Here is a 72,089-nt window from a genome sequence, read left to right as displayed (position 1 = left end):
GGGCACATCGACAGATTTTTCACAGTCGGCTCGGGGTTCATTCAAGCGACCTTTCGGTTACTGACCCAACACTCTTAACCGCTAGGCTACCCATCTTCCAGTGTCTGTTGGAAAGCAGACTGAACCAGGTTTTCCTCTAGGATTTTGCCTGTGCTTAACTCTATTCCATTTCTTTCTATCCTAAAAAGCTCCCTAGTACTTGACGATGACTAGCATTCCCATAACATGATGCAGCCACCAGCATGCTTGAAAATATGAACAGTGGTACTCAGTGATATGTTGTGTTGGATTTTACCCAAACCTAACACTTTGTGTTCAGGACATACATTCATTTTTTTCAATATTTTTTTGGGGGGGTAGATCAGCTTTAATATTGCACATGGATTGCAGCTTCCATCAATGTAACTGTCTGCATACTTTCCAATCCCCCATTTTTTTTTGTAAATATATATTGTAATGTTTTACACATTCGAAAGTCTCTCAGCCTATCACACAATGTTATGCAAATGAGCTTCTGTATGTGAGGATGCGAGAGGCATGCTGAGAGAAGGCTTTGTGAGCCAGTGCTCACAATGTCTACACTGTATTTCTGATCAATTCTATGTTATTTTAATGGACAAAAAAATGTGCTATTCTTTAAAAAACAAGGACATTTCTAAGTGACCCCACACCTTTGAATGGTAGTGCCTTCTGAAAATATTCAGACCCGTTGACTTTTTCCACATTTTGTTACTTTACAGCCTTATTCTAAAATGGATCAAATGTATATATGTCCTAATCTACACACAATACCCCATAATGACATAGCGAGAACAGGTTTTTAGAATGGTTTGCAAATATATTTAAAAAGAAAACTGAAATACCTTATTTACATAAGTATTCAGACCCTTTGCTATAAGACTTGAATTTGAGATCAGGTGCATCCTGTTTCCATCATCTTTGAGCTGCTTCTACAACTTGGAGTCCACCTGTGGTAAATTCAATTGATTGGGCATGATTTGGAAAGGCACACAACTGTCTATATAAAGTCACACAGTTGACAGTGCATGTGAGAACACCAAAAACCAAGCCATGAGGTCGAAGGAATTGTCTATTGAGCTCCGAGAAAGGATTTGGTTGAGACACAAATCTGGGGAAGGGTACCAAAACATTTCTGCAGCATTGAAGGTCCCCAAGAATACAGTGGCCTCCATCATTCTTAAATAGAAGAAGTTTGAAACCACCAAGACTCTTCCTAGAGCTGGCCAAACTGAGCAATCAGGGAAGAAGGGCTTTGGTCAGGGAGGTGAACAAGAATCTGATGGTCACTCTGACAGAGCTCCAGAGTTCCTCTGTGGAGATGGGAGAACCTTCCAGAAGGACAACCATCTCTGCAGCACTCCACCAATCAGGCCTTTATGGTAGAGTGGCCAGACAGAAGTCACTCCTCAGTAAAGGGCACATGACAGCCCGCTTGGAGTTTTCCAAAAGGCACCTAAAGGACTCTCAGACCATGAGAAACAAGATTCTCTGGTCTGATGAAACCAAGATTGAACTCTTTGGCCTGAATGCCAAGCATCAACTTCTGTAGGAAATCTGGCACCATTCCTACGGTGAAGCATGGTGGTGGCAGCATCATGCTGTGAGGATGTTTTTCAGCAGCAGCGACTGGGAGACTAGTCAGGATCGAGGAAAGATGAACGGAGCAAAGTACAGAGAGATCCTTGATGAAAATCTTCTACCGAGCACTCAGGACTTCAGACTGGGGCGAAGGTTCCCCTTCCAACAGGACAACGTCCCTAAGCACACAGCCAAGACACCACAGGAGTAGCTTCGGGACAAATCTCTGAATGTCCTTGAGTGGCCCAGCCAGAGCCTGAACTTGAACCTGATCTAACATCTCTGGAGAGACAATTTAATACATTTTAGAATTAGGCTGTAACGTAACACATTGTGGAAAAAGTCAAGGGGTCTGAATACTTTCCGAATGCACTGTATAGGGATTTTGCATATTGCTATTGATATGTTTAATAATCGTATATATTCATATTACATATTATAACTCCCGTACGGACTCAGGAGAGAAGAAGGTCAAGAGCCATGCATCCTTCAAAACACGACCCTGCCAAGCCACACTGCTTCTTGACACACTGCTTGCTTAAGCCGGAAGCCAACAGCACCAATGTGTCGGAGGAAACACCGTACAACTGGCAGACGTGTCAGTGTGCATGTGCTCGGCCCTTCCACAGGAGTCGCTAGAGCGCGAAGGGGACAAGGACCTCCCGGTCGCGTCTGGTTGTGAAACACCTCATTCTTTATATTGTAGAACACTTAGAGCATCGGGGGCTTCTCGGAGGAGGAAGGGGACGACCATCTTCCTCAGTTAATTTCAGAAAAATACTTTTTTGATAAAACTACACTAAATATATTCACGTCACCAAATAATTTATTAAAACACACTGTTTTGCAGTGAAGGTCAACAGTAGCCTCAACACCATGGCGTAGCCGGAGGACAGCTAGATTCTGTCCTCCTCTGGGTATATTTACTTCAATACAAAACCTAGGAGGCTTGTGGTTCTCAACTCCCTTCCATAGACTTGCATAGTAATTATGACAAGTTCCGTTTGTGGGCACAAGTTCCGTTTGTGGGCACCCACAAATGCGGATGCTCCAGATACTCAACTAGTCTAAAGAAGGCCAGTTTAATTGCTTCATTAAACAGCAGAACAGTTTTCAGCTGTTCTAACATAATTGCAAAAGGGGTTTCAACCTATCAGAGCTCTTGCAGCATGAACTGTCATGTTGACCACCGAATCAAAGGATCCGAGAATTGATCTAGCACTGAAAGCATAAGCTACAGCTAGCTAGCACTGCATAAAATGTGGTGAGTAGTTGACTCAGAGAAAGACAATAGTTGAAAAACAACTTAATTTCTCCAAAAGTGAAGGAGAAGCAAGAGAGCTAGCTATATTTCATTGTATTGTTTTTCCAATTTCACTTAGCTAGTGAATGCAGATTGCTAGTTTAGCCTACTCAAACACCCAACAGAGAGGGATATTATGTTAGCTAGCTGGCTATGGCTATCCAACACTGGAACTCTTTTAAGTCAAGGTGTAGCTTTTGGTTTTATTCATTTATTGCCACTGGGCCCGCCAGTGTAACTACTAAACTGCTTGCTGACTGTACACTGTACTCTGTGATTGTAGCGGGTTTTCTAACACGTTAGTTCTAGATATGTTGACTGTGACGTTATCTAATATGGCGACAATGGTGTGTGCTGTGTGTAGCTGTTTCGATATGAAGGTTTGGCTTGGAAAGTTGTTTTTCGCCTGGTCACAGACAGCTGAGGTGTTGTGCACTGAAGAAGTTGAGAGGGAAGAGGTAACGACTAAAGGGATTATGCTGTTTGTATGTGGCTGCTATGAAAGTGAACTGTGTTTGCGTGTGATCAGGGGTGTATTCATTCCGACAATTCCGTTGAAAAATGTTTCTTAAACAAAAGCAAACAGAAAGAAACATGGATAAACATACCTGAATTTGTACAATAGAAACTCCCTTTGGAACTGTTGGACTAATGATAACACCCTAGATTAGCTAGATACGACAAGAGTGTGCAAGGCGTTTTTGAATATGTCAATGTCTATCTTTCTTGATTACTCAAATTTCTCTCGACCTGTGCACCTACATTGTATACTTTCATTCATAGGCTAGGATGTAGCAACCTCATGATGGGTTTAGGGAAAATGTGAGTATAATGTAGTAGCCTCAACCTATCGATGTTACATTGAGCTGGGTGAATGAAATATGAATGACATTCATCCAATATGCTGTAAGAGAAATATCTTAAATGGCACCGACCGCCTCTGACTTCGAGGGTAGTCACAATTATGAATTCAACCCTTTCCAAATCTGGTTCTGAGTCACGTAGCGCTACTGTAACAGAGTAGGTTCTGTACTTGCCCAGACTGGGGAATGAACCTGCAACCTACTGTACAACAACACCAACTGAGAATATGAATATGATAAATATGTCATAGATCTTAGAACTGTCCAGTGGAAATAGTAGCATGTACATCTTGGTGGGGCAAAGCCACTACACAACACTAAATAATACATGAATTGCACTATAATGATGACAAACTGTGCCCACAAACTGTTACGGCCTACATAAAGCTGTCCCAACAGCATAGCTTTCTTTTCAGCACCATGGAGTGAATCCTTGCCACTGCCACACCTGGCTATCAGCGGAGCCTTGTCTGGCAGCGAAACAGTTCATTCAGCCTCATTTACTGCCTTTAAAAATATATATAGCTGAGATGGTTAACTTGCTTAAACAAATGTGGTTACTACTGACAAGTGAGATGTTTTTTAAAGTTTGGCATAAGGAGACGATGAGTGGATAAGAGGCAAGCTGTAATTTTTGATAAAGACATTAATGAGCGAGCTAGGACGGATGTAGCCATAACTATTTGTTCAGCACTTTTGAAATGTACAGCGACAGAATTAGAAACATGGGCCATTCTTACAGTATTCTCCCTGTACACCAAGTCAGATCCATAGGATAAATAAAGGGGGCATATAAGCAGACAATGAAAGTTCTTACAATATTTGATGATTACATTTATCTAAAACAGGCTATAGGCTACATGTGAATCACCAAGTCAGAACAGTAGGTTAAGTTATGAGGGGGAAAGGGACCAAATTATTAGGGTGAGACACATGGGCTACTAACAAACAGTTTACTACACAACATACACATACTATTACTTTCTTAGCTACAGTATACATATCTCTTTGGCATATTACATAATTTATGCAGCAGCATAAAATACATTTTTGGACTCACCTTTTTGTGCTGTGCTCACTTGAACAGGAAGGTGGCGCGGTGGTCCTTGTCATCAAACTTTGTCATCAAATTCTGTCATTCTCTGGATTTATGATGCTTTCAAGACAACTTGGAACTTAGAAAAAAACAGGGTCAACTCATGATGTCAGTGATCTTCAGGTCGGAGCTCAAGAAAGAGGCCCGAGTTCCCGACTTGGAATTCCGAATTGGATGACTGTTCAAAACACATTTTCCCAGTCGGGGCTAGTTTTTTCCAGAGTTCCCAGTTGTCTTGAACTCACTGAAGTTTGTTCCATGTGACAGCTTATCCTTTTATTAAGCTTGGGAAAGAGCCCATAAATCCAGACCTAGACCACACACCCACTCCACTGAATAGTAGGCTAGTGATTGCTTTGCAACACCTGCAGTTAGCCACTGATTCCTTCCAAAACACTCATTGTTGAATTTGCAATTTCCAACTTGTTGTGTAATGTTTATGTTCAATGGCCAATGAGCACCGACACGTTTTATCTATCATTTCTCTTCATATGACACGGATTGAAAAGGATGTGCCAGTATATTGTTGTCTTGATTCATGATGATGACTGCGAGCTAAGACTTTGAAAGTAAGATGTTGACATGATCAGTCCAATCAAAGCTACAGTAGATATAATGTGTTTTGACATCATTTTATCTGGGGCTAATGACCTTGAGCCTTCTTGGATGGGCACTTCTGATGTAACTATGGCAGCACCCAAAGGGCTTGAATTTTCGAGCTCTCCACATAGATTTTGCAGTGACGTAGTGTCCCCATGAGTAACAGAACACTGAGCCAATCACAGCGCAACTAGAGGACATTACCAACCTCTAAGCTCAGTATTTTCCGCTGGCTGCCCCATCCCCTCAGAAAGCACTAAGCTAGGCTGAAACACCTGTATTTTGGAGCTGCCTTACTCTAGAAAGCAAAAAATAAATAAATAATCAATAACAAAGTGGGCACCCAGCCTCTGTTTCGGTGAAAAGCTGAGGGATGGCCTGGAGGAATGTAACCACTTTCTAATTCATTGACAAGGACTGACCATCCATGATATCAAAATTATAGTTTTTATCATGTTTTGAGGCTATACAGTGTTTGTTTACATGTAGGCTATATTGTTCACAAACATTGGAATAGCCTAAAAAAATATATTTTGGGTTCGGATGGGGTGCGACAGTTCAACTAAATCGTGAGGCATTAATAAATTGTAATCTTCAAGAATCAATGGGTACATATAATTTAATGTATAAGTAACGTTATTTTTGTTGTTTTTGTTTTCAAGCTTTAATCTCCCCCATTCTGTGCCATGCCAAAGGGAAACGCACGTTTCAGAGGTCCCAGTCTGACCATGTAGTTACATCGAAATACAAAATTAGGCTATATTTGTGCCACTGGTGCGCAATGTTGTTACATTTTATCCTAGTTTTAAGAGCGGCATTGTAGCTTGTGTCATCTGATTTCACTTCGTTCTCTCCGTGAGAAACAACCATGGGCAAGTCACTTAGAATTGAACCAGTGTTATGTCAACAAAGAGATAAAGAATGATTGTAAAACTTCTTCTCTTTCTTGTCAAGTAGGGACCTAAATGGGGTCATAGACTAGATGTAACATAGTAAATGAAAGTCCATGACACTCTAATTGGTATGATATGTTACGTTTGATATGTTTACAAAAGACATAAGGTTACTTAATAAGGCAAAAACGAAGAGGGTGGTTGGTCGGTGCGGATGGGTGGGCGTATGAAGTGAACGACTATAAACCCAAAAGGTTGTGTGTTCAAACCTCATCACTGTTAACTTAATCAGTTGAGCTAATTAGAAACTTTGCAACTACTTAGCATGTAAGCTAACCCAACAGCAAACCCCTAGCATAGCTAACCTTAGCCAGCTAGGTAACATTAGCGTTACCTAGGAATTTGTAATATATCATACCTATTGTACATTTGTAACATATCATACGAAATGGATGATGGACATTAGGGGTGTGCTGACATGGCCATTGACAGTTGATAATCGTGATCGGAAAAACCTGAGTTGTTTTAATATGCCGAAATAGATGTTCGCATAATACCTCCCTGCACATTCTCTCTGCAAAAAAAAACTGCAGATTAGGAGCAGCGCGCTGAGGGGTGTGTTTGTATGTGTCTGTGTTTCCTCAATCTGTTTCCGCAAACGTCCTTGCCATGTGATTTACCATAGTAGCAGGTAACAGCAATCTAAACGATTGGACCGAAAACATGCAAGGAAAAGTGATCAAGTTCAATTTTGTGGACGGAGAAATACAGCTTCACTCTCTCCAATCAGAGCAGCAGGATCAACGCACAGCCCGCTTTTCTCTTTACAGTGATGCAAACTTGCCAGTTGAGTCATTTAGACAATGCAAAACCTTGCACATTTCTGATTGACATGAGAAAGATGCGTGCTGCCACCGGAAAATGTTATTTTTTAGATCAAGGATAATACAAAAAAATACTCGGTTCATAATCGTATCCATAAAATTGCCCATATCCGTTACGATACTAGTTTTGTCTGACTAGGCACACCCCTAATGGACATCCACACATTAATACATACCATACCATACCATAACATGAGTCCAGGTTGGATAATTCCCTTTTAGTGTAAGAGCTGTTTGAAAAGACCACCCGAAATGTCAGCCTGTTTTGGTGGGATGGAGTTTTGGCCTACCTGGTGAAATTAGTTAATAGACCATTGTAACCTTTATTTAACTAGGCTAGTCAGTTAAGAACACATTCTTATTTACAACGACGGCCTACCTTGGCCAAACCCGGACAATACTGGTCCAATTGTGCGCTGCCCTATGGGAGTTCCATTTAAGTTCCAAACCTCTGCTATTAACAGCTAATTTTCAGTTTTCCCTTCAGTCCTTGCAAAATTTTTGCTTGAGAAATTGCTCACTGCTAAGATTACTTTTTTGTTTGTTTCTGACCATTTTCATTGAAAAAAATCACAGTAAGGTACTTAATTTTTAATCCGAAATGATTTGATATTGAGATATTGGACCTTTAAAAACATAAATTGAATATTCATATTATTACATTTTATTGTGTTACACCCAATAAAATTATTGCACATATCCCTTTTTTGTTTTTGATCTGGCCGCGGACCCCCTGCAGTACCTCTTCCACAGACCACACTTTGACAACCCCTGGGCTAGGGCACACCACTAGGCTACTCTATCGTATTAAAGTGAGTCTGCTCAGTGCTCACTAACCCAAATAAAGAGCCTGACAGACAGACATACGACACGCTTCCATGTATCCAACTTGTGTAATGTGCTGTCTGCTGAATACAGTACATTATTGCAAGGCCTGGACGAGATTCCCTAAAACACGTCATTTCGATACAGCTACGACTTTTTCGTAGCAGGTTAGGAGAATTAGGTTAATTAAGTTTATGAAAATGGTTAGGGTTAGCTAGCGAAAATGCTCTCCTAAACTGCTACGAAAGGTCACTTGCATCGAAGTGGCGTGTTTTTAGGAAGACCCACCTCGGCTATATTTGCTCAGATTATTTAAATTTATTTTCAGCGCATGTGAAGATCATGAACTCAACAGAGACAAACACACTTGACAAGTTAGGACAACTCAGTTTGTCCCGAGCTAAAACACTGGCATGAGGAGTGGGCTAGTTTATGCATGTTCTAAATGGGGAGATGCATAAATGGGACACGCACAGTGAGGAGATCAAGGCAGTCAAACCAAGCGTGAGTGTGACCGCACATTTTCAAACAGAATCGACACATTCGAGCTCGAAAAAGGGGTCTGGATAGGCTACGTTTTCGGAAGCCGTCCAAAACGATGGAGGTATGCCTAGATGGATACAGTTTTAGATTGTGGTGGGTTTATAGCTAACCCTAACTCTTTTCCGAACTTTAACCTTATTATCCTAACTTGCTACATTCATTATCCATACCTGCTGCGTAAATTCTCCTAAGCTTATTACGAAAAGTACATTTTGACAAAAGCTGTATCACTTCTTTACAAAACCGTTACATAACATCAGAAAACAACGCCAGTTTGCGGACAAGGCAAGCCTACTGGACCCTATCAACCAAGGGGCGCATACACCCCTCTATCGTTAACGCCCCCTCCACCATCCTCCTCCGGATAGGTCCAGGCAGAGATGGAAAAAACAACAACAACGAGTGCTTTAAAAAGATGCACAATGTTCCGTCCATCAGTAACATCTGGTCATCAGACCGGTGCTACTGTGACAGTCTCCGCTTTGCCGACGCACACTTTCTCCATCTCCGGGAGGACAGAAATCAAAGTTCTTAATTCTTTCTTGTAGCTTCAGCCAAAAACACGAACATGCCCAGCAAAAGGAAGAAGAACAAGCGCCGCATGAGGAGGGTGGTAAGTGCGCACACCAGGGTTCCTTCAGTTCCTCCATATTATAGCTAATTATGATTTGATGATTATTTAATTTTTTTGTAATCCGTGCTACACGTGTTCCCCTCCACTCTGGTAGTCGAAGTGCATTGAACAGTTCATCCATTGAAATTCACCAAACATTAAACAATATATCATTGGATGAATGATCCTGACCATGATCGAGCAAACCTCTTTTTAGGCAAACTAAATAGTTTTTCACATTCTAAATTACTGATAGTATTTTAAAAGACTGGTTGAAGCATGCGAAGAAACCACTGCCAATATTATTTCCAATCCATCAGCCTGGTCTCATAGGCGAGACTTACCATGGTAAACGATAATTCGGGACAATCAAATTAGTATGATATGTTGTGTTTGGTATGGTTACATAAAACTGAAGGTTACTTATGGCTGTCTGAGTTGGTTGGATGTTGGAGTGTATGGGTGGGTGTATAACGCGAACATCTAGCAATCCAAAGGTTTCTTTGCATGTTGGCTAACTCTAACTCCTAACCCCAAACGTTAGCCGTCTAGTAGTCACCTACCTAAACCACAACAAATTGCAATTCGTAACATATCATACAAATTGTAATTTGTAACATCATACGAAATGAATGATGGACATCCACAAATTAATACCATACCAAATTTAAACTTCCTGATTTTTGTTTACTTTGTTACGTCTAACCCTGAGTTCAGGTTGCACAATCCATATATCCCAATCCACCCAGCTACATGATGGGCTTTGGATGTAGCTCGTCTGGCTACATGACCAGCACCCTGCTTGTCGAACTGTTTTATTTAGTCTACTCCTGGCTCTGTAACGTACCAGGCACGGCGACGCCGCGCCTAGTTGGCAATGTATGATTAAGGGCCATGCATAAAGTTTGATCTCGCTGTGTACTTGCCCAAGTAGGTTATCAACTTTTTTGTACTTTTTACCAATTTTTCTCCCCAATTTCGTAATATTCAATTGGTAGTTAGTCTTGTCCCATCGCTGCAACTCCCGTGCGGACTCGGAAGAAGCGAATCTCAAGAGCCATGCGTCCTCCAAAACACAACCCTGCCAAGCCACACTGCTTCTTGACACGCTGTTCGCTTAACCCGGAAGCCAGCCGCACCAATGTGTTGGAAGAAATACTGTACAACTGGAAACCGAAGCCAGCATGCATGCACCCGGCCACCACAATGAGTCGCTAGAGCGCGATGGGAGAAGGACATCCCAGCTGGCCAAACCCTCCCCTAACCCGGACGACGCTGGGCCAATTGTGCGCCGCCTCATGGATCTCCCGGTTGCGGCCGGCTGCGACACAGCCCGGGATCGAACCCGGATCTGTAGTGACGCCTCTAGCACTGATCAGTGCCTTAGACCGCTGCACCACTCGGGATGCCATGTCTATAAATTGTTATAAAGAATCTGTGACATGGCCATGCTGGTTCTGAGATTTGGTTGTAAATCTGATTTTAAGGTTTATCACTAGCACACATTATTGGCGCAAATTGTGCAGAACAACACAGTGGGTTGCACTCTATGCCTAAACTGTCACCTTTCATTTAATTGTCGTGCACGGGATTAGAGCATTTTAATTTAGGACTACTGGTTGTATTATTCAACCATCTTTCACAATTGTCTAATCAGAGGTGGGATGGCATTACAAACGTGCACATAACTGTCACAATGCTTTGCACACTCTGTGCTTGGGTGGGGGGGCTGAAGATCCTTTCATTTGTGTGTGTGTGTGTGTGTGTGTGTGGGGGGGGGGGGGTGATGAGAGTCCAGGAATTTCATGTATCCTCCATTTTAGAACGTGCTCCTCCTCCATTTATGCATGATAATGTAATGCAGCAACAGGACAGTTCTCTGTAACCCTTCTCACAATGTATTCTTCCTTCCACATAAACTAACTTGAATGTGTATTCTACAAATCACAACATTTCAATTCCCTTTGTGACTTTCCGTTGTAATGTTATCCAGAGCTCTGTCATAGCTCAGCAATAAGCCAGTAGGCCTAACATTGTACATGCACTACACTAGCGATCCCTTGCAAATACTTCTCAATATGGTGAGAAAGAAGTTCTCCTAAACACTCTCTTCCCCCTAGTTTTCTGGCAAGACTCCACTCAAACCAAGCCTGTATTTGGTAATGAATCGTAGGCATGCCCTCCACCAGACTGCTTTTTTTAGGAGGGCCTGTGCCATGAAACCTTTCACAGGAGCCCAAATAAAAATGTATCCCAAATCAGTTAGCCTTATCACCTCTACATGCTCTAGATATCTACGGAGGTGCGTGGAAGGGAGGTCTCTTGCTGATTGGCACTCCGCGCACTAACTAGGGCTCATGTTCTGCTTACTGACTTTCATAACATGTGCTTTTTTTGTGCTCCCCCGCCTTTTCAAAACAGCTTTTCTAGTTTATTTCCAAAGGATGATGATGCCTAGTAAATGTCTTTCAGACTAGTCCTGTTGATGACGGGTTCAAAAAACCTCGAAATCGTACCATTACAAACGGGGCAGGGAGGGGTTGGTCTGACGGACAGACCAAAGGCAGAGCTGTTTTTGTATGCACACTCACTGGGCTTATGCACTTGGTGGGCTGTGTAAACTCTGCTGGCTGGCCGGTCGTCTCTTGCAGCTAACGAGGCGTAGGGTATGATTGTAACCGGATTATAATGCGATTAGTTTACTGTCTGCTATGCGGGGCCCCATCCGGAGCCCTGAGCCCTGCTGACTCGCAGGTTTCGGTCCCGCCTGACTTGACCTGTCAGAATCACTCCGATTCAGCTAATTTACTGCCATTATCTAACTAGTTTGCCCCACCCCCCACCCCCTGCCCCATTGATCGGCGCCATAGCTCAAAGGTTTAGTCCTCTGTCCCTTTTGGGAAAACATGTTGATCCTAATTTGGCATCCATGGTATTTCATTGAATAGAAGACCCCCCCCCCCATCAAACCCAAACTAGATGAGGAATTCAATAACTAACAGCCCTCTGGCTGGATTACCTTCAGCAGCCTCTCCCCATATTTTTTTCTCTACATCTTTCAATGTTTAAATAAAGTGGAGTGATTCAAGGTAAAGTTAATCTGACACCCTTCTCTCTCTCTGTCTTTCGCTCGCTCGCTCTGTGTGTTGAGCAGCAGGCCCAGAGGAAAGTCCTTGAGGAGCAGCATGTTGCTGGCACTGGCAAAGGGACCCCAGGAGTGGCTGCTGTGGCGGCCCCCCCTGTTAAAGTCAAAGAAGTGGCAAAGTGTCCAAAGCTTGTCCCCATACAGACTCGAGTAGTAAACGTCCCCGTTGTAGCGCTGCTGGCCCCAGTCGAGGTACCGGAGCCTAAACCTATGGTGGCGGCGTTAGAGGCTGAAGTGGTGGCAGCAGAGGTTGAAGTTGAGGTGCCAGTCGAAGCTCCAGTAGAGGCTGAAGAAGCCACATTGGAGGTCGAAGCCCCAATTGAAACCCCAGATGTGGTCGACGGCCCAGTTGAAGCCCCAGAACAAGTCCCAGTTATAGAAGTCCCAGCAGAAACTGCAGTGGGGCCACCTACAGAAGAAACTGCAGTGGGGCCACCTACAGAAGAAACTGCAGTGGGGCCACCTACAGACGAAACTGCAGTGGGGCCACCTACAGATGAAACTGCAGTGGGGCCACCTACAGAAGAAACTGCAGTGGGGCCACCTACAGAAGAAACTGCAGTGGGGCCACCTACAGAAGAAACTGCAGCAGTGCAGGAGGTTGAAGAAAGCTTCATTCCAAAGACGGAGCTAGTAATGGAGGTAAAGGCCCTCTCCCATTTTGAATTTGTTTGCGGACGGAGAGTATATGGGGTCAGGTGCAGTTTCTGGCGTGTTGGGAAGGGACTGAGAGGGGGCAGTAAGAGAACAGTGTGTTCTATTTAAGAGGCTATACATGTACACAGAGAGTGAGCAGGGCCTCTTTTGCAGTCACTATATATTGCCGGGTACATTAACATGGTCTACAGTGTAAATGATTTGTGTCTGTTTTAAAACTGATTTCACTTGTGTTTTTCAGAAGATTGTGGTGAGAGTAATTGGATAAAATGAGATTGATTACATTTCTCTGGAGCTGTACAGATCTAGGATCTTAATTTGAGCCAGTTTGCTACAGCAGGAAAAGCAGCAGACGCCTGGAGTTTGGATTGGAACTGGTGCTTTGGTTAGATGATATGAAAATTGAGCTCTTTGGCCTCCCAAGCCAGTGGTGGGTTTGGTGTCGAAATGAGAATACATAAGCAGAAAAGAACCCCGTACCTACAGTATAATATGGTGGTGGATCTTTGATGTTATGGGGCTATTTTGTTTCAACTGGTCCTGGGGCCCTTGTTAAGGTCAATGACATCGTGAACTTTACTCGAATCAAAATCAAATCAAATCAAATGTTATTTGTCACATACACATGGTTAGCAGATGTTAATGCGAGTGTAGCGAAATGCTTGTGCTTCTAGTTCCGACAATGCAGTAATAACCAACAAGTAATCTAACTAACAATTCCAAAACTACTGTCTTATACACACAAGTGTAGGGGGATAAAGAATATGTACATAAAGCTATATGAATGAGTGATGGTACAGAGCGGCATAGGCAAGATACAGTAGATGGTATCGAGTACAGTATATACATATGAGATGAGTATGTAAACAAAGTGGCATAGTTAAAGTGGCTAGCGATACATGTATTACATAAAGATGCAGTAGATGATATAGAGTACAGTATATACATATACATATGAGATGAATAATGTAGGGTATGTAAACATTATATTAGGTAGCATTGTTTAAAGTGGCTAGTGATATATTTTACATCATTTCCCATCAATTCCCATTATTAAAGTGGCTGGAGTTGAGTCAGTGTGTTGGCAGCAGCCACTCAATGTTAGTGGTGGCTGTTTAACAGTCTGATGGCCTTGAGATAGAAGCTGTTTTTCAGTCTCTCGGTCCCAGCTTTGATGCACCTGTACTGACCTCGCCTTCTGGATGATAGCGGGGTGAACAGGCAGTGGCTCGGGTGGTTGTTGTCCTTGATGATCTTTATGGCCTTCTTGTAACATTGGGTGGTGTAGGTGTCCTGGAGGGCAGGTAGTTTGCCCCCGGTGATGCATTGTGCAGACCTCACTACCCTCTGGAGAGCCTTACGGTTGTGGGCGGAGCAGTTGCCGTATCAGGCGTTGATACAGCCCGCCAGGATGCTCTCGATTGTGCATCTGTAGAAGTTTGTGAGTGTTTTTGGTGACAAGTCGAATTTCTTCACGATGCTGTCTGTGTGGGTGGACCAATTCAGTTTGTCTGTGATGTGTATGCCGAGGAACTTAAAACTTACTACCCTCTCCACTACTGTTCCATCGATGTGGACAGGGGGGTGTTCCCTCTGCTGTTTCTTGAAGTCCACAATCATCTCCTTAGTTTTGTTGACTTAGTTTTGTTGACTCCTGACACCACACTCCGAGGGCCCTCGCCTCCTCCCTGTAGGCCGTCTCGTCGTTGTTGGTAATCAAGCCTACCACTGTTGTGTCGTCCGCAAACTTGATGACTGAGTTGGAGGCGTGCGTGGCCACGCAGTCGTGGGTGAACAGGGAGTACAGGAGAGGGCTCAGAACGCACCCTTGTGGGGCCCCAGTGTTGAGGATCAGCGGGGTGGTGATGTTGTTGCCTACCCTCACCACCTGGGGGCGGCCCGTCAGTAAGTCCAGTACCCAGTTGCACAGAGCATGGTGTTAAATGCCGAGCTGTAGTCGATGAACAGCATTCTCACATAGGTATTCCTCTTGTCCAGATGGGTTAGGGCAGTGTGCAGTGTGGTTGAGATTGCATCGTCTGTGGACCTATTTGGGCGGTAAGCAAATTGGAGTGGGTCTTGGGTGTCAGGTAGGGTGGAGGTGATATGGTCCTTGACTAGTCTCTCAAAGCACTTCATGATGACGGAAGTTCTCAGTACAAGGATGTTTTATCCCAAAACCTGGTTGCCTCTGCCAGGAGGCTGACACTTGAATACAAGTGGATCTTCCAGCAAGGCAATAACCCCAATCACACATCAAAATCCACAAAGAAATAGTTAAATGGCCACAAAATCAACATGTCTGCAGACTTGAATCCCATTGGAAAATCTGTGGTTTGAATTGAAGAAGGCAGTCCATGGGTGCAGACAAAGGATATCAAGAAACTCTGGAGGATTCTGTATGGAGGAATGGTCTAAGATCCCTCTCAATGTGTTCTCCAACTCATAAAACATTTTAGGAAAAGGCTCAGTGCTGTTATTCTCGCAAGGTGATGTATTGAAAACGTGTGATTTTGGACCTCTACCGTTTTGAGAAAAAAAATGATATTACTTGTTTAAACAAAATCTCTTTCTCTGAGCAATTGTATTAGTATGAAATAATATACATTCCCAGAAAAAATGTGCATACAATATAGCTCAGTATTTTAATTATACTGAACAAAAATATTAACGCAATGCAACAATTTCAAAGATTTGACAAAGTTTTTTTGTAAACTGTCATGGTCAAAACATATTGATACAACAGTAGCTAAGAAGGGGAGAAGTCTGTTCATAATAAAGCGCTGCTCTTCATTCTTAACAACACTATCAACAAGGCAGGTCCTACAGTCCCTGGTTTTGTCACACCTGGACTACTGTCAGGTAGTGTGGTCAGGTACCACAAAGAGGGACTTGGGAAAATTGCAGTTGGCTTAGATCAGGGCAGCACGTCGAGCCCTTAAAAGTACACAGAGAGCTAACATTAATGACATGCATGTCAATCTCTCATGGCTCAAAGTGGAAGAGAGATTGACATCATTATTTGTTTTCGTAAGAGGTGTTGAAAATATGAAGGTACCAAGCTGTCTTTAAAATACTAGCAAACAGCTCGGACACCCATGCATACCCCACAAGACATGCCACCAGATGTCTCTTCACAGTCCCCAAGTCTAGAACAGAACAGGCAGACAGTACTACATAGAGCCATGACTACATGGAACTCTATTCCACATCAGGTAACTTATGCAAGCAGTAGAATCAGATTTAAAAAGCAGGTAAAAATACACCTTATGGAACAGCGGGGACTGTGAAGTAACGCAAACATAGGCACAGACACATGCATACACACACATGATAACATACGCACTATACACACACGTACACGTGGATTTTGTGTTGTAGATATGTGGTAGTGGAGTATGGGCCTGAGGGCACACACTTAGTGTGTTGTGGATTCTGTAATGGATGTATTATAATGTTGTATATATATGCCTTAATTCTGCCGGACCCCAGGAAGAGTACCTGCTTCCTTAAATACAAATACAATTCATATAAGGAAATCGGTCAATAAATTCATTAGGCCCTAATCTTAAATTCACATGATAAACCTTAATTCACATGACTTGGCAGGGGTGCAGCCATGGGTGGGCCTTGTAGAGCATATGCCCTTCCACATAGCAGCCAGGTCTACCCTGGCTGCCATGCGAGAGCTTATGGTAAAGAAATGAACATTAAATTCTCTGCCAACAGCTATGGTGGACATTCCTTCAGTCAGCATGCCAATTACACGCTCCCTCAAAACTAGAGTTATCCGTGGCATTTTGTGTGACAAAACTGCACATTTAAAACTGGCCCTATATTGTCTCCAGCACCAGGTGCACCTGTGTAATGATCATGCCGTGTAATTAGTTTCTTGATATGCCACACCTGTCAGGTGGATGGATTATCTTAGAAAATGATTTCAGACCCGCCGTCTCTCTCTTCCCATCTCCTACATGTGGACGCATTTAACATATGGGGAAAGCCTCTTCAGAATAGAACAGGCTATCTCTCCCACGTGTGTTGAATCATTTCTCTGTTTAGTTCTCCAGAAGTTCCCCTCCATTGGCATTGGGGTGTCATTTAGCTCTGTTAGCATTTCTGTGGTGATTTCTAGTTTTTTACCTTGACGTTATATTGTTCCCTATTACATTTTTACAGTAAAAACAGGAACTTGGCTTCTAGGAAGAAGGAGGGGGAAGGGGATGTGTACTAGGAACTTTATATAATTTTACATATTTTACATAATATTCTCTGAAAAGGTTAAACTAATCTGTCAGATAGAAAGGGCTGCACTTGGATCAGTTTAGTACATTTTGTTCCTTGAGTATTTATGGGGCCTGCAAGACGAGCTGCAATCCGACCATTTTGGTACACAGCTAGGGATATGAGGGGGCTACTGTGGCTGTAGCTGTGTGAATATAGGCTGCTGTTTCGGAGTAAATGGAAGACCTGTAGCCCATAGCCCCTCCCTCACCCTACACAGCTGTAGCCGAGCTACAGTGCATTCTGAAAGTATTCAGACCCCTTGACTTCTTCAACATTTACACACAATACCCCATCATGACAAAACAGGTTTTCATACATTTTTGCAAATGTATAAAAATAAAAAAAATACCTTTTTTTACATGAGTATTCGGAGCTTAGGTGCATCATGTTTCCATTGATCACCCTTGAGATGTTTTTACAACTTGATTTTGAGTTCACCTGTGGTAAAGCCAATTGATTGGACATGATTTGGGAAGGCACTCACCTGTCCATGTAAGGTCCCACAGTTGACCGTGCATGTCAGAGCAGAAACCAAGCCATGAGGTCGAAGGAAATGTCCGTAGAGCTCTGAGACAGGATTGTGTTGAGGCCCAGATCTGGGGAAGGGTACCCCAAAAAATGTTTTATGTAGCATTGAAGGTCCCCAAGAACACAGTAGCCTCCAACATTCTTAAATGGAAGAAGTTTTGAGCCACCAAGACTCTTCCTAGGGCTGGCCGCTCGGCCAAACTGAGCAATCGGGGGAGAAGGGCTTTGGTCAGGGAGGTGACCAAGAACCGGATGGTCACCCTGACAGAGCTCTGACAAGTCTCTGAATGTCCTTGAGTGGCCCAGCCAGAGCCTGCGCATGAACCTGATTGTACATCTCTGGAGAGACCTGAAAATAGCTGTGCAGCGATGCTCCCCATCCAACCTCAAGGAGCATGAGAGGATCTGCAGAGAGGAATGGGAGAAACTCCCTAAATACAGGTGTGCCAAGCTTGTAGCATCATACCCAAGAAGATTCGAGGCTGTAATCTATGCCAAATGTACTTCAACAAAGTACTGAGTAAAGGATCTGAATTCTTATGTAAATGTGATTTATTTTTAATAAATGTCTAAAAATGCTTTGTCCTTATGTGGTAATGCGTGTAGATTGATGAGGGGGACAAAACTTTCTGAATGTAGTGTATGTATGTGTATATATATATATAATTTCCACAATGACGTTGGAACAATATTGTGAAATGTATGACAATGCTGTTTTTATTGAAAAGGCTGTTTGAAATGACCGCCTGAAATTTCAACCTGTATTGGTGGGATGGTGTTTTGGCCTTCCATGGTGACATCACCATGCTTTTCGTTTGTTAAAATAGACCAATAAAGAGTTCCAAACCTCTGCCAATAACAGCTAATTTTCAGTTTTCCTCTCCCCACTCAGACCACTCCCAGACAGTCCTAGTGAAAAAAATGTTTTGAGAAATTGCTCTTTGCTAAGAATACATTTTTGTTTCTTTTTGACCGTTTTAATAGAAAACGATCACAGTAAGGTACTTGTTACCCAGAAATGATTTGTTATTGAAATAAAAATGGCTGCATTGGACCTAACTGATCACATGTGTGCCTTTGAGGTTACACTGCTGAGCGCAGATTTTTCAGCTTTTGTGTTTGGTGACTTCACCGAAAGGAAAGTTTTTGTTTGGGGTAAGAACGAGCTTTTGCTTTTGTCTCGTGGTGTAGCTAGCTGCTGAGACTTTGCTAGTTAGCTACGGGGCATAGCTAGCTTAGCTACACGGCTTAACTATTCTGGCTAGATATCCTACCAACTTTTTCTACCTGGAAAGATGGAATTACTAGCTCGCTCTCTCGTTTAGCTCAACCCACTACCGTGCTGCATTGATTAAACCGACCGTCCTAGCTTCACAGCTTATCAGTCGAGAGCCACACTTTTAGTCATCGCATGACCAACATAGCGCTAGCTTCCTTTGAATAACTTTGTGCTAACTAGCTAGGCTACTAGCCCAAGTGGTGAATGCTAGCTACATTTCACTTTGTTCTCGGATTAGCTGTTTTTTTTAGAGCCATTGCACCTGTTAGCTCAGCCCAAAGGGTACCGAGCAAGGCCCAGGCCCTGGCTCCAGCACCGGTACATCCGTGCCCATGCAGGGCATGTCATCTGTCTGGGTCTTGAACACGAGGATGCAACATTCGAGGACGCCCGGTCATGTATCCATTGTGGGGATTTTGCTGCGATCACCCTCTGTCAGAGAGTGTGCAGAGCAGCCCAATGTGATTCCTCTCCCACACTGCCTTCGAGCGGGGAGAGAACCATCCAGACCCAGACCTCATGGGCTGACACCATGGATGGCTATCCTGAGGACCTTCACCTAGTTTTCCTCATCATCGAAGAATACAATGGCATGATGATCTCCTCCAGATAGAGGAAGAGGACAAAGAGGCACACACCGTTACTTCTAGGTCCTCTTCTGCCCTTAGTGGGGCATCGATGGCGGATGACAGATATTCACTCATTGATATCTTCAAACGGGCAGCGACCAGACGTATTCAGTGGCCCGAACTCGTGGAGAGAGAGAGGGACTGGTACGATGGCAGGGACCTCCCCTTTCACACCATCCCATGAGAGAAACTCCTCTCAGCCATCCCAGCTTGCGTGGCAGAAGCCAAACGCAATTGGAACAGCCTCTTGATCGGCAAGATCCAAACCAGACTTTTTGCCAGCATGAATGTTCCGTCAACCCCAATGCCTCATCACTAACAGACACTTCTCTCCTTGGTTAGATGGACCGCTTTTCCGTGTCCATCTACCAAAAGTTCTACTTGTCTGCCACACGTTCTGTACTGGTATTGAACATTATGTCCCTACTGCTGGCTTAGCAGGCCGATTTGATGTTAGAAATGCACAATCTCCAAGCTATCGGAAAGCCTAACCCAGACCTTTGGGATGAGATCTGTGTCGTCACAGGCCTCAACCGCCGAGCCTCCAGGAGCGGCATTCAAGGCTGTGGCCACGCCATGAGACAGTGGTAGAAGAGAGAGCCTTGTGGCTCAAATTGTCCAGCCTGTCGGAAAAGGAGAAAGCAGATTATCTTGACGCTCCCGTCAACCAGAGGGAACTGTTTGGGCCGGCTGTCTCCGCCATGCGGCAGAAGTGCAAACTTTGAAAGGAGGAGGGCAAAGCCCCGTAGACCCGGGTATCGACTGATTGTCCGTCGCCACCAACACTGTCCCCTAGTTCCATTGTGTTAACACTCCCCTTTTCAATAAAAAAAGTCTGCTGTATCCAGGCATCATGCCAAGGACACAGAGCAAAAATACAATAAAAAGGAGACTTGCTCCATCACGACCAGAGGGTGCTCCGGCACCACTGGTGAGCGAGAGTCTACTGACCTGCTGGCTACTCATCACCAGAGCAGGGAACTGCCGTGAATATTGAGTCCAGCCCTGGGTCTAGTCCATGGTTACGAAGCGTTACGACTGCAGTTCGTGCAGAACTTTGGAATCAGTAGCGACTGGCAACTAGGCACGCATACTTGAGGAAATCTCTATTACGCAAAGTGGCTATGAGGGCCATACTAGCGGCAGAGAGCCACTTCTGCTTTTCTTCAGGTACTTCCTGGTTCCCTGCAACACTGCTGCGTTCTTCACATTCAACAGTTTCCCATGTGTATTAAGAATGGTCAACCACCGAAACAACATCCAGCCAACTTGACACAGCTGTGGGAAGCACTGAAGTCAACGAGGGGCAGCATCCCTGTGGAAAGTTTTCAACACCTTGTAGAGTCCATTCCCTGACAAATTGTGGCTGTTCTGAGGGCAAAAGGGGGAGGGGGTTGCAGCTCAATATTAGGAAGGTGTCCTTAATGTTTTGTACACTCAGTGTATGTTCAACGTGCTGTCTCGCTCTATTCGTAGAGGTGACTGATTCACCTCAGTCGACCTGCAGAATGCTTATTTTCACATAAGCATGCTGCCAGCACACAAGGTTTCGAAGGTTTTATTTTCAAGGCACAGCCTTGCTGTCCCATTCAGGCTAGATTATTCAGCAAGTGTGTAAGAGACAGCCCTCACACCCCTGAGAAACCTGCTATGCACCCCATCCCGGGTGCAGGGGTTCAAGACACGACTTCCCGTGTAGCCCACCTCTCAGAGCTAGGGTTCAAGATCAATCAGAAAAATTGTTGTTTGGTGCCAACACAGAGAATAAAATACATAGGCACAATGCTGGATTATCTCTCTTACAAGGCAAAGAGTCATTCCGACAGTGCCTTTCCCTATTCCACAGGGAGTGCTCGGTTATGATCAAGACATGCCTCTGAGTGCTGGGGTTGATGGCCTCCATTTCAGTAGTACATCTTGGCCTACTGAGAATGAAACTTCCAGCACTGGGGGTTTGCGCAAGTCTGTGTACACGGCATCACTTCAATCGTCAGATAAAGGCGACCTCTGCATGTCTCTCGGCTCTCTGCCACTGAAAGAGCCCCTCGATTCTTCATTCTTGGCACTCCCCTAAGGGTCGGGGCAATGAGGAAAGTGGTGACGACCAACTCCTCACGCATGGACTGGGGCAGTTCACGAGGGGAATGCAATAACAGTGTGGACCCCACAACTCCGGATTGCTCACATAAATGATCTTGAATTGCTCACTGAAACTTTGTTCTTGAACTTTGTTCTCTTCTCTCTGCCTGACATGGAGAGAAGGGGGGCGTGGCGGCTTGCCTTGCGTGTTTTGCACCTCTAGTGTGTTTTCCAAGGGAAGGTTTATGATCTCTGAAATGTATGTGTTTTTCAAAACCTTGCCCATTTTTAGACATGGGTTGAAAAACACAACAATTGGGCACCACCCACCCACCCACCACTGTTTCTAAAATAAACTGCCATCATGTGGTTGTCAGAACTCAATTCTGAATTGCTTTATCCTAGACTCCAAATGAACATTATGTCCCAAACCTACTATCTATTTACTTATAGTAGTCAGTCAATATGTATATTAATAAGGAATTCTTTCTCTCTACCACTTGCAGGCCGCATCCATCCCTGAGGCCCCCGTGTCAGCTCCTGACCAATTTGAGGTAAACCTAGTACTGAGTGTATATCACCCATAGTTCCATAGTTCTGTTGCATGGTGGGTTTTTGTGTGTGTGTGTGTGTAGTCTTTGACCGTGTTCTACTGCATGTTTTAGACACATGACGAGCCGTTGGTGAAGGCTGAAGTGGAGGATGAAATAGTTGCCACTGTCCAAGCGGAGGTCGAGGCAGTAGTCGAGCCAGAATCCGGGCCCGTGGTCCAGGCCGTAGCTGCCCCAGTAGTGGAAACTGAAGAGGTGGTGATCGACACAGAGGACAGTCCTGAGGTTGAAGCTGAGGTCATTCCTATGGTCAACGCAGATGCCATTCCTGAAGAAGTTGAAGTAGAGGAGGCCCCAGTCGTCACAGAGGTGCTACATCATGCAAACGTGCTACGTCGCTAACGACCCTTCTCTGCTTTCACACCTCTGCCTTTCCTGAAAAAGCTCAACTCAAGTCCTTTGTTCTTTTGCTTGATGTTGTCTTGTGTGGTGGTGCATGTACTGCGTGATCATGTGTGGTTTGCTCTGTTCCTTACCCTTCCTCTTTCTCTTAAACAGCGTTCAGAATAAGCATCTGATATTTATTTTCTGTTTGATTGGATGAGTCTTTAATGAGTAATTTCTCCTCGTTCCAGGATGAGCCTGTCACGACAGAGGCACCTGAAGAGGTTCCAGTTGTAAGCAAACATTTCTCACTACTTTATTATTGTGCAACTTCTTTTACATGGGAAATATTTAGATGCCACTAGATCCATTTCCTAAGTGTTCGTATCAGCTCATTGCAGCCTGGGCTTTTGAGCTAGTGATTGCTCCTATTAGTAAGGTTATGGCTCTACCTAGTGGACAGCTGGAACACTTCACAAATGTTACACTTCAGTGTTTGCTCAACTTGTCGTGCCTGTATTGACCAATGGTCGATTTTTATGTGTCGCCTAATTTTTGCTTTGGAATCAAACTGACCTGTCCCCAACCTCTCTCTTCCAGGAAACAGAAATTATCCCAGAAACGCTGTCGGAGCCCGTGGTAGCCCCAGTTCATGAAGCCCCCGTAGCCAACGTCGCTCCCTCAGAGCCCCTTGTAGAGGTAAGGCTGACCAACGCATGACATTAAGCCTTCTCAGTCCTAAGGGTGTGAATGTTAAACAAAATTGGAACGTTAACGTTAAGAAAAAATACATAACCGAAAAAGTTAGCTTCCACAAAATTGTAATCACATCATAAAGGGAAAATTGCATAATAAACAAAAACCTAATGCAAAAATGATGTAACGTTAGTCGAAGAGATGCATCTTTAAATTATTAGATATAAAGCACTTTGCTCGTCATCGTTAAGTTTGAAAAATGTCAGAGAAAGGCAAGCAACAGCAACGAACAGCCTGCTCAAGTTATACTTTTTAGATAACTATACTAAACATAATCACCTCACCAAATAATTTATTAATACATACTATTTTACAATGAAGGTCTACAGTAGCCTCAACACCGTTCTCTAATGTAGCACTGTGGTGTAGCCGAAGGACAGCTAGCTTTTGTCCTCCTCTGCGTACATTGGCTCCTGGACTCTGTCCACGCATTTCAAGGCTGCGTTGAAACAATGACTGGTAAATGATCCAAGACCAGCTCAGTTAATCCCTACCATTGTGACAATGAGTCATCATAATGCTGCATCAAATCTACATGATCTTAGGGGCATTGGCAAACACAATGGAAGTCATTTAATTTATGTAGCCCTAATTGCACCAAATACATGAGCCTATAAACCAGAGTAACACTGTTAGCACTGAGGCGGTGTGCAATAGTAGGAAGACCACTTTATGCACCTCACCATGCACTATCAGCTCCAATGTAAATAACATGAGTAAGTCTACCTCTGAAAAGCTTCCCAGTAAAGCATTAAAAACAATCAAGCAACCAAGAAAAGAGCTAAAAATAGCCCATATTAACATATGTAGCCGAAGAAACAAGGTCCACGAAATTAATAACTTGCTTGTAACAGATGACATTCATATTCTGACTATCTCTGAAACTCACTTAGATACAGTGGTAGCAATACATGGTTATGCCATCTACCGAAAAGACAGAGATGTATGCCAACAGAGACAGTGTTGCGACCTATATTCAGAACCTCATTCCTCTAAAGCTTAGAGACAGTCTAATGTTAAATACTGTTGAAGTAATATGGCTACAGGTTCATCTGCCTCACCTAAAGCCCATCCTTGTGGGAAGCTGCTGTAGACCACCAAGTGCTAACAGTCAGTATCTGGATAATATGTATGAAATGCTTGATAAGGTACAGTGGGGAGAACAAGTATTTGATACACTGCCGATTTTGCAGGTTTTCCTACTTACAAAGCATGTAGAGGTCTGTAATTTTTATCATAGGTACACTTCAACTGTGCGAGACGGAATCTAAAACGAAAATCCAGAAAATCACATTGTATGATTTTTAAGTAATTAATTTGCATTCTATTGCTTGACATAAGTATTTGATACGTCAGAAAAGCAGAACTTAATATTTGGTACAGAAACCTTCATGGGTGGCAAGGAACAAGTTAACCCTAAATATTTCTAAAACTTAAAGCATTGTATTTGGAACATAACACTCACTAAACCCTAAACCTCAACTAAATCTTGTAATAAATCATGTGGAAATTGAGCAAGTTGAGATGACTCAGCTGCTTGGAGTAACCCTAGATTGTAAACTGTCATGGTCAAAACACATTTATACAGTAGTAGCTAAGATGGGGAGAAGTCTGTCTATAATAAAGCGGCGCTCTGCCTTCTTGACACTATCAACAAGGCAAGTCCTACAGGCTCTAGTTTTATCGCACCTTGACTACTGTTCAGTCGTGTGGTCAGGGGCCACAAAAAAATTGCAATTGGCTCAGAACATGGCAGCAGGGCTGGCCCTTGGATGTACACAGAGAGGTAATATTAATAATATGCATGTCAATCTCTCCTGGCTGAAAGTGGAGGAGAGATTGACTTTCTCACTATGTTTTATTTATGAGAGGTATTGACATGTTGAATGCACCAAGCTGTCCATCTAAACTACTGGCACACAGCTCGGACACACATGCATACCCCACAAGACATGCCACAAGAGGTCTCTTCAGTCCCCAAGTCCTGAACAGACTATGGGAGGCACACAGTACTACATGGAGCCATGACTACATGGAACTCTATTCCACATCAGGTAACTGACACAAGCAGTAAAATTATATTTAAAAAACAGATTAAAAAAACACCTTATGGAACAGCGGGGACTGTGAAGCAACACAAACATTGTCAGACACACACGTACACGCAGTATACATACACATGGATTTAGTACTGTAGATATGTGGTAGTTGTGGAGAAGGGGCCTGAGGGCACACAGTGTGTTGTGAAATCTGTGAATGTATTGTAATGTTTTTAAAATTGTATATAAACTGCCTTAATTTTTCTGGACCCCAGGAAGAAAAAGCTGCTACTTTGGCATCCATAATAAATACAAATACAAAACCTATGAGCCTCATGGTTCTCACCCCCTCCCATAGACTTAAACAGTAATTAGGACAACTTCTGGAGGATGTCCTCCAACCTATCAGAGCTCTTGCAGCATGAGTTGACATGTTCTCCACCCACTCAAAGGATCAGAGAATTAATCTAGTACTGAAAGTATAAGATACAACTAGCTAGCACTGCAGTACATCAAATATTGTGAGTAGTTTACTCAAAGAGAGGCAATATTTGAACAGTTTTGAACAAATACATTCCTTCCAAAATGGAGAGAGAGAGAGAGAGAGAGAGGGTCATTCTTTTTCAGTTTCACTTACTTAGCTAGCAAATGCAGCTAGCTAGTTTAGCCTTCTCAAACACCCCGCTCAAAAAGAGGGGTGCTATGCTAGCTGGCTATGACTATCTAGCACAACACTGGAACTCTTCCAAGTCAAGGTACCTTTTGGTTTTAGTAATTTATTGACCTAAACTGGTTACTGACTGTACACTGTGACGTTACTGCTTGATTGTAGCAGGTTTACTATCACGTTAGTTCTATTGGCTGTGTTGACTATGACATTACATTAGCTAATATGGTGACAACGATGTAGGCTGTGTGTAGCAGTTATGATATGGTTTGGCTTGGAAAGGTTTATTTCGCCTGGTCACATACAGCTGATGTGTTGTGCATTGACATCCACAAGCGACGAAGGGAAAAGGTGAGAGGAGGAGAGTGCATAGATGCGAGAAGGAATACAACGTGGCTGTTATTAAAGTGAATGGTGTTTACGCGTGATCAGCAGTGTATTCATTCCGCCAATTCTGTTGAAAAAAGTTTCTTAAACTGAAAAAATTGGGATAAACATACCTGAATGTTTAATAGAAACTCTCGTTTGCAACTGTTGGACTAATTATTACACCCTATATCAGCTTGATGCATGCAAGAATATGCAAGGCGGTATTGAATGTGTCACTGTCTGTCCATGTGTTACCTCCAAAATGTCCTCTTGACCTGTGTGCACCTACATTGAACCTACATTGTGCACCTACACTTTCATTCATAGGCTAGGTTGTAGCAACCTCATGATAGGTGAAGGTGAAAATTTGAGTATCATATAGTAGCCTAAACCTATTGATGTTACATTTAACTGGATGAATGACATATGAATGACTATCATCCTATATGCTGTAATAGAATTAAGGGCATGCTCATGAAATAAAAAACAAATTAAAATCATCCTCCCTCATCTTAAAGGGCACTGACAGCCACTGGTCTGGACATGCAGGCCATGGATGTTCTGGGACATTTAGAGCTTCCAGGAATTGTGTACAGATCCTTGCGACATGGGGCTGTGCATTATCATGCTGAAACATGAGGTGATGGCGGCGGATTAATGGCACAACAATGGGCCTCAGGATCTTATCACAGTATCTCTGTGCATTCAAATTGCCATAGATAAAATACAATTGTATTCGTTGTCTATTTCTTATGTCTGCCCATACCACAACCTCACCGCAACCAATGTTGACATCAGCAAACCGCTCTCCCACACAATGCCATACACACCATCTGCCCTGTAGATTAATCTGTGAAGAGCACACTTCTCCAGCATGCCAGTGGCCATCGAAGGTGAGCATTTGCCCACAGAATTCGGTTACAATGCCGAACTGCACGGGGAGCACGTAGATGAGCTTCCCTTTTTGATCATTTGTGCAGAAAGTCTTCAGTTGTGCAAACCCACAGTTTTATCAGCTGTCTGGGAGGCTGGTCTCAGACGATCCCGCAGATGAAGAAGCCGGATGTGGAGGTCCTGGGCTGGTGTGGTTACATGTTATCTGTGGTTTAGGCCGGTTGGGCGTACTGCTAAATTGTCTTAAACAAAGTTGGAGGAGGGTTATGGTAGTATAGTTCTCTGACAAAAGATCTGGTGGATATTCCTGCAGTCAGCATACCAATTTCACACTCCCTCAACTTGAGACAGCTGTGGCATTGTGTTGTGTGACAAAACTGCGCATTTTAGAGTGGCCTTTTATTGTCCCCAGCACAAGGTGCACCTGTGCAATGATAATGCTGTTTTATCAGCATCTTGATATGCCACACCTGTCAGGTGTATGGATTATCTTGGCAAAGGAAAAAATGCTCACTAACAGGAATGTAAACAAATTTGTGCACAACATACGCTTTTTGTGCGTATGGAACATTTCTATTAACTTTTATTTCAGCCGATGAAACATGTATGCATGCTAATTTTTGCCAAAACGCTTGCAGACTCGAGTGGTTTAGTATCGAACACAACAAATGGCCACTCGACAAAAGGCTTAGGGGCCAAGTGTTCGATTTGAGATTCAGTTTATGACTGAGGTAGATAAAACTTCATTGCCCCCTTGTGGTCATACGCAATAGGACCATATTCTGCATTGTGAATTCACATGGAATTTAAAGAAATTTGTACGGAAAACCGATAAATGGCCGTCTAAACACTAAGATTTGTTTTCCCATTTGTCATATCCCAACTCAGTCCCTTTACTTTTCTCAGTAAGAAAGGAAAAATGGAAGTTAAGTTAGAATTGAAACATTTTGTAACAGTCCTATGCTCTCCAGGCCCCAGTAGACTCTGTCATCGATACAGTGGCCGACAACTTTATCATCACAGAATCTGTCCCCACTCTGGAAGCAGCCATGGCTGAGCCCGCCATTGAGGAGCAGGTGAGACTCGGGCTCCAAATCACACCTACTCTTAACACATACACACAAGGATGTCGTTTTGGCACACTTTTAATCACCTGCTGACATCCCGTCAAGTCTGACTGCGTGTCATCTCTGTTCAGGTGCCCGCAGTCCCAACAGATTCACTTGAGGCCCTATCGGAGTCGCTGAACAACGTTCCCCCAGTGTCTGAGCCCGCCCCTTTTACAGCTGATAAAGTCATCGCCGTGAGTCATCCTACTTTTTTCTATGCAGAGACTGAGGTGCCCAATGCCAGATGTAGTTTTGGTAGAGCAGACATGAGACACACGCATACTCCTGTAACCCCGTTGTCTGGTTGGTCTCTGGAGGCAGGTGACAAAGATGGGGGAGAGAGAGACGACACACTTCCACCCGATTACCGGCACTCTCCGGAGGACCTGCTGGTCAGAGTTAAACCATAGTAACCTACAAGCTTTTCATCTACTCAGACTAATTTATAATAATGACTCAAACCAACTCTTTACGCAATCACCTTGGTATATTAAGCACTAACATATGATCAAATACTTTGGTGCAGGCTATCCTCTCATCTGAATGCTCTCGCACATTTTGAAATGTTCCCATCCAGGAGTTCTTGCTTCCTCGTGAGTTTCTCTCGCCCATCTTTGGATCAATCCTCCCTCCTTGTGGTCTTCCTTTTTACATTCTGTTCATTTCCTGGGCTGTGGGCTCCTCCAGCTCCTTTTATTGCATCAGGCATGTCATCTAGTGGGTGGGACTACTGATTTTAGTTGTGCGCTCAACATTGACTGGGTGTGTTGCCTTTGCAGGCTAAAGAGGGAATTGAAGCCCAGATGGAAATCGAAGCCAAAAAGGATGCCATGGATGAGAATACTGCCCTGGATGTCCACTCTGGACATTTCTCAGCCCCCCAGCCTGTCATCTCAGAACTGCAGTGTCACACTCAGCTCGCCTCTGCGCCCGTAGAGCTCGCCTCCATGGTAAGAGCATATAGTGACACGACTGTATCCAACTTTCCCAATCAATTACGATCTGTCTTTACGCGTATTGTAAATCAACCACCTCCTTTCTTACATTCACATCTAAACACCTCCCGTGTTCTTTAGGATATCCCAGCAGAGACAGCATTGAATGGACATACTGCAACTGAGGTGGCCATTGAGGGATAGATCTCTGCAGGTGAGGACTTGTTGTTTAATCTCCCGAAATGCTTCGTTTGAACACACGCACTTGCGTTGGGTCTAAATTGGCATTAACATTCTGTTATTGTTTCTGTCTCCCCATAGATTTCATCTGTCAGTATGGAGGACTGAAGAGAGCCTCACGGGGAGCCGACCAGCAAATTTGACTTTTCAATATTTAGGGCTTCAAGGGACCGCCGGGAATTTATTAACATCCAACGCTCAGTGCCTTTCCTGCTTAGGTTCTCACCAAAAGAAAATCAAACAAACACATTTTAATGCGGCATCAAGGCGGGGGAATAATAGTCTTTGGATCAGAATGTGAATATTTGGAATGAACAAATGATGGCTTCTTTCATAGATGTTCTGTATCGTAATGCATGTATTGTGGATTTGCATCGATTGTAAATGGCATACGTTGTGTATGGATACTGTAAAGTTAATGAATGTGGAAATTACTTGTCTTCGCATTTGGACCATGTTTGTATGGATGGGAGGGGTATTTCCTTGTATGTGTTTTCTACATGCTGACTACACCGGGCACGAGCGTGTGTCTGCGTGCTCCATCACATGCATGCTGATTTTGTCCATCCACACCAGATGCGATCAGGACATGTACGTTGAAACATCAAAACGAATTCTGAACCAACTATATTAATTTGGGGACAGGTTGAAACACATGAAACATTCATGGACATTTAGCTAGCTAGCTCGCTGTTGCAAACTAATTTGTCCTGGGATATAAATATTGGGTTGTTACTTTACCTGAAATGCACAAGGTCCTTTTTTTCCCTGGATCTTTGTAGAATTTTGACCCATTTTGAGTCACACAAAATCGTGTGTCCTCTACTCCGACAATTAATCCACAGGTAAAAGTGGAAACCTAGTTAGTTTCTCGTAATCTCTCCTTCTTCAGTCTTCTTCTGTGGACTTTATATGGCGGTTGATAACCAACTTTAAGGTGCATTACCACTATCAACTGGACTAGAGTGACGATCTCAGTTCTGCTTTCAATCACCCGCGTGGGTCTATACTCCTAAAAACCAATGAGGAGTTGGGAGATGCAGGACTTACAGCGTGTCACGTGCCAAAAATGAAACCGAGTTCTATTTTAGCGCCTGGCTACGCAGACGCTTGCGAGCAGTTTGGATGATTGAATAGCATACCCATCCTCTTCACTGTGTACTGACAATATGTCTACAGTCCTGTTGGAGAAAGTCTGCCTTGGGCAATGAGAAAGGGTGTGAAGTTTTTCAGGCCCTCTGGACAGATTATCTTGAAGACGTCCTCTGGCGATTTTCTAACTTTTACTGTTGAAAAGCGATATCCCAAGTATATATACAGTAATGTACACACAATAAAGGGTAAAAATAATAGAGGAACAAAAGAGGAAAGCCCCCCCCCCCTACTTATGCTACGTTATGACTTACCTGGACCACCTATTGAGATGTGCCTTTTAAGCCTTTTAAGTAAATCAGGTGTTAAATGAGGTGAAAAGGAGACTGGAGTTCAGCTTTAACGTTCAATTAACTACACTCAAATCTGGCCTCTGAAAATGGGTGCTTGTAGATCATGTTTGTTTTTTAAAATTATATTTTCTAATTTTCTTTTGTATAGACCATTAGATGTGGTACAACCGCAGTTTGCGTACACGGTTCCGTGCTCTGGAAGATACCATGAGGAGTTATGTAATGAATATGCTGGGTTGGATTTCATTCACCTTTTTGAATAAAGATGTTACTCACCGTGATCCAGTTGTTGGCCTGTTTATTCTACATTAAATGTAGTAATCAGATGTATACTGAACAAAAATATTAACACAACATGCAACAATTTCAACAATTTTACTGAGTTAGTCAATTGCAATAAATTCATTAGGCCCTAATCTATTGATTTCCCATGATATAGGCCCAGCCAATCAGAATGAGTTTTTCCCCACAAAAGTGCTTTGATACAGACAGAAATACTCCTCAGTTTCATCAGCTGTCCGGGTGGCTGGTCTCAGCCGGATGTGGAGGTCCTGGGCTTGCATGGTTAAACGTGGTCTGTGGTTGTGAGGCCGGTTGAATGACATTGGAGGTGGCTTATGGTAGAGAAATTAACATTTACATTTTCTGGCAACAGCTCTGGCGGACATTCCTGCAGTCAGCATGACAATTGCACCCTCCCTCAACTTGAGTCATCTGTGGCATTGTGTTGTGTGACAAAACGGCACATTTTAGAGTGGCCTTATATTGTCCCCAGCACCAGGTGCACCTGTGTAATGATCATGCGGGTTAATCAGCTTCTTGATATGCCACACCTGTCAGGTGGACGGATTATCTTGGCAAAGGAGAAACAGGAATGTAAGCACATCTCACTAACAGGAATGTAAGCACATTTTTACACATAATTTGAGAGAAATAAGCTTTTTGTATGTATGGAAAATACCTGGGATCTTTAATTTCAGCTCATGAAACATGGGACCAACACTTTACATGTTGCATTTTATATTTTTGTTCAGTGTAAATGTTCAGCTTGATTTCAACATTGGCATAACGTTTGAAACTTCTTGCACTACCATACAAGCTTTCAGACAGTTGAACCAATCAATTATTTTAAACTACATTTTGTGGCATGTAATACAGAGTTTTCATTAGCTTATAATCCCTTTTCAATATTTTAATTTAATAATACCACACAAGTATTTATTTAATAGTTGAAAAGAGTTAACGTTACATGCCAAGGCACAACATAAGGGTAGCAGCAAAGGGACATTATTACAACTAGTTCTGTCGGTGTAACCTACCTAGGAGAAACACCATGCTCTAGTTCTATGCATCTAGGATGTGGATTTAGGAGACTGGTAGCATTTGCCAAGTTGAGTCATTTCTAAATGTATTTGAAAGATCTCCACAGATCCAAAGATGTCTGCTACTTTAGCAAGTGTATCATGAGTAAAATAAAACGTAGAATAAATATAAATAAAGCTAGAATCCGCACTTGCTACATCTATTTTTTTTTATAAATGAATGAAATATATATATACCCATTTGATTCTTGAATATCTATATTACAATACTATAAGCCTCTAACTGTGGGGTAGCTCTCAAACTCTACATGGCATTCTGCCTTCTCCCTACAGTTCTCAACTGCCTCATTTGAACTACAATACCGACATGGTCTTTTAATGTTTAGAAGCATCAATAATCATTGCTTGCGATACGGCTTTCGAAACATATGGTTCTTATCTTTCATCTGCCAGAAATCCTTCAAATAAAAAATATACACTTACTGTAGCAGTTTTACACATCCGACGAAACTACACTTCCTGAGCTACACTTTCACACAGGTGTTCGGAGCATGCTAGCTAACTAATTAGCACAGGTGGTTGCTTCTTGTCTTCCATAAACAAGCGCTGTATCATGGAGATATGGCCGTGTGGGAACACTAATCCTAACCCTATCAAGGTGTGTATCAATTTAGCCTTTTGTTTTTAGAAAATTATCTCTCTCTCATATGAAAGATACGGTCCTTATTCTTCGAAAATTGTACCACAAGTGATGCGTGTTAAATATTCAGACCGAGCATCGGGGATCTTCACAAAACTCCCCTTTACAGAAGACACCTTTGTCCAATGACTCGTGTAATGTAATAGAACTGAGTCATGATCAAGGGCTAACTGCGGGAGGATCTCTTACAATTTTGAGCCAATTTTCTTAATTTTATTCTCAAAAGAAGTGCATCGTCCTCTTACATGCCACAGTAAACTTTATATTCCGCTGTGTTTTGCATTTTATTTGTGTCCAATTTTGTTTTTTGGAATGTCTTATATCTTTGGGATACCATGCTGTCACAATGTAAATTATGTAAGCATTTTTCTAATCTGTGGAATTACTACGTTACCCATAATGCTCATTGATTGGACATTCCAAATTACCATGGCAATTTTGCCTTCTATGTAGGGCAGGCCAGTAACATTTGCAAACAAATTGGGTCCCACAAGGGTGTGTTCTCAGCCCTCACCTGTACTTCCTGTTCACCCATGACTGCGTGGCCATGTGTAACAGTATAACTGGGCCTGCAGGGTAGCCTAGTGGTTGGAGCGTTGGACTAGTAACCTGCAAGTTCAAATCCCTGAGCTGACAAGGAACCTACCCCTGAACAGGCAGTTAACTCACTGTTCCTAGGCTGTCATTGAAAATAAGGATTTGTTCTTAACTGACTTGCCTGGTAAAATAAAAAAAATAAAACTTTAGTCTGTCTTCTCGACCCTAACCGGGCTTGAACCAGGGACCCTCTGCACACATCAACAACTGACACCCACGAAGCATCGCTCCAAAAAAGCCTACTTCAGAAACAACTACTTCAGGTCTCAGAGCGAGTGACGTCACCGATTGAAACACTATTAGCGCGCACCCCACTAACTAGCTAGCCATTTCACATCGGTTACACATGCATGCCTCCAACTCAATTATCAAGTTTGCAGATAACTCTACAGTGGTAGGCTTGATTACAAACATCGACGAGACGGCCTACAGGGAGGAGGTGAGGGCCCTCGGAGTGTGGTGTCAGTAAAATAACCTCACACTCTTCGTCAACAAAACAAAGGAGATGATCGTGGACTTCAGGAAACAGCAGAGGGAGCACCCCCCTATCCACATTGACTGGACAGTAGTGGAGAAGGTGGAAAGTTTTCAGTTCATCGGCGTACACATCACGTACAAACTGAAATGGTCCACCCACACAGACAGCGTGGCGAAGAAGTCGCAACAGCGCCTCTTCAACCTCAGGAGGCTGAAGAAATTTGGCTTGTTACCGAAAACGCTCACAAACTTTTACAGATGCACAATCGGGAGCATCCTGTCGGGCTGTATCACCGCCTGCTACGGCAACTGCTCCGCCCACAACCGTAAGGCTCTCCAGAGGGTAGTGAGTTCTGCACAACGCATCACCGGGTGCAAACTACCTGCCCTTCAGGACACTTACAGCACCCGATGTCACAGGAAGGCCGAAAAGATCATCAAGGACAACAACCACCCGAGCCACTGCCAGTTAACCCCGCTACCATCCAGAAGGCGAGGTCAGTGCAGGTGCATCAAAGCGAGGACCGAGAGACTGAAAAACAACTTCTATCTCAAGGCCATCAGACTGTTAAACAGCCATAACTAACATTGAGTGGCTGCTGCCAACATACTGACTCAAATCTCTAGCCACTTTAATAATAACAATTTGGATGTAATAAATGTATCACTAGTCACTTTAAACAATGCCACTTTATATGTTTACATACCCTACATTACTCATCTTATATATATATATATATATATATATATATATATATACTGTACTCTATACCATCTACTGCATCTTGCCTACGCTGCATGGCCATCACTCATCCATATATTTATATGTACATATTCTTATCCATTAATTTACACTTGTGTGTATAAGGTAGTTGTGAAATTGTTAAGATTACTTGTTAGACATCACTGCACGGTCAGAACTAGAAGCACAAGCACTTCTCTACACTCGCATTAACATCTGCTAACCATGTGTATGTGACCAATAAAATTGGATTTGACATTTGCAAACAAATTGTTTTACTGTGCCCAGTTGCACAGACTTTTATGGTCACACAAGGTGCCACCGATTGAATCAAATTGAGTAGCCTAACAATTAGCCTATTTACATGGCCCCAGTTGCATTTGCAAACAAAAAAACATTAACAGTTCCACACATCTGTTTGGCCTCAAACTGTAATTTCAGCTATAATGTTGATATCATGTATGTTCAGTCTTTGCATCCATAGCTCTATGAATTTGAGAGTGGTTACATTTCTCCAGGCCCATCCCTCAGCTTTTTACCAAAAGGGGTGGGGGTAAATGCTTCATGGTTTCAACTGCAGATTCTAACTTTAAATAGTCTGCGATTAGTAAATGAAGTGTAATAAATCGATATCAAGTCTCGTGTGTTTAACTTTGTGATACTACTAATGATGTATGTCCCTCTGTGGGCAGTTAAAGCGCTTCAGCTTCATGTAGAAGTTTCACTAGTGTGATTGACTTTTAGCCTGTAACCATTTTTGGTATGACAATGACCATAGATCTGGGACATGGTAATTGAAATGTGCATTCTGTTACAAAAATCACAAACGCCACCTTTCTATTTCTCTAAAACAATCCCATCATCCGTCTTTCATAGGCAGGTCATTAGATACAATTATTTTATTGCATAGCTGACAGGAAAGACAAAGCAGATAAGACAGAACAGATCAACAGTGAACACATCTTTATGAAAGACATCAGATCAGGTGACTTATTCACATACACACCTGTAGACAAATTATATCTTTACAGCTTCACATAAGGCACTTTTAGTGACATATCTTTTAACAGTGGAGCAGTGGGTCAGTGTGAACAACATACAGTACATGAAGAAAATGCACTGTCATTTTCTTTCTACAGTATAGATAGAAAGAAAATGCAGTGGCAATTTACTAATCAATCGCCAGTGAAGTGAAGACATTGGGGAAGAAAATGTTTTGCACAGCACACCTAATATTACAGTATTCCATGAGAGATGACATGATTGGAGACAGTAAAACCCAGCCCGTGGTTATTTGAAAGTTAACATTTGACAATGCAGACAATTATTTGACAGACAAATACATGCATTCTAATGACTATGAAGTTGGTTTTAGAATGAGGTTAAGTTAAGGCAGGATGAAGATTGGCATGATACTGGAAATCATCTCTGTGCTTACTAGTGCCAGAGAGAAATAAATCTGACTCAACATGGTCATTTCCTGCAACACCTGCGATGCAGGTTCAGACCACCTTCAATGGGGGATATGATTGGTCCAGGAGATATTTGTAGGTATTAAATCGCATGTCAATCTCTCTGGTGTCAGCAATCACTGACTCTCCTGCAGATAGCGCGACAGTGGAACCATGCTATTAGTTCCCTTAGAACAGCCAATCATCTACCAGAATTGAATAATAAAGACGTCACCTCTCCACGGCCCTAAGGTTTTAGAAATTCCATGTTCCATTCACATTGTTAATTATATGTCTTGTATTACTTTAATTACAATTGTTTTTCAGAATGTTGAACAAATGTTCAGAAAATATTTGGAAAAATTGGAATGGTATCCGAACTCCTTCTCCCTCCCCACCCAGCTAATAAATGTCCCACACACTGCAAACTCCCCCCATCCCATGAGAGACAGGCCTGAGATATTCCCCCCCTTTCGGAGTGGGCTCAGTCAGAGTCTTCATCGTCAAGGTATTCATCGGCGTTGCTGTGTGTACGTGTGATATCTGTAATAGAACAAATCGGAAGGAAGAGCTTAGACCAGTAACACTGGTAGGAGATTCAATTACATTTCATGGAATTAAAAAAACATTTCCTCTAAGGGACCCATGATTGCAAAAGTACAACTATGTTCCAGTATGGACTGAACAGTTCTTTGTTGGGGGTTCCTCGTTTTGTCATCTTGCATTCTTAGTAGTGTTATTGAAATGCATGAAATGTATTAAATCTATAAATAAACATGGTGAAAAATAAGCACTAAAGCATATAAATAAACGTGTCTAAATGGGAAATGATCATGAACAGTCAATCAAGCTGATTGACTGTGACAATAAGGGCCCGTTTCACAGATACAGATTAAGCATGGTCATGGACCAAGAAACATGTGCAATAGAAGATTCCCTACTGAAAGTACTTTTGAGTCCCGGGACTAGGGCTTTCATCAGTTTCCGGGAAAACTAAATAGCGTAAGGCTTCCACGTTCTGGCCTAATTGACTCACTGCCTCCTTGTTTCCTCTTGATGAGAGAGGCACACTGGGCATTGGTGGCCATCTCCAGAGCCAGCTTCTTCTCATTGTTTTTAATATCCATCCTGGCATCTGAAACACAAATACAGAAATAAACACAAATATAGAAAATGATTAACATACAAACAACCAGACATGCTCATACTAGGGTTATGGTCAATTCTAAATGGAACTCAGTCAATTCAGGAAGTAAAAAATAAAGAAAAAAATGCTTATTTTGAATACATTTTTAATCAGTTAAAACAGGAGAAGGTATGTGTCTAATTTTATATTTCAAATTTATATCACTTTCTGAATTGACTGACTTCGATGTGAACTGAGCCCCAAACCCTGGCTCATACACACACAGAGATGGGAACCTAAACAGGAAAAGAGCAACAACAAACAAAAAGAGATGGAACTTGAAACGAAAGGTAGACGGGCTTACTCTTATTCAGTAACATCTCCACTATGTCGGAGTATCCCTTCCAGGCGGCAGCATGCAGAGCAGTGTCTCCCAGTTTATTCTGCAGCGGAACAGAACAGCCGACATGTCAAAGACCTTACTCATCACATTTTTTTGCATAATTCTCACCATGTAGGGACAGTTTCCCAGACACAGATTAAGCCAAGCACTGGACTAAAATGCATGCTCAATAAAGAATCACCTTTGAAATACTTATATATATATATAAAAATAAGTTAATCTAGTCCTGGACTTGAGTCTAAATAGAGTCTTTTGAGTTTAATACTGTATGCATCAATCGCATACAGCCCAATTAGGCTGTACATTTTTTTGGGATCAATCATAAGAATTTGCCTGAAACCGCATTTTCCAAATGTGTAAACTGTTCTTCTCACCTGCTGGTTCAACTCAACGCTAGACTGCCCCAGCAAGATCTCCACCACATCTGTCACAAAAATTACAACACAACATAAAACTGTCATACATCTCACAACAGCGTGTGTGTGTGTGTAGGCTGACATGCATTTGCGCTGTCATTCAAGAAAAAAAACAAAGCTGAGTGCGTGTGAGCGTTGGCGCATTTGTGTGAGTGCATGCGTCTGTGCAACGATGCATGTGTTGTGCTGTGTGTGTAGTAGACAGATCTGTTACCTTTGTGTCCTCCGTGGCATCCCCAGTAGAGGGCAGTATTCCCAGCTTTGTCCAGTCCATTAATTCCCACTTTGTTCTCCAGACACTCAAGTAGCCAACTCAGATTGCCTGCGTCCCACAGCCGCAAAAATGTAAATACACACAAATAAACATGGGTATGCAAATGAAGCAAGCATCACACCATTCAAATTCATACAGGTTATAGAAGGTGTATAGTAAACAAACAATCAAAATGTAGTTTGTTATCGAACTATATAGTAGGTTTAGATTATTGGTGGTGCGGTGCACAAGATTTGCTAATTGGGAAGAGTGAATGACGCAGCGGGCCTCTTTTTGGTGCCTCACCTCGTTTAGCTGCCTCGTGCATTGGGTTGTCAATGGACTCTGCCTGCTCGGCCACTGTGGGTTGGGGAAGTCAAAGAGAAAAGTGTGATTTCAACAGAGCAACATGCTCCTTTGAAAACCACAGTTAGGGCACGAATCTATTAAGGGGCGCCTAGAATAATCAAACACATAGAACGTGTTTTCTCAATCTAAAGACAAGTTAATGGAATAATGCATTTACTGACATGGATGGGCACCTCTTTTGCGATACAACTTCAACCTTACGATGAAACTTGTCATACGACATATCACATACAGTGAATGGTTTGTTTACTCACCATAATTGCTTGGGATGAGGCCAGTTCTTCCCCTGCAGGTTCCCTTCCACCAATTGCTGTCACTCTAAGGATGACAGACAGGCAGTGAGAGCCAATAACAATACAGAATGCTTGCATCCAATATCTCAGAGGTGAGAGAAAAGACAGACAGAAAGAGAGAAAGAGAAAAGGAGTATGGGATACAGGAAAGACAAGAGATGTAGGGAAAAACAATTGAGGATTTTTTATTTTTATTTTTTAAGAGTGCCACACAGACAGAATAAATGAGTGAAAGGGAGAAAAGTGGACAGGTGGACACGGTAACTTACCGTATCAGAGATATACAAGATGTCTCCCTCTTCAAAGTAGAGCTCATCTGGCTGAAAAGCAAAAAATAAATAATACCATCTCTAATTTGGATTGGTGTGAGGCAGAGTGAAGGGACTAGACCAACCAATAGGAAAAGAAACACTAACCGTTCGGGGGTCAAAGGTGAACATGGCTCGGAACACCTTGACCTGGCCTAAAAGAGAACAGAGAGGAAAAGGAACATGAGTTTGAACGTATACAACTGTGCAGCGGGTCTCTCTCTCTCTCACACAGTTGACAGTACACAGCACAAAAAGATCCAGACATGCTATCACACACATTTTCCGACATTTCAGATTTTGTTCTATCAGATCCATTTACACAGTGAACAGACATTGGGTCCTCATCCACACACTCCAAGGCTACAGGCCTTAGGGCCTCTGAAGACACACTGTACTAGCTTGTCTCAATCCCAGGGGTAGGATGTTACCAGATTGGTGTTAAGAGAAAGCTAAACTAGTTCATAGGCACAGAGAAACCAGGGCGGTATTCATTAGGCACAAAACTGAGTGAAGGGGATACCTGCAGGCCTTCTTGTCCAAAAATGAACATCAAATGAACATGACTCAGGGATAAAGAAACACTGTTCATGCAGAAACTGAACAAAATGGGAATCAATTAGCGAACTGAAAACACTGGAGTATGCAAGCCTTTATACTGCTTTCTGAGTGTAACACCTGTTTTACACTAGTGTATACACCCTTATGTTATACTAGGGAAATTGTGTTTCCATAGCTAGGGCTAACAGTGAGGACTTGTGAAGAGCAGAATCAACAACCTCTGCATAATTAAAACAGTTACTTTGTGAGAAGGCGTTATAGTTTACAGTTAGCCATTACGTAACTGAAAGCTGAAAAATACCAGTGGCCTGGCTTTGGCCCCAAATGAGAGCAGGTCCGCCAGAACCATGGCCCAGGAAGACATGGGTGCCAACCCACGTAGATGAAAACAGAAAAGTCTGAGCCTTTTGGGGTGAAACACTGGGGTAAATCTTATATGGAAATGCGCCAGAGATTTTCTCTCTGTATACACCCTGACTGAGCCACACATTGTTCCAGAGAGAAGCTGCAGTTGAGTTCATAGACAAACCCTGCTTTATTCAGCTCTGTTCCCGGAGTGGTTCTGCAGGCCCCATCCTGCCCCTGTGAAAACTCTGGGGCCTGTGCCGACTAGCCCGCCCACAATACTCTCAGCCTCACAGTCTGAGCTTGCTATGCAGCGGTAATTCACAACAGACAGAACCCAGGACATAGCTGGCTAGCTGAGAGGCTACAACTCTATTTACATTTTAGTTTTTAAATATATGTTTCTAAGTAACTTTAGTACAGTGTAGGGCAAGCACCTGGATAATTAAATGCCTGTGTGTGTGGGGGGTGCTAAGCAGCTTTGGGCAGGCACAGGCTTGTGGGGCTCTGTATTTCAGGAATGATTCATTCCTGGTTCAGGAAAAACCCCAAAGGTAGGCCTAAATCAGAATGACAGTCTTCATGTTAGTAACAATCTCGAATTTAAAAAAGGTTAAAAGAAAAAAATAGAAAAACAAAAAGCAAAACTTTGGTGAGTGAGTTTATACAATGTCAAGGGGTCAACTGCTTTGTGCATGTTACCACCATGGCATTTCCAGTGCCCCAGTGTCTGTAAATTAGACATGTTGACGATGAGTATCACGTGTCTCCTCTCTAACACCCAGGATGCTCTGATTCAAACTCCCATTAGACAGCTCTGCAAACGTTATAATGTTAAAATACTTTCGTTGCTCGCCGAATATGGAGTGTTGCTGTTCAACTATCTCCGTTACGGCCGGTATTGTACTTCCAAAAAAAAGGTAAATATAAAAATGTAGAGGCAATCGATAAAAATGCTTATTCGGCACATCCATTCTATCACTCATCCGTGCCACGCACAGGTCGGAAGTCTCCAACAGCTCAATACATTGGATGTTCCGCCCTGATTTAACTTTCATTGTTGATTTGTTTATCTTTCATGGAAGATTCTTCGTCCATAAAATGAAGTGGGCAGAGAACAAACCCCCTTTTCACATTATTTAAGATATAATTAAAATATTTTGAAATGATCAGTAAATGTAAAAACAAAAAAGCATCTTGATACGTAATACCCCTGTATGTTAGGTTTATGTACTCTTGTTTGTATATGTCTGTTTTTTTTTGTATTTGTTGCGTTCATAATAAAACACAAATAAATAATAATAAATCAAATAAAACGTTAGATGTTCCGAAAAGGCATTTTTTTCAGTTGCTTGTACATTTTTATTTTCACATACCGGACGTAACGGGAGTAAATGAAGATAATTTCTCAGCGAAACGCCATATTTGGTGAGTAAGGTAGGGTTTTCACTAACAATGAATTCATGAGAAGGTCCGCCCCCATTCATTTTCAACGAGGGCACGCAAAGAAATGTGCGGGGAGAGGTGAGCGGCGAGAACTCTGCTATCCGAGCGGTAAAAAAAGTTGACCTCGGCTCTACTTTATGCAAATGTTAAGTGAAGTGTTGGAGCGAAGCACCGTCAAGAGGAGGCGCCGCTTCTGGTCAGAACCCATTGTATATTTTGACATAACGCTTGCAGAGCTGTGTAAATTGCAGTTTGAATCTGAGCTTCCGGGGCCCGGTTTCACATTAGCGATGGAATTTAGCCTTACGTGTGTTTTAATTATGCATCTTTCCTACAATGACCGAAGCTGTAGCACGCGTTTCCCAAAACACAACGCAGAGAGAACGGTCGCTAAGAGTGTGTTGTTAGAGAATGTGTCAATACCGATAGGATCGAATGTAAGGGAGCGCTGCTCTCGGGTTAAGCTTCTCCATTAAAATTTTACTTTAGAATTATTTCACAATACTGACGAGGGATCAGCTCCTAGAGAGAGAGATTACCACCTATAGCTGCAAATATTGAGGCGGCTTATTCTAATGCTTAGATAAAAATGCACTAAATCGTAGATTTGACAAATCATTGCGCATATTAGGCTACACATCATGAAATATATTGAGCCAAATTACAGACAGTTGCAAAATAGAACAATTGATTGAACAAATGTATTTAAATATGATTGAAATAGGCCTATAGCCTACTGTTTATTTGAATAAAGTTTTTAATTTGCCTGGTTACCCAAACCCCTTGCTCTGGCCAAACGCTATGCCACGCCCACGGATGTTAGTTTCTTCTCCGCCTTGAGGGGATTCGGCTCAAAACAAAAGTGATGTAATTAAGCACAAGGAGCAATGAGTAGGATTCAAATGAATTTGTATGTGTCTTATGCTCCATAAACAACATGTGTACACTAACAGTGAAACGATTACTTACAGGCCCTTCCCAACAATGCAGAAAGAGGGAAAAATAAATAAAAATAAGAAATACAATAAATGGTTTCATGAGCTGAAATAAAGGACTCCAGAAACGTTCCGTATGCACAGAAAGCTTATTTCTCAATTTTTGTGCACAAATTTGTTTACAACGCTATTAGTAAGCATTTCTCATTTGCCAAGATAATCCATCCACCTGAAAGGTGTGGCATATCAAGAAGCTAATTAACATCACCATCATTACACTGGTGCACCTTACACGGGGGACAGAAGGCCCTAAAAAAACTAAATGTGCAGTTGTCACAACAGAATGCCAGAGATGTCTCAAGTTCAGAGAGCATGTAATCGGCCTGCCTACTGCAGGAATGTCCACCAGAGCTGTTGCCAGAGAATTGAATATTAATTTCTCTCCCATAAGTCACATCCTGTAGTCCTAGTTCACCCACGACTCCAACACCATCACGTTTGCTTACGACACAACGGTGATAGGCCTGATCACCGACAACAAAGAGACAGCCTATAGGGAGGAGGTCAGAGACTGCCAGGACAACACTCTCTCCCTCAACTACAGGAAAAGGAGGGCTGAACACGCCCCCATTCACATCGACAGGGCGGTAGTGGAGCGGGTCGAGAGCTTCAAGTTCCTTGGTGTACACATCAACAAATTATCATGGTCCAAACACACCAAGACAGTTGTAAAGAGGGCATGACAACATCCTCAGGAGTCTGAAAAGATTTGGCATGGGTCCTCAGATCGACCAAAAAGTTATACAGCTGCACCATCAAGAGCATCCTGACCGGTTGCATTACTGCCTGGTATGGCAACCGCTCGGCATCCGACTAAGGCGCTACAGAGGGTGGTGCGTACGGCCCAGTACATCACTGGGTCCAAGCTTCCTACCATCCAGGACCTATATACTAGGCGGAGTCAGAGGAAGGCCCCCAAAAAATTCAAAGACTCCAGTCACCCAAGTCAGACTGTTCTCTCTGCACCGCATGGTCGCTCCGGCACCGCTTGCCAAGTCGAGGTCGAAAAGGCTACTTAAAAGATTCTACACCCAAGCCACAAGAGTGCTGAACAAGTAATCAAATGGCTAACTGGACTATTTGCTTCTTTTCATTAAAAAAAATGGACATACTGTTTTATCTATGCATAGTCACTTTACCCTTACATAACCTTATTTACCTCGATTAACCTGAACCCCTGCAAATTGACTTGGTACTGGAACTTACTGTATATAGCCTCGTTATTGTGTCACTAAATAAACCAAAGTAAAAAAATATATATATTTTCTTAGCTGCATTGTTGGTTAATTAAGGGCTTGTAAGTATTCCACGGTAAGGTCTACCTACACCTGTTGTATTCAGCGCATGTGACAAATACAATTGTATTTGATTTGAGACAGGAGCTCCTCAGTCACCGCTTTTGCCCGTTCACGTCACGGGCCATAAGACCGGTGCCCCGCGCCTCAGCATAATCGAACACGCCCATTGGCAACTTTAATTGTAGTCAACTTTGCTCTGAAGTTATCGGCGGACACACACAGACAGAGTTAAAGAACGCGATTATATGTTTAGCGTAGATATTCAGTGTATAAAGTGACGCGGGAGGGCAAAAAAAGTCTAAAGACGAGCTTTGATGTTCTACGACTGGTCTGAGGCAGACATTAGATTACGAGCGTTTAAGTGCAACTTTAATAACGATGGTTTTTGGAAACATGTGTGTGTATGAGCAGTTCAATTAACTTAGCCTAAATATATTTTGGGGGATATCGGACTTTAGACGACAGATAAGTCACGTCATGCTCATCGTCGACTAATCTGACATTTCCGACTTGCTAACTGTTTGTAGTTATACACGTGCCGCGTTCAACCAGTTGCGGCATTTCGCACAGACACTAGGGCAGGTTTCCAGTACTGAACCACAAGTGCAATATGTAGCTAACCATATAAAATGTTTAACATTGTCTTAAGCAACTCCACACAACTTTCTAGAAGTTTTTAGGATGGGACTGCACACATTGCAAGCAACTGTGCATTTTGTGTGTGGCCAGCCTGATAACGTCAGCTAGTTAACTTGCATTACTGTGAAATGGGGAAGTCACGTTAGCCATGATGACATAGCCATGGGATCTACATCTAGCTAGATAATTTTGTATCTAGCTAGTTCGTAAAGATAGACAATAAGGATGACAGTGAGAAAAGGACAGAGACAACTGAAATCTGACTGAAATGTTCAATTATTCAAGGAGATTACTGGTCAAACATTTGGCTAGCTAGGTGTGTTACACTTGCTTGATGCCGGGATGGAAGAGGAAGTTTCAAGTAGCTAACGTTAGTTAGCTTAACGTGTTCTAGCTCATTATCACGCAGTTAATCGAATACTTACCTGGTTTGGCTGGCTTGGGAGGCGGTTTGGACATTTTCAGACTTTAAAGAGTAGCTACGCGGTATCTTTTCTGAAAAAGTTGCTTACCGTCCTAAAATAAGAGGTACTGTCTCACTTCCAATAAGGAAGTAGGCTACTGTCTGACAGAACTAGCTACGCGGAAAACTAGAAGTGCGCATGCCCACTGAGAAATTACTAATATTTTGGTTAGTCTGAAATAAAATATGTTCTAGTAGCTAGGTAATATAATTGGATAGAGTTGTATTACAGCCTAGACATCAATACACTTGAGCTTTTCACAGCTAAATGCAAAAATATTATCAGCCCTGAAAAATGGCTTCTAATGTCTTAGCTCGGATCTTTATCAACAAGTAGAAATGGACTGATGACAACAGAACTAAAACAGCACACTTTAAAACATGGTTAATGTAGTATATTTTGCGTATTTAACGATCCTAAGGAATGTATCCCATATAGCTAGCAAATGTTTTATTTTGAAATGTTAATTAATTTAATATTTCCCTGCACCCACTACAGATTTTGTCCCAGGACAGGGCAGCCAGGGGTCGTGCATCGTGGAGCCCTTTAAATGATGACGTATTAATGCAGGATCGCGAATCCTTCGTCCTGCTGTGGAATAGCGGAACCACTATCAGTACTTTCATAAAAGTACTCTAAAATTACCCCTGTTTTAAAATTTCTCTCAATTCTACAAGAGGAGGTTTATGTGTCAGCATTCAACGGGACAATTTCACAACCTCCCAACTAGTTTCAGCCATGAGGACCCTTGTCGTTGGAATTGGAGGGTAAGTGTTAATGTAAGTGCTATTATTTGAATCTGATCTGAAATTGTGAGACGAAACCTTATTATTTCAGAATCACGACCATTCAATCGGACCATTACATCTGAAATGTAGCTGCATTCTTTTGGGCTTTTCTTTTGGCCATTGGGGTAGTTGACGTGACGCCCCCTTTTTTTGGTCCATAATGGCAAACAATTTAAATTGGTTAAAATTGTGACATATTACTAAAAGCTTTGTGTGTTTATTACACTTCATGCAGTGTATTTATTTTCTTACTATTTTGAACCAACGCGGTAATTATGCAATGGTTTGACTGTCCCGTGTAAGATTATGGAACTTAAAGAAAACATTAATAACATTTCCTTCACCTACTCTTGTACTTATGACATCTATTTCAAGAAACAGTAATCCTAGTCCCTAACAGTAGGTCTAGTCCAGTCATGATATTTCCAAATAGTTCTGATTGATTACATGTTATCGTCAAAATCAATGTCCACATGGTGTGACACAATGTAGTCCTAAAAACCGGACATGAAACCTCTGCTTCGTTCAGCCATTCCTATGGTCAAAATGATGTGGGTTTTGGGATAAACGTTAAATGCCGCGTTCAGTTCATGTCGGAAACTCGGAAACTTTTGATTTAATAACTGAGGCGGAAGAGTCGGATCCCGAGTTTCCCACTTGGGCGTTATCAGAATCAATCAATAGTATGTTCTATCTACGCAAATAACTTAATGTTCGTTTTAACATGGAGTTTCTGACAATTTGAACGCAGCATAACACAGGTTTGGGGGGATATGTTATACGTTTTGAATTATGAAGCCTTTTTGCTTTATGTGCTTATTTTGATGACACGAACGCTTCAAAAGGCACACAGAGGCGTTAACTCATGAAGGTTATCTAATAGAACAACATGTATAAAATATTCTGAACGTGTGTTAAATGCAGACCATATTTTCGGGGTTTATAATAAAACAAACTACAAAACCACCGTTCATTTCCCCATAGGCTTTGGCCAACTAGCCATAGTGGAGTTAATCACCATTAGTGAATACAAGAAGAAGCCATTACTTTTGGTCTCTATGTGATTCTTCTTTCAGCTGTATGAAGAACTACACACAAAATGTATATTGTCACCACTAACTGGACAGGAGTGAAAAAATGTACAAATGAAAAGTAAATTCCATACAAGGAAGGGGAAATTATCATTTAAAGAACGTCTGCCACTAAAAACCAAAATGTAAATAGTTTTGGTCATAGTCAGTCTCGTATCAAACAGAGTTTTGATCCTCAGTGGACCACAATGAGTAAATTAAGGTTGGGGTTGGATTACAATTATGTCAACAAATCATTCCCCCTTTTGCGAAGCTCCACGTGCAAATCGCCCCTCCGCCCACTTCGCTTCCCTTCATTTAATGGGGCACTGTTGTTGTTTCATCGCCCCCAAACAACGCGTTCAAAGGAACACGGCCTTTGGTTTGAGATGTAAAAGCCCTATACGGATTGACCATGTAATGCATAATTCCAGCAGGATGCACAGCCAACAACCATTGTTTGCATGCCCTGCCGAAGGACCCTATCATCATGCGGGATATGTGGTTGGAGTTCGTTGGTCCCAAGTGGTGGTGAGTATACTGGTGGCTAGACCATAGACTGCTGGTTATGTAGCTGAAGTTAGCTAGCAGCAGGCTACCAACTAGCTAGCTGGCTAACATTAGCCTACCTCAATGCAACTTTGATTTGGCATGGAAAAACAATGACATTTCAAAGAAGTAATGATTGTGTTGTCGCCCGATTGACTTTAGCCAGCAAGCAAAGATTGAGGGGACCACTGTATTTTAGCTAGCTAACATTAGCATTGCTAGTTATTTTTGTCTTTAAGGTAAAATTGACGACTACATAATATGGCAAAGTTGATTCCTACAAATTATATGCCTACTTTAGCAATTTCATCGTATTTCCAATGCACTCTAATGTTGTGTAATTTAGAGGAAATAGTCACAACGAGATGCAACCCATGCCTAGACTCTAGGGCACAAATAAATATTGGCTGCAGTTATGGTGATACTCATGTCTGACTACAACAGTGTACTAACTAGCAGCAACAAATTCAAACCAACCCAAGGCCATAGCAAAACATGTCACAGTTGGTTGCATAGTCTAATGGTGTCACTGGCCTGAATGTAATCTAATCTGGAGTCAGTCAGTCTACATCTGTAAAACACAACATTAGCTTCCAAACAAGATTTAAGTTGTTTCTCGAGCTATGTTTATAATTGAGGTATGATGACAATCGTTGACACTGTTTTTCTTTTCGACAAAGTGCACAGTTGGGTGCCAGACTGATCCCCTGGTCATTAACGGATGCTGGGACCTACCAGAAGGAGCAAAGGTGGGTATTGTAACATGTCCATCAATGTGATTGCAATGGTTTAGCAACCTCAATCATTTCATTCACTGTTCACTTTCTATTTTCACAGCTTGTCAGCAAGATCTTGGAATAAAAGTGTGTTATGCGACACAAGTAGGCTGAATCACATCCGGCTATGATTGGGAGTCCCATAGGGCGGTGCACAATTGGCCCAGTGTCATCTGGGTTTGACCGGGATAGGCTGTCCATTGTAAATAAGAATTTGTTCTTAACTGACTTGCCTAGTTAAAAACAAAAAAAACAAAAAAAAAACTTTGAAATATTCCTGTGATCTTTCCTCGGTTGTCAGTCTCTTGACTCCTATGAAAAGGACAGGAGGCCTCTGATAGTGACTTGAGTTACTGCCCTGATGATACTGACGGCTTCATCAACAATGACAAATAATGTGAATTATGTGAAAAGTTGTATTCAAATATACCCATCTTGATAAATAATTAGGCTAATAACCCCAGCCAAGCAGATACAACTAGTAGTCATTTCTGTTGTGAAGTGCATTAGAAAAAAGCTTTGTCCATTTCTAAAGAACAAAATTCAATTTGCCACTTGGCATTTGATAGATACTTTATGTAAACTGACATTATTTGTGGCTTATTTACATAGATGCATGTAATGTCCAGGGCATAACCTAGCCTGGTTGGAACCAGCCTGATTGCTGTGTTCACCATTCGATTTCATTTCTGTGTGTGTGTGCGTGCGTGCGACCAGTATCTTTGATGAGAGGCCAGGAGCTGATCTACGTTGCTATGCCCATCAATGCGGCTCTGGAAAAGACCTCAACTCCAGCCTCACCTCTTGCCTGCTCACCAATGGTCATCGATGGGGAGGTCAGAATTAGGTAGGTTTTATCTGACTTGTTCAGACTTCAACAAAGGATAGGTAATATCTGACACACAAACATGTACTAACTGCCACTGGTAATAGAAAAGTAACTGTGTGTATGTGTTCACAGAAACATGTATGGAACCAGTACATGGAGACTTGTAAGGTGATGTGATGAGGTCCAGACAGACAAATGAGCTTGATACTGATGTCTCTGAATGGAGAGAGAGAGAGAGAACTGGCACTCGTGTCTTGTAAAATTATAATACCATCGTTTACTTGTATTGTCTTTTTTGATTATTGAATTGAATGGTAGGAAGAAACCCTTTGTATTCTTCACCAGGATCAGGGAACTCCTGTTGTATATAGGACACTACACAGGAAGGTATGACCACTCTGATATCTTTGCCAAGATGGACCCATTAACACCGGACAAAATGTCGATAGGCACAGTATCTGTATCGGCTGGGAAAGACAATGAAAGATGACTAGTACACATTATATTAGCAGAACACGGCTTCTATGGTATTATGCGAAGGGTTATTTATTATACATGGACCTGTTACTACATTTGAAAGATCAAAACACTTACTTTTGAATATCTACATAAATTCAGCAATTGCATTCTCATATTACTCTGTAGGCTACTGACCTATTCAAAGCTTCATCCGGCATCTCACCATACATCTGCCTGTAGTTATTGAACTCAACCTAGAGATGTTTTTTGTTGTGATAGACGGGATGGGTGTTTAACATCAAAACCGAGGCGTGCTCAACTGTGGGGCAAAACAGACGGCTTTGTTTTAGATTGTTGACCACATGTAAACTATTTAGTCTCCAATGTTTATTGAAAACATTTATACATCGTTAGTTGTTGGTTAGCTAGCGAGTTTTTGCCATATTAGCATTGACATGAAATCTGTCAAAACACCTCAACAAGACATGTTATCAAGAACAAGATAAAACTGCTGAATTACTCGCTGAAACGAGTAATTTACGATTCCCCACATGGGAGTTTCTTGTTATGGTTGGTAGCTATCTTGCCATCCATAATCACAAAAACTCAGACTTCTGCCCCATTGAAGTGAGTGCATCGTTTTCATGACGTCAGCTAATCCATCTATTGAGTGGGGGAAAACCGCTTTTTGCGGGCAAGGTGCTGACAGATGGATGTGTCTTGGTGATGGCAAGGACACACCCAAATCAAACCACACCCCCAAGCCAACTCACATTTGGCTTCTGTCATGGCGTCAGCATTTCTTGAGGAGCAAGCCAAAAGACCAGGCCAAATCAGCGGGTGCGCAGTTCCCTTTTAATCCACACAACTACAAAAAAAGTATTAACCCCAAAAATATACATTCCCACTCCTTAAGTAATTAGGAAACTCAAATACCCTGCTCAGGCTCTGGGGTCTGAGAGGGTGTGACCGCACGAGACAAGACTCCATGTAGCTCCTCAGATGTAAATAGTTTTAATCCCAGAGTTCAGCTGCAGAAACAATGTTGATCATTGAGCTTTCTTGACTTCTTTCGTACTAGTGCAGTTCGGTTTTTCACCATTTCTATAAATGACACAATCTACTTTCTTCACATGAACAATTTGTGGGTCCTGCCGGTGATACTCAGGCTGCAGTGTAGGCCTACCGGTTTTCACTGCCGTCAGACCTTCAGAGATACTCCATCGTTCTACCTTTTTGACAGCCTCCCCATAGGAGACTCTCTCAACTTCCCTGATTTTGTTCACCACTATAAATTACAACATTTTGCTTCCTGGTCATTCTCTAACACTAAACATGTGAAATCTCTTTCATAGTGACCCCCCCCCCCCCACATCTCAGCTTTTCCCGTCTGTAGACACTTCTTACATGTCCAAACATTTTACAGCAAGAACATTGTAAAGACCGCTTACAACAGCTCTGACAAGATAGTACACATGTCCCAGCTGCACTTGAGTAGGAAGAGACTTCACATAAAGCATACAGAACAGACTTCCTCTTTCTGCCATTAATCATTCTTCAGAAAGGAAACAGCCTGTAAAAATATGTAAACATTTATTAAAGAATGAACAATGCAAGTATTGGCAACATAGGTTTTGCTCCTTCAGGGTACCTCACTGCCCAATCAAAGCGTAAATGTATAAAATTACATAAAAACAGCAAGCGCAGTAAGCTAGAACAATCCCCCAACAGGAAAACAACTTAACAGGTGGAGGCTGGGGTGATGGTGGGAGTAAAAGAAGCAAATGCATTCTAGAAGCAGGATGTGTGACCAGAACCGGTAATTTTAAATAGACTGCCAAATAAGGCAGGCGTGATTGCTACTATCGTCTAATTGGCTGAGGTGGGAAATCGATTCCCATTCCGAACAGGAATCATTTTATTTCAGAAAGGAAACGCCACATAGAAATATGATTTGCCATTTATTAAGGAATGAATAATGCATGAATAATGAATAAAGTCTTGGCAAATATACATTTTTAATTATTATATATATATCTCTATATATAGGCTCTGCTCCTTCATGTTAGCTCACTGCCCAAGAAAGTGTCAATATATAATATGATCTACAAGCAGTGAGTGCGGTAAACTATACCAATCGCCCAAAACAGCAGAACCATATGCCAATCTACACATAATACCCCATAATGAAATATTAGCAAATGTATTAAAGATTAAAAAAAATTAGAAAACATATATAAATAACATAAGTAATCAGACCCTTTGCTATGAGTCTCGAAATTGAGCTCCGGTGAATTCTGTTTCCATTGATCATCCTTGAGATGTTTCTACAACTTGATTGGAGTCCACCTGTGGTTAATTCAATTGATTGGACATGATTTGGAAAGGCGCACACCTGTCTATATAAGGTCCCACATTTGACAGTGCATATCAGAGAAAAAAAACAATCCATGAGGTTTAAGGAATTGTCAGTAGAGCTCCGAGATGGTACCAAAAAAAATGTCTGCAGCATTGAAGGTCCCCAAGGACACCGTGGCCGCCATCATTCTTAAATGGAAGAAGTTAAGAACTACCAAGACTCTTCCTAGAGCTGGCTGTCTGGCCAAACTGAGCAATCGGGATAGAAGGGCCTTGGTCAGGGGGGTGACCAAGAACCCGATGGTCACTCTGAGAGAGCTCCAGAGGTCCTCTGTGGAGATGGGAGAACCTCCCAGAAGGATAACCATCTTTGCAGCACTCCACCATTCAGGCCTTTATAGTAGGGTGGCCAGACGGAAGCCACTCCTCAGGAAAAGACACATGACTGCCCGCTTGGAGTTTTCCAAAAGACACCTAAAGGACTCTGACCATGAGAAACAAGATTCTCTGGTCTGATGAAACCAAGATTGAACTCTTTGGCCTGAATGCCAAGCGTCACATCTGGAAGAAACCTGGCACCATCTCTACGCGGAAGCATGGTGGTGGCAGCATTATGCTGTGGGGATGTTTTTCAGTGGCAGGAATGGGAGACTAGTCAGTATTGAGGAAAAGATTAACGGAGCAAAGTACAGAGAGATCTTTGATGAAAACCTGCACCAGAGCACTCAGGACCTCAGACTGGGGCGAAGGTTCACCTTCCATCAAGACAAAGACCCTAGGCACACAGCCAAGACAATGCGACAGTGGCTTTAGGACAAGTCTCTGAATGTCCTTGAGTGGCCCAGCCAGAGCCCGGACTTGAATCCGACCTAACATCTCTGGAGAGTCCTGAAAATAGCTATGTGGGAGAAACTCCCCAAATACAGGTGTGCCAAGCTTGTAGCGTCATACCCAACAAGACACGAGGCTGTAATCGCTGCCAAAGGTGCTTCAACAAAGTACTGATCAAAGGGTCTGAAGACTTATGTAAATGTGATATTTCTTTATTTTTAGTAAACATTTGTAAACTGTTTTTGCTTTGTCATTATGAATTGGAGTGGGTTTCGGTTTTCCGGAATGATGGTGTTGTGATCCATGGCCAACCTTTCAAAGCACTTCATGGCTACCGACGTGGCATAAAAGCAGATACTCTTATTTGCTCAGAGCAGAAAAAACAGTAAAGGTGTAGCTATACAAGCAGGAACAACCAGAACATCTGGGGCTCAGCCCTGAAGACATGGTGCTTTCATGCTCTGTGCTCTTCTGACACCAAATAATAAACACTTCTTAATATTATTTAAATGGATTTAGGTCAGTAAACCAATGGAATATGGTGTTAGGTAATTTCGTAGCTACTGTTAATAAAACAAATCTACTAGCAATACAAATTACAAGTGCATAACTAGATGGTCATTTTCCATGAAGAAACATTTTTGAAAAGTATTTATCATTATTTTGTTGCAATGTTTTCATAAACAATGTACAAGATTTCATTGGCAATAAAAACAAACAAAAAGCCTAATGTTGATGTTAGTCACATTACTGCTAACTAATGTGAGCTTGTCATGCTGTGCACACTGTGCAGTTCCAACATAATCCAAAGGGTGGCAGCCTAGATCACATGCTTTGCAGGTAATACTGTTCTGGTTACGTGCAATATAGCAGGATTGGGTAGGCTGCCATCCTTTTGGATTGTTGGAACTGCATAAACTCACATTAGCAGTAGGCTTGTATTGTAATTGTAGAGTGGGGGGACACAGAACCTTTGCAGATAATATGTACAGACTTGGGTACCAAACACTTAAATCCAAATTGTACCATTTGTGGTAATAAATGATAGATTCCAAGGTCAATTAGCTATAGGATAATATTTCTACCAATTGAATTAGGAACCTGAGAAAAGTTTGAGTTTTACTGTAGTGACAACACTTCACAATTGTACACACGTGTATGCCAGCATTCAATACTCTCTCCAACTAAATATTCACAATGTTTGTAAATTATATTACACAGTAATAGGTTGCCAGTCCATCCATTCAGATTAGAAATGAAACAAAATCATACTGTAGGTAAAACATCCAAACTCTGTGTGTATGTGTTGCGTTACAACAGTGAAAGAAAGCTACTTTCCTGTTGAGGGTAGCATCAAGCTACAGTTGAAGTCGGAAGTTTACATTCACTTAGGTTGGCGTCATTAACTTTTTTTTCAACCACTCCACAAATGTATTGTTAACAAACTATAGTTTTGGCAAGTCGGTTAGGACATCTACTTTGTGCATGACAAGTAATTTTCCCAACCATTGTTTACAGACAGATTATTTCACTTATAATTCACTGCATCACAATTTCAGTGGGTCAGAAGTTTACATACAGTAAGTTGACTGTGGCTTTTAAACAGCTCGGAAAATGTAAAAAAATAATGTCATGGGTTTAGAAGCTTCTGATAGGCTAATTGATATCGTTTGAGTCAATTGGAGGTGTACCTGTGGAAGTATTTCAAGGCCTACCTTAAAACGCAGTGCCTCTTTGCTTGACATCATGGGAAAATCAAAAGAAATCAGCCAAGACCTAAAAAATGTTTTTGTAGACCTTCTCAAGTCTGGTTCACCTTTGGAGCAATTTCCAAATGCCCAAAGGTACCAAGTTCATCTGTACAAACAATAGTACGCAAGTATAAACACCATGGGGCCGCGCAGCCATCATACCGCTCAGGAATGAGATGCGTTCTGTCTCCTAGAGATGAACGTACTTTGGTGCAAAAAGTGCAAATCAATCCCAGAACTACAGCAAAGGACCCTGTGAAGATGCTGGAGGAAACGGGTACACAAGTATCTATATCCACAGTAAAACAAGTCCTATATCGACATAACCTGAAAGGCTGCACAGCAAGGAAGAAGCCACTGCTCCAAAACCGCCATAAAAAAAGGTTTTTTAAGGCCTCCATGCTTGCACATGCTTTTTCATTTTTGCCCATAAACGTTTTATAGGCTTGAGGTCAGGGCTTTGTGATGGCCACTCCTATACCTTGACTTTGTTGTCCTTAAGCCATTTTTCCACAACTTTGGAAGTATGCTTGGAGTCATTGTCCATTTGGAAGACCCATTTGAGACCAAGCTTTAACTTCCTGACTGATGTATTGAGATGTTGCATCAATATATCCACAAAATGTTCCTGCCTCATGACGCCATCTATTTGATGCCATCAGTAATCTGTCTATAAACAATTGTTGGAAAAATTACTTGTGTCATGCACTTGCAAAAGCTGTAGTTTGTTTAACAAGAAGTTTGTGGAGTGGTTGAAAAACAAGTTTGGATGACTCCAACCTAAGTGTATGTAAACTTCCGACTTCAACTGGTATGCATGTATGTATGCATGCATGTATGTATGTATGTATGTATGTATGTATGTATGTAAGTTAGTTAGTTAGTTATACCAATAGCTAAAGTGATGTATTGGAAAACCTCCCAGGTATTTGTGGTGTAGAGTACAGAGGTGCGGTAGTCATTCAAAAACCATGTTACCCTGTTATTGCACCCAGAGTGAGTCCATGCAACTTATCATGTGACTTGTTAAGCACATTTTTAATCCTAAACCTATTTAGGCTTGCCAACAACAGCGGTTGAACACTTGACTCAAGACATTTCAGGTTTTGTAATCTTTTCGAAAAATATTATTTGACTTTGACATTATGGGATATTGTGTGTGTTGGCCAGTGACAACAAAGCTCAATTTAATCCATTTTAAATTCAGGCTGTAACATATCAAATATGGAAATAGTCAAGGGGTGCGAGTACTTTCTGAAGGCACTGTACATAACCAGCTACATAACCAGCAGTCTATGGTCTAGCTACCGGTATACTCACCACCACTGGGGACCAACGAACTCCAACCACCTATCTCCGCATGATGGGGTCCTTCGGCAGAGCATGCAAACCATAGTTGTTGGCTGTGCATCCTGCTGAAAGCATGCACTGCAAGATCAATCCATATAGGGCTCTTCAGTCTCAAGTGGCCATGATCCTTTGAACGCGTTGGTTGGGGGGGCGATGAAACAATGGATCACTAAGTGAAGGGAAGCGACACAGCGGAGGGGCGATTTGCAAGTGGAGCTTGGAAAAGGGGGGGTATGATTTGTTGATATAATTGTAATCCAAACCCAACCTTAATTTACTCATTGTGATGCACTGAGGTTCCAAACTCATTTTAGTTGAGACTATGACCAAAATGATCCTATTTACACTTTTGTCAATTTTGACACTAGAATAAATGTCTCATATTGATGCCACATAGGCTGTTTTCAAATGGATTAGTTGTTTTTTAGGGGGAAGACCTTTTCGTTGCAACTTTCATCATTTTATGTGGTTCTGAGTGCAATATTTACAACCTACAACCTATTACCGACCAGCATCAGAGACCCATTGTTATTGGCTCCATTGTGGGTTATACTCCAACAACCCTCCAACAGAACACCCCTTAAGCGGCATCTCGGCTCCCACGGCTTCGGCTGTTGGTAGGTCGGGGCCTCCCACTGCATGTGCATGGGTGCGCTTCGGTCTCCTCCATCACTAGATGTGCACCTCGCTGCTTGGCCAGGTAGACCTCAGTGTTGGGTTCTACCTGAGTGATTCTGCCAGTCTTGCCTAAAAGATTAAGCCATGCAAGTCTTAATACATACGCTTCTGGTGACTAGTGTATAACCTTGACTGGTGATGCGCTGACATCTCATTTGAATGTCTGCCCTATCAACTTTTGATGGTACTTTCTGTGCATACCATGGTGACCACGTGTAATGGGGAATCAGGGTTCGATTCCAGGGAGGGAGCCTAAGAAACTGCTACCACATCCAAGGAAGGCAACAGAAAATGACCCACTCAGGACTCGGGGAGGTAGTGATGAAAAATAACAACGTAGGACACCTTCGAGGCCCTTCAATTGGAATGAGTACACTTTAAAACCTTTTAATGAGGATCCATTACTGATGTTTAGAAGTTGGAATTTTACAGTGGTCAGAAAATTCTGAAAGTGTTTATGTTATGTTTAAACCATCACCTTTGACTGCCTGTTGTATATTGTCCATCGGTGTGACATCATGTCCTATGGGGTGAGACCAATAAATAAATGGGGGGAAAAAAGGTCTTGTCTTGAACATAATGTAAACATAATTATAAAGCATGAGGCAGGTAACATTATCATAATACACAAGTAAACTAATTATCTAGGTTTTTGTCAAATTACTGTGAACCTTACTCAAAATGTAATGGGGGAGACAATTTGTTTATCCTCATTCTACAAAGAAGTTGTTTTTTAAATTAAAATTCCAGAATATGATTAGAAGTAACTGGTAATGAGTAAAATATTTTTGTCTATTTGAGAATCATTAAACCTTTTATATTAGCATTAATTGTGATGTCACACACCTGAGGACAACTTCAAGGCCCCCCTGCATGAAATGAATGGTTCATTAAATTGAATTTCCTCAAATTATCGAAGGTTACCACATTACATTTAGAATTGTTTAGACAGTTTATTGCAAATGTTTTTTTTAGAATAAATACTTTTTTTCACTTTTGATTTGGCCATATGGCAACACCCACAGATAGAGAATCAGTCATTGAAGGCAATGCTACAAATGTACAGAAGATAGCCTTTCGACAACAATTTAACTAAACAATTACCCTGGGTTATATGCATTGATCTGTTCCAAGGAAACACTATTAGCATAATGATGGCCAAATCAGGTGGAAATTTCAGCAATGCACATTGCACACCAAAGGGTTGTCCTGTGGCGCGACACCTCATCACTCCACTCAAAGTAATTGGAGTATGTCTGACACAGATTAAACCCAGTCCTTGTATACAAATCCAACTGAATGACAATGGCTTAATCTGTGTCCGAGAAACCTGCGCTTGGTATGTCAGGCTGGAATCTCAAATCTTCACCTGATTTTAAGATTCCAGTCATTTGTGAATCTTACCTTGTCATGTCTCCAGGATGACCAATGGGGGGAAGTCGACCATGTCCAGTAGTCTGCACCTGCGGATCCCCAACAGCTGCATCATAGCACAGGATGCTTTCTTCAAGGTCCTCTCCCTCCTCCTCCTATCTCCTCAATTCTACTTCTTCATGGTCCTCTCCCTCCTCCTCCTATCTCCTCAATTCTACTTCTTCATGGTCCTCTCCCTCCTATCTCCTCAATTCTACTTCTTCATGGTCCTCTCCCTCCTATCTCCTCAATTCTACTTCTTCATGGTCCTCTCCCTCCTCCTCCTATCTCCTCAATTCTACTTCTTCATGGTCCTCTCCCTCCTGTCTCCTCAATTCCACTTCTTCCTGGTCCTCTCCCTCCTGTCTCCTCAATTCCACTTCTTCATGGTCCTCTCCCTCCTGTCTCCTCAATTCCACTTCTTCATGGTCCTCTCCCTCCTGTCTCCTCAATTCCACTTCTTCATGGTCCTCTCCCTCCTGTCTCCTCAATTCCACTTCTTCATGGTCCTCTCCCTCCTGTCTCCTCAATTCCACTTCTTCATGGTCCTCTCCCTCCTGTCTCCTCAATTCCACTTCTTCATGGTCCTCTCCCTCCTGTCTCCTCAATTCCACTTCTTCATGGTCCTCTCCCTCATGTCTCCTCAATTCCACTTCTTCATGATCCTCTCCCTCATGTCTCCTCAATTCCACTTCTTCATGGTCCTCTCCCTCATGTCTCCTCAATTCCACTTCTTCATGGTCCTCTCCCTCATGTCTCCTCAATTCCACTTCTTCATGGTCTTCTCTTGACTGTCAGGTTTTTAAGGAGAATAGGGAAGAAGAGGCTCAGTGTCAGTGGTCATGTCTTTCTCTCTCTCCCTTTAGGATGACTCTGTGATAGCTGTGGACAGCAATGGGTTCAAGCAGTATGATGGTAGGGGAAGAGTTTCTTTCTATTTTATCAGCAAGAAGATACATTTCAGAAGATCAAAAAAGTTTAACCTCATTGAGTGTAAGTTTATCGAGTTATTACTTATTTGTAAATGTAAACAATAATGTGACCTATTACCAAAGTTTACATTTAAAAATAAGTCATGAGTCAGTAAAACTTAGTGTTCATTTGGAACTCAACACTTTTTAACTTGACTGTCTGATACATTTGTAGTGCTTGATGCTCTCCACATGGACAGAATGATGAGCAAGATTGAATCATGGCGGAAGGACCCCGGTTCATTCCTAGCATCTCAAAGTCTGAGAACACAATGCTCCGTAGGAGAGGAGGTGTTTGTGCTCATCGTCGAGGGCTTCTTGATCTTCAACTACGGGTAACTAAGAGACAATTGATCTTTCCTCCTATGTGTCGCTCTCCTTCTCCCCATCTATGCCCTTTGTCTGTTGTCTGCATGATGAGAATAATTATTTGTCTGGCTTTTTGTTTCATGTTTTGATTGGCAGGCCCTTGAACGAATTAATGGACAAGAGATACTTCCTTGAAATTCCTTATGACGTCTGCAAAGAGAGGAGAGGGTGGGGCTAATATATATATATTTTTACTCCGATATAATTGCAATGCTTGGATATAATTATGGTATGTTAGGCCACTGTATAACCTGTGGCTGATGAAAAGAACAAGCCTTTGGCCCACCTTTCCTGTGATTGACAGCTCGAGGGTGTATACACCCCCTGACCTGCCAGGGTACTTTGACGGATATGTGTGGCCAAGGTACCTGAAAAACCGGCAAGAGATGGAAGACATGGTATCGGATATTGGTGAGTTTTTCTTTTAGAAGATATAAAGATCTTCCTTTGCCAGGTATGTTTCTGATAGTCGTTGTTCCTCCTCACTCCAATGCTGTTAACATGCTATTGCCTTAGATCATTCTTTCTGATGCTACCATAAGGTTTGTTTCTTTGTCACTCATGCTTTGTTTCTAGTCTTTTTGGATGGATTGAAGTCAAAGGAGGACTTGCTGGATTATGTGTATGGGGATGTAACCATGGAAATACAGAGACTCATGGGTACGTTTGCTCCTACAAAAAATGAAGTTACTTACCTACTCAAAATTAAACTGTTTTTTTTAAAGAGTGATTTGTGATTAGACACCAGAATGATTGGGCCAATGGGAACTGAATGAAAGGGCACTCAGTATTCTAATGTTCCAAAATCTTACTTTATTATGTCGTCTTGTTTTCCCAGGGAAAGACTAAGCAGTTTGATTTCTCAAACGGTTGCTGGAATCTCGAAGAGTAAAAGAGACAATGTGTTCAGAAACAGATGTGTTGAAACTCATACTAATGTTTACAGCCACAGGAGAAACACACACACACACACACACACACACACACACACACACACACACACACACACACACACACACACACACACACACACACACACACACACACACACACACACAGTGCAGAACAAACTTTCATGTTAAATCCATGTTACTTTTACTCCAGTAAGGTAAATCTTGTTTACATAGTTTTTTAACTAAGAAAGTATTTTTGCAATCTACAGTACATTTGTTTTGTTCAATCTATAATGGTTATGTACATAGTTAAGGAGTGCAAAGTCTATAAGCAGTGCAGACTCTTGACTAAAGTTAATATGGGCGGCAGGTAGCCTAGTGGTTAGAGCGTTGGACTAGTAACCAAGAGGTTTCAAGATCGAATTTCCGAGCTGACAAGGTAAAAAATGATTTTGTTCTGCCACTGATCAAGGCAGTTAACCCACTGTTCCTAGGCCTTCATTGAAAATAAGAATTTGTTCTTTAAATGACTTGCCTAGTCAAATAAAGGTAAAAAAAAAATATATATATATATATACTGTATATTTCTCTGTTATACTGCAGTGTTACAAACATGTTATGGGCACTATGAAATTCCTGAGTTCCTGAGTAGTGCCATGGCAGGAAATTAATTGATTAAAATGTTGCTGAAGTGTGGTTTGGCTCTTAGCATGCCAATGAAATAGTAGCTCACTATTGCATTGTTAAACAGTATAATGTACCAGACATGGGTATAAATAATATGCCATTTCACAAACGCTTTAACCCAAGCAACTTAGTCATGCATAGATGTTTTTTGTATGGGTGGTCCCAGGAATCAAACCCATTATCCTGGCGTTGCATACGCCATGCTCTACCAATTGAGCCGCAGAGGACCACCATACATACAGTTGAAGTCAGATGTTTACATACACCTTAGCCAAATACATTTAAACTCAGTTTTTCACAATTCCTGACAGTTAATCCTAGTACTTATTCCCTGTCTTAGGTCAGTTAGGATCACCACTTTGTTTTAAGAATGTGAAATGTCAGAATAATAGTAGAGAGAATGATTTATTTGAGCTTTTCTTTCTTTCATCACATTCCTAGTGGGTCAGAAGTTTACATACACTCAATTAGTATTTGGTAGCAAGTGCCTTTAAATTGTTTAACTTGGGTCAAACGTTTCGGGTAGCCTTCCACAAGTTTCCCCAAATAAGTGTGGTGAATTTTGGCCCATTCCTCCTGACAGAGTAGGTGTAACTGAGTCAGGTTTGTAGGCCTCCTTACTCGCACACGCTTTTTCAGTTATACCCTCAAATTTTCTATAGGATTGAGGTCAAGGCTTTGTGATGGCCACTCCAAAACTTTGACTTTGTTAGGAAGTATGCTTGGGGTCATTGTCCATTTGGAAGACCCATTTGCGACCAAGCTTTAACTTCCTGACTGATGTCTTGAGTTGTTGCTTCAATATATCCACATACATTTCCTGCCTCATGATGCCATCTATTTTGTGAAGTGCACCAGTCCCTCCTGCAGCAAAGCACTCCCACAACATGATGCTGTCACCCCCGTGCTTCACGGTTGGGATGGTGTTCTTTGTCTTGCAAGCCTCCCCCTTTTTCCTCCAAACATAATGATGGTCATTATGGCCAAACAGTTCTATTTTTGTTTCATCAGACCAGAGGACATTTCTCCAAAAAGTATGATCTTTGTCCCCATGTGCAGTTGCAAACTGTAGTCTGGCTTTCTTATGGCTGTTTTGGAGCAGTGGCTTCTTCCTTGCTGAGCTGCCTTTCAGGTTATATCGATTATAGAACTTGTTTTACTGTGGATATAGATACTTTTATACCCGTTTCCTCCAGCATCTTCACAAGGTCCTTTGCTGTTGTTTTGGGATTGATTTGCACTTTTCGCACCAAAGTACGTTCATCTCTAGGAGACAGAACGCCTCTCCTTCCTGAGCGGTATGATGGCTGCGTGGTCCCATGATGTTTATACTTGCGTACTATTGTTTGTACAGGTGAACGTGGTACCTTCAGGCATTTGGAAATTGCTCCCAAGATGAACCAGACTTGTGGAGGTCTACAATTTGTTTTCTGAGGTCTTGGCTGATTTCTTTTGATTTTCCCATGATTTCAAGCAAAGAGGCACTGAGTTTGAAGGTAGGCCTTGAAATACATCCACAGGTACACTTCCAATTTAGTCAAATTACGTCAATTAGCCTATCAGAAGCTTCTAAAGCCATTACATAATTTTCTGGAATTTTCCGAGCTGTTTAAAAGGCACAGTCAACTTAGTGTATGTAAACTTCTGACCCACTGGAATTGTGATACAGTGAATTAAGTTAAATAATGTGTCTGTAAACAATTGTTGGAAAAACTACTTTTGTCATGCACAAAGTAGATGTCTTAAACGACTTGCCAAAACTATAGTTTGTTAACAAGAAATTTGTTGAGTGGTTGAAAAACGAGATTTAATGAATCCAACCTAAGTGTATGTAAACTTCTGACTTCAACTTTATATACAGTCATTAAGGCAAAGGGTGGCTACTTTGAAGAATCTAAAGTATAAACTATATTTTGATTTGTTTAACACTTTTTTTGGTTACTACATTATTCCATATGTGTTATTTCATAGTTTTGATGTCTTCACTATTATTCTACAATGTAGAAAATAGTCAAAATAAAGAAAACCATGGAATGAGTAGGTGTGTCCAAACTTTTGACAGGTACTGTGTATATACACAACCGTTCAAAAGTTTGGGGTCACTTAGAAATGTCCATGACATTGTTAATATTGTAAATGACTATTGTAGCTGGAAACGGCAGATTTTTTTTATTAGAATATCTACATAGGCGAACAGAGGCCCATTATCAGCAACCATCTCTCCTTTGTTTCAATGGCTGGTTAGCGCCAGTTTGCTCTGTTCTGTGAAGGGAGTAGTACACAGTGTTGTACAGATTTCAGTTTCTTGGCAGTATCACACATAGAATAGCCTTCATTTCTCCGAACAAGAACAGACTGAGTTTCAGAGTTCCACTGTCCAGTGTCTGTGTTCTTTTGCCCATCTTAAGCTTTTCTTTTTATTGGCCAGTCTGAGATACGGCTCTTTCTTTTCATCTTTGCCTAGAAGGTAAAGAACAAGAATAGACTGACGAGTTTCAGAAGAAAGGACTTTGTTTCTGGCCATTTTGAGCCTGTAATCGAACCCAAAAATGCTGATGCTCCAGATACTCAACTAGTCTAAAGAAGGCCCATTTTATTGCTTCTTTAATCAGGACAACAGTTTTCAGCTGTTTTAACATAATTCAAATGGGGTTTCTAATGGTCAATTAGCTAACACAACGTGCCATTGGAACACAGGAGTGAAGGTTGCTGTTAATGGGCCTCTGTAAGCCTATGTAGATATTCCATTAAAAATCTTCCGTTTCCAGCTACAATAGTCATTTACAACATTAACAATGGCTACACTGTATTTCTGATCAATTTGATGTTATTTTAATGGTCAAAAATGTAGCTTTTCTTTCAAAAACAAGGACATTTCTAAGTGACACCCAAACTTTTGAAAGGTGGTACATATACTGTATATTACCATGCACAACAAAAAATCCACAACATACATGAATTGCACAGTCCTATAAAATAACTAAATGTAACAGAACAACAGAGCCTACAACAGAACAATATTGCACAATAGCTATCATTTTCCGTGTCATCATCCAACTAATTATTGATGATGTCCAATATCCGTAGTTTACAATATAAATGTTTTTCAAGTTTTTGTGTCCTGTGCCAATTCTAAATGAACAATGTTGTGGTCAGCACTCCTTCTATGCAGGCAATCATTACACTGTTCAAATATGGGGGCATACCAGTACCAAACAAACATGTCAAAGTTCAACCACTGACAATCCCAAATGAAGGACACCACCCGATCCTCAGTATATAGACTAGATTTTGGTACAAAGAGCCCATAGCTGCTGTCTATAGGGGTGAGTACTGTCCTGCTATCTATCTCTACACTGCAAGACTTTTACTGGTCACTGGCTCTATAGCACTGTAATCTCCAAACATGGTTCACTGGATTTGTCTGGTGTGAGACCCACTAATTGATCAACTAAAGGTATTATGTACCTTGACTAGGAGTAAACATGTCTGATTTCCAAAATGAATAAAAACAAGAAATATTTTCCAAGAAACATTAAATGATAAGACTTTGAAAAGCTAGTCTCTGTTGGACCAGTGCTGGAGACCTCAGAATAAAAACACAACATAATTTGATAACTGATATGGGAAGATAAAAACACAGTTTAATGGCAGGTTTGAGATATACAGTGTTCTTTGATTCAATGAAGACTTTGTCTCCACTGGAATGTTCTAGACCCTGCCATGTTTACTTGTCCACCTCATGGGTACAGAGTGATGTAAAAGTGTGACTGTTAATAATGTGTGGTGTCTGTGAAGCTTATGCTTCAAGAAATATTTTGATGTGATCAGTTTGGAAGTATAATTTTTCTCTGGTAATTGAACTATCATGTATTTCTAAACAGTAATTTACCACCCACTGGTTATTACACCTTTCTTATACTTTTTTTTGTGCCTCTTGTCATATTGCTGAATCTACCTTTAAATGTGGTGACTATTGTGTAATCGAAACAAAATTGATTGAGTAATGCTATGTTTTTGAACTTTGTGATAGTTACCAAGATGAGGACAGTCTTGTGTTTGTGGATCGTCATGGCAGTGCTCTGCCCAGGAGAGGTCAAAGGTCACGGAGGTGACCACCACCAGGGTCAGGGGCTTGATCATGATCACGGGCGCGATAATGACCACGACCACAGGCGAGACCATGAACACAGGCGAGACCACAACCACGGGCATCATCATCCTGAGCCCGGTGACAATGGCACCAAACCAGTGATACAAGGTAACGGGGGGTTTGCCTTCAGCCTGTACAAGCAGCTGGTGGTTCAGCCTGACAACCAGGGCAAAAATGTGTTCTTCTCCCCACTGAGTGTGTCCCTGGCCCTGGCTGCTCTGTCCGTGGGGGCCAGGGGTCAGACCCACCAGCAGCTCTTCACTGGTCTGGGCTTCAACAGCAGCCTAATGACACAAGAACAGGTGGACCAGGCTTTCCAGACCATACTCACACAGCTCAACCAGAAGAACGGAGTGGACCTCTCCATAGGAAGTGCACTTTTCCTGCACAACACCTTCAAACCACACCCTGAGTTCCTCAAGGACATGAAGCGCTTTTACCTTTCTGAGGGTTTCACTGTCGACTTCACCAACACGGCCGAGGCCATCGACACGATCAATAAATACGTGGGGGAAAAGACTCGAGGCAAGATAGACAAGTTAGTCAAAGATCTGGACCCAACCACTGTCATGTATCTCCTCAGCTACATATACTTCAAAGGTAAGAGGATTTTTCAAACTATAAGATAAAAAAAAAACAATAAGCAAAAAATGTAATGACGTTCACGTATTTGATTGATGCAGACCTTGTGGACATATGTAATTCCTTCTAACTCTGCCAATGTGTATTTTCGTCTCTGGTGTTGGTATTAATGAGGCCACTGTACTTTTTGGCGGTATTTCCTGCTGAATCTTGCCAGGTCTCCCTCAGATTAGATTTTTTTTGGCCTCAGATTTACCGCTTTTAGTCTGGTAACCTTTAATCATCATCATAATATTTGACGATTTTCTAATTCTCAAGGAAAATGGGAGATTCCATTTGACTCTAAAAACACAAAGGAGGACACATTCCATGTGGATGACAACACCACTGTTCCGGTCCAGATGATGAGCGTGAAGAAGAGGTTCTCCGTCTACTACGACCAGGAGATTTCCACCAGTATCCTGCAGCTCCACTACAACGAGTCAGTGTCAATGATGCTGGCGCTACCAGAGAACGGACTCGCCAGTCTGGAGGAGGCCATAGGTCAGAACCACATCACCAAGTGGCACAGGTGGATGAAGGCCAGGTATGACCTGTCTCAATCAGGACGCATCACTCTCATAGAACTAATGAACGTTGGGTGGGTGAAACAACCACATATCACAAGCATTGCAAGTAAAATCTTCTTCCTGTCCAATTTTGTCTTTAGGGAATACCAGGTGCATGTTCCCAAGATGTCTGTCACCACAACATACTCCCTCAAGGACGTCCTGAGTGGAATGGGAATGCCGGACATATTCAGTAATGGAGCTGACTTCAGTGGAATATCAGAGGATCTGAAGGTGGCTGTTTCAGAGGTATGGAACATTTTCACTCTCAATGTTTTAATGCCTGTCAATCAATTCTTCCATGAAATATGATACATTTTGGCCTCAATATTGCTGTTATTTTCAATTCATTCACTTTTTCAGGGAGCCTCTGAAAGCTCTCTGTGGGTCCCAAGAGAATCACTGCCCTAGAACATATTGTATGTGAACCATGTGAACTAGGCCTATCTACTGTACATCAGACTGCATTGTGTGGTTGCTTTCAGGTGGCGCACCAGGCCTCCTTGGATGTGGATGAGGCTGGAGCGACTGCAGCAGCTGCTACAGGTGTGGTCATCATGCCCCTCTCCTTCCGAAGCACCCCTGTGTTGAAGTTCAACCGTCCGTTCATGGTCATTGTGATGGACCAGGAGACCAAGAGTATTCTCTTCATGGGCAAGATCATCAACCCAGCCAACAAATAAAACCAGTGCTTTGTAAAACCAGTGTTGTAGAAAACATGTGCTCTATAAAAGCTGTGGTCTAAAATCGCAAATTGAAGCGTAAGCGCATGCTTCGCCTGTGCTGCTGTTACATAACCCATCCAAACTTCTCTGGCTCAATCTAGCCTGGGAAGTTATAACTAACAAGGGTGTAAATCCTCTGTATTCACTTTGGTGGATATTTGTACAACTTCTAAATGCATAATCACCATTTGCTGCCAGTCTTTCCTTTTTATCTTTACTGTAATGGGGACATTTAAGATGACCAAAGTTCATATTTAGCTAAGTGATCAATACAATGTTTAGCATATTTGGAGTTTCTCTAATACACATACTTACTCTACTTGAGGTGCAGTTGATGGTCACTAGACTTGATGCTGAATGTTCTGGATTATTCTCATATCTGTTGATAGTGATTGACACCAGACTGGAGGTACTGTTGTATTGTTTTGAAGACATTCTGTGAGTGCTGGGGGGCCATACTTGCGGACATAAGCAACCATTTAAATTGAAACCGTTTCTCCGGCTCAAAATGTGTATCAGCCAATTCAAATCGTTAATTTACTTGCACCTGACAGAACGCTAAATTGAAGCTGGTCCCATCAGATTAAAATGTTAGCCCTATGCTAACCTCGACAGGTGGCAGTGATTATATCCTGGAACAAGTTCTGCATCAGCAAATTTAAATCGTTGACATAGTTGGGCGTGTTCCAACACTTGTTCATGGAAGCCTCCTGAACATACATGAGTCCAACAGCACATTCTGATCATCCAGGCAACTTTCAAGTGTATTTGACTGACTGTTCAAATTGCTCTCTAAAGTGCCTAGTCCATGTAATTGTCACAGATTGTGGCAAGGGTTCCCATCTCACAAGTACTGTGTCAGTGTGATGAAAAGGGACGTAGCCTACAGCTTGGAAATTAAGAATTAATTAAATCAAGAGCTACCTCTTTCAGCCTTGCACCACAAACTGTAAGTGAGGACATGGTGGACTGTATATTCTTTAGGTTTTACTTCATGTGTTCGCTCCATTGTGCTGGTAAGGGCACAAATGACAGACAGGTAGGATTCCAGTTGAGGTGGTCTAATAACGCTGAATATACACAGGCACGGATCAGCACCGCACAGCGTAGTATGGATGGGCAAAGGCACTTGTGGTACGGCAACTTGCTTCAACCAAAGTGTGTGTGTGTGTTATATCAACAAGGACCCACACTGGCCTTGGCTAACACAACGAAAGCTAACTGGTGAAAACACAAGGATGGGTGGAACTTTCTCTCACTTGACTACTCTGAGCTGATCATCTTCTCTGAGCTGGAGATCACCCAGCATGCTCTGCTCCACTTCCCCGGTGGGCAGAGCTCGGGCTCTGATATGAACTAACATTACTGATATGATTAACTACAAATACTTCACAGCCTTTTGTACACAAACACACTGCTATTGCCTAGGCTATATTACATGTACACCTACAACATTTTATATGGATTTTTATAATCATCTGCTGAGTTATTTGATTCAGGATGAGAATGAGAATTACAAAGTGTACAGTGTACAGTGATTATAGGTTGCGCTCTGGTTATCATCCTACAGATGGCAGTATTGCAGTTTTCTTGAGAAGTTTTAGCGTGAGTCCAGAAGACTTGAAACGACAGTCTTAATGGAGGAAGAGATTTGGCTGTAGAAGTAGCAGATGAGGAATTACATCTATTTGACAAAGTCATCTAATGCTCTGATTACTATAGGAACTCCAACGTACTGCAGCTGTAACCTACATTCATTCATATCAGATAGTGTCATGCTTATGTTATAACCTACTAATGCATATGGGACTTTGTATGGTACAACTCAATTCATGATGAACCCCATTAACCACCTTGGTCATATTCCATATGTAGCCTCGGCTTTCAGGCCGGTGAGGTGAAAGCCTGGGGGAGCCTACCCACAGAGTGATTAATTTACACCCTTTCCTGGCGAGGAGACATTCGTGTAGGCTATATTCTTATATAGACTACACTTACATGTAAGCTTAACCAGTGGTGTTAAGTACTTAAGTAAAAATACTTTAAAGTACTAGTAAATTCGTTTTTGGGGGTATCTATAATGTACTTTACTCTTTATTTATTTGACAACTTTTACTTCACAAAGAAAATAATGAATGTTTTACTTCATACATTTTCCATGACACCCAAAAGTACTCGTTACCTTTTGGATGCTTAGCAGGACAGGAAAGTTGGCCAATTCATGCACTTATCAAGAGAACATCCCTGGTCATCCCTACTCCCTCTGATCTTGCGGACTCACTAAACACAAATGCTTCGCTTGTAAATAATGTCTGAGTGTTGGAGTGTTCCCCTGGCTATCCATAAATAATTTAAAAAATAATAAAAACGTGCCATCTGGTCTGCTTAATATAAGGTATTTGAAATGATTTATACTTTTACTTTTGATTCTTTAGTGTATTTTAGCAATTACATTTACTTCGATACTTTAAAAAATATATTTTTATTTATTTAACCAGGTAGGCTAGTTGAGAACAAGTTCTCATTTGCAACTGCAACCAGGAAAGATAAAGCATAGCAATTCGACACATACATGTACAACAATACAGAGTTACACATGGAATAAACAAAACAAACAGTCAATAATACAGTAGAAAAATACATCTATATACAATGTGAATAAATGAGGTGAGATCCTTAATGTTCTTAAGTATTTTTTAAACCAAATACTTTTAGACTTTTACTCAAGTAGTATTTTACTGGGCGACTTTTACTTATTAAGGTATCTTTACTTTTACTCAAGTATGACAATTAGGTTATTTTTCCACAACTGGGCTTACCACACTTTTAGAATACTTCACTTCATCACATGCCTTTTGAATCGAGCATCAAGGACCGGTAGTGAATAGTTTTTTCCTCAACAAAAGATACTGATGCGAGGGAGGATTGAACCCATTGTTAAAGTACACTATACAGTTGAAGTCAACCACATTAGCTGTGTGCCACCTGGAAGTGATGATAATAATGATGCCGATAATAGCCTACATCACTTGTGTGCGACGTATAATAAACGTACATGTTGTAAGGACCTCACCATATTTTTTTCCCCATAAAAGCCCATGGGTGTGTGTGTGAAACAGAAACAAAAACGTGGGATTTTGTCATATGCGGGAAATGTTGTGTAACCTTAGTAGTAGCTAGTACCCTATAGTCAAGGATGCATCAACGCAATATTAGCACCCAACATTTTGTTACAAGACCAACATAAGAAAGTAATCAAGACGACGAGCTTGTTTAAGCCTCCGCCATGTATATCTCACTAGGTCAGGGTATTTAAGCCTCCATATATCCACTAATTCCAATATATCCATGACATTCATTATTCCCTTAAGTGCCCAAGAGTGATAGTTTGTAGTGTGATTTCCTTTCCGGTCCATAGAGGTATTTAAAACCGTATTAAAATCCCCACCAAATAATAGAGTCGAGTGTTGCTTGTAGAATTCTTATATATATTTTCAAAGAAGCTTGGATCATCATTATTTGGACCATATAGGTTAATAAGCCATGTCTGTTTATTGTCCAATAACATATTTAAAATAATCCATCTACCTTGATGATCTGTTTGGACAATTTGCACATTTGGATCAAAATTACTGTTAATTAATATCACCACCCCTTTTGAATTTCTTTGCCCATGGGAGAAATATATTTCGCCTACCCAGTCCTTTTCCCACAAAACTTCATCTAAAATTGTTGAATGAGTTTTTCTGTAAACAATAGATATTATATTCTTACTCTTTTAGCCTGGTAAATACTGATAGTCTTTTCTTATTTTCTGCTAAGCCATTACAATTATAACTGGCTATACTTATTTATACTTACCATAATGAGACACACGTTTCAGTTCTATTTATCAAAATGCATGTTTGTAAATGTACCATTAAACAGTAACTTACTGATTCTGTTTTGACTTCCTACAAGCCTTTCAGGTTGGTGTTTACACATATGGTGCTGTCTGATTAGGATATAAAGGGCCTCCAAGAGGCCAGCTATACATTTTCTCTGATGCTGGAGCTTTCTTCCTGTTGCAACTTGTAATAAACCAGACACACATACACAGGTAAAATCATTTTCTGACCAAAAAAATACAGCAGTAGCTACTAGTTAGCTCACTGCCATAGTTAACTTACCAACCAGATGAAAGGTCTATTACTTTTCCTGGCTCACTCCATTGTTCGATTGGATGGGTCTGAGTACAACATTCAGACATGGCGGAAGGAACGGTGGACCAGGTTACTGATGGAGAGCAAGAAGAAGCATATTTTTATCGAGAAAGGAGTAAATGTACACCAGAAGAGGAGACAAAGCTCGAAAGGCAACACTTTTGGAAAGTGATCGATGCGTTTAGATACTACAGGTACGGACTGTTTCAAAACAGCAGTAGTATTTGGTAGCTAGCTTACTTGGGCTTACCCATAAAGTAATTTGACCCAGACGGTCTGGCTATCGTTAGTTCAAGTTTTTATTAGTCGTATGTACGGGATACACCGTCTAATAATAAAACAATAATAGAAACATGAAGTAACGTTAAATGACTCATGGAAGGGGGATCGGGGGTGTTTCAATTGTGCAGTTGTGATGTGTGTGTGTTATGTTGATGGAGTAACGTTTTGTCCGAAGATTTTAGAAGAGGGATGACTGATTTTGGGGTCTTGACTAGTTCTCACAGCCCCAAAGTCATGCCTAAACCCCGCCTATTTCTACAATTTCTCTTAAAGGCCCAGTGCAGTCAATAATACTGGTTAGAATAATATTGTGAAAATTATGATAATGACCTATAGAGCTGTTAGAAA

General features: G+C 41.8%; 4 protein-coding genes across 10 annotated transcripts in view; 3 read left to right on the top strand and 1 right to left on the bottom strand.

Annotated features, from left to right (window-relative positions):
- The first annotated feature begins 8,977 nt into the window (after positions 1-8,977).
- On the top strand, positions 8,978-31,493 carry LOC135514321 (histone-lysine N-methyltransferase 2D-like). 6 transcript variants are annotated; one of them, XM_064937716.1, is made up of 12 exons: positions 8,978-9,219; positions 12,374-13,006; positions 22,330-22,377; positions 22,489-22,716; positions 23,010-23,051; positions 23,359-23,457; positions 28,455-28,559; positions 28,682-28,786; positions 28,910-28,984; positions 29,372-29,542; positions 29,669-29,741; positions 29,849-31,493. In XM_064937716.1, the coding sequence occupies exons 1-11, from the start codon at positions 9,175-9,177 to the stop codon at positions 29,729-29,731; spliced, it is 1,614 nt and encodes a 537-aa protein (XP_064793788.1). In that variant the 5' UTR covers positions 8,978-9,174; the 3' UTR covers positions 29,732-29,741; positions 29,849-31,493. The 6 variants fall into 6 exon arrangements, with proteins under 6 accessions (XP_064793788.1, XP_064793787.1, XP_064793786.1 ...); XM_064937715.1 differs by having other exon boundaries at positions 22,489-22,743; XM_064937714.1 differs by having other exon boundaries at positions 22,489-22,761.
- A 4,438-nt stretch (positions 31,494-35,931) lies between these two features.
- LOC135514319 (osteoclast-stimulating factor 1) lies at positions 35,932-45,548 on the bottom strand. The gene is made up of 10 exons (XM_064937713.1): positions 45,379-45,548; positions 39,778-39,824; positions 39,631-39,681; positions 39,323-39,386; positions 39,006-39,059; positions 38,661-38,768; positions 38,405-38,454; positions 37,992-38,070; positions 37,538-37,636; positions 35,932-37,044 (listed from the first exon to the last, which is right to left on the bottom strand). The coding sequence occupies exons 1-10, from the start codon at positions 45,410-45,412 to the stop codon at positions 36,986-36,988; spliced, it is 645 nt and encodes a 214-aa protein (XP_064793785.1). The 5' UTR covers positions 45,413-45,548; the 3' UTR covers positions 35,932-36,985.
- Positions 45,549-46,004: 456 nt separating this feature from the next.
- LOC135514318 (alpha-1-antitrypsin-like) lies at positions 46,005-67,576 on the top strand. Of its 2 annotated transcripts, XM_064937711.1 has the most exons (12): positions 48,531-48,573; positions 49,318-49,447; positions 58,277-58,367; positions 59,136-59,184; positions 59,416-59,575; positions 59,706-59,777; positions 59,914-60,020; positions 60,186-60,269; positions 65,223-65,942; positions 66,243-66,510; positions 66,634-66,781; positions 67,018-67,576. In XM_064937711.1, the coding sequence occupies exons 1-12, from the start codon at positions 48,546-48,548 to the stop codon at positions 67,213-67,215; spliced, it is 2,055 nt and encodes a 684-aa protein (XP_064793783.1). In that variant the 5' UTR covers positions 48,531-48,545; the 3' UTR covers positions 67,216-67,576. The 2 variants fall into 2 exon arrangements, with proteins under 2 accessions (XP_064793784.1, XP_064793783.1); XM_064937712.1 differs by lacking the exons at positions 48,531-48,573; positions 49,318-49,447 and adding an exon at positions 46,005-46,184.
- Positions 67,577-71,466: 3,890 nt separating this feature from the next.
- The window catches only part of carnmt1 (carnosine N-methyltransferase 1), a 13,689-nt gene continuing 13,066 nt past the window's right edge, over positions 71,467-72,089 (top strand). The window contains exon 1 of the mRNA XM_064937710.1: positions 71,467-71,653. Within this exon, the coding sequence (XP_064793782.1) occupies positions 71,505-71,653 (149 nt within the window). The 5' untranslated portion in view covers positions 71,467-71,504. The remainder of the gene's footprint in view (positions 71,654-72,089) is intronic.

The sequence above is a fragment of the Oncorhynchus masou genome, chromosome 25, assembly GCF_036934945.1.
Source record: "Oncorhynchus masou masou isolate Uvic2021 chromosome 25, UVic_Omas_1.1, whole genome shotgun sequence".
Classification (NCBI taxonomy): Eukaryota; Metazoa; Chordata; class Actinopteri; order Salmoniformes; family Salmonidae; genus Oncorhynchus; species Oncorhynchus masou.
Note: the sequence above shows the minus strand (reverse complement) of the source record. Positions and strands in the feature narration are given on the sequence as shown.

What these genes read in the sequence shown, in the direction of transcription:
- LOC135514321 (XM_064937714.1), top strand. Translation starts at nt 9,175, where the DNA reads ATGCCCAGCAAAAGGAAGAAGAACAAGCGCCGCATGAGGAGGGTG. An exon ending in CAGCTCCTGACCAATTTGAG is followed by an intron (nt 22,378 to 22,488) that starts GTAAACCTAGTA and finishes TGCATGTTTTAG; the next exon opens with ACACATGACGAGCCGTTGGT. An exon ending in ACTCTCCGGAGGACCTGCTG is followed by an intron (nt 28,985 to 29,371) that starts GTCAGAGTTAAA and finishes TTGCCTTTGCAG; the next exon opens with GCTAAAGAGGGAATTGAAGC.
- LOC135514319 (XM_064937713.1), bottom strand. Translation starts at nt 45,412, where the DNA reads ATGTCCAAACCGCCTCCCAAGCCAGCCAAACCAG. An exon ending in TCACCTTTGACCCCCGAACG is followed by an intron (nt 39,682 to 39,777) that starts GTTAGTGTTTCT and finishes TTTGCTTTTCAG; the next exon opens with CCAGATGAGCTCTACTTTGA. An exon ending in GGAGATGTTACTGAATAAGA is followed by an intron (nt 37,637 to 37,991) that starts GTAAGCCCGTCT and finishes TTTGTGTTTCAG; the next exon opens with ATGCCAGGATGGATATTAAA.
- LOC135514318 (XM_064937711.1), top strand. Translation starts at nt 48,546, where the DNA reads ATGCTGGGACCTACCAGAAGGAGCAAAG. An exon ending in TGGGTTCAAGCAGTATGATG is followed by an intron (nt 59,185 to 59,415) that starts GTAGGGGAAGAG and finishes ATACATTTGTAG; the next exon opens with TGCTTGATGCTCTCCACATG. An exon ending in CACAGGTGGATGAAGGCCAG is followed by an intron (nt 66,511 to 66,633) that starts GTATGACCTGTC and finishes TTTTGTCTTTAG; the next exon opens with GGAATACCAGGTGCATGTTC.